General features: G+C 47.1%; 2 protein-coding genes and 1 pseudogene across 3 annotated transcripts; 2 read left to right on the top strand and 1 right to left on the bottom strand.

Moving 5' to 3' along the window:
* Nucleotides 1-8,122: 8,122 nt before the first annotated feature.
* Nucleotides 8,123-10,420, top strand: LOC144111305 (heat shock protein 68-like). The gene has a single exon (XM_077644563.1). The coding sequence runs from the start codon at nt 8,238-8,240 to the stop codon at nt 10,152-10,154; it is 1,917 nt and encodes a 638-aa protein (XP_077500689.1). The 5' UTR covers nt 8,123-8,237; the 3' UTR covers nt 10,155-10,420.
* A 15,413-nt stretch (nt 10,421-25,833) lies between these two features.
* LOC144110461 (excitatory amino acid transporter-like) lies at nt 25,834-38,433 on the bottom strand. The gene is made up of 9 exons (XM_077643369.1): nt 38,356-38,433; nt 35,457-35,805; nt 34,011-34,293; nt 33,211-33,253; nt 31,401-31,691; nt 29,732-29,901; nt 29,304-29,498; nt 28,590-28,724; nt 25,834-26,101 (listed from the first exon to the last, which is right to left on the bottom strand). Exons 1-9 carry the CDS (start codon nt 38,371-38,373, stop codon nt 25,954-25,956), a joined length of 1,632 nt encoding a protein of 543 aa, XP_077499495.1. The 5' UTR covers nt 38,374-38,433; the 3' UTR covers nt 25,834-25,953.
* Nucleotides 38,434-44,627: 6,194 nt separating this feature from the next.
* LOC144109547 (3',5'-cyclic-AMP phosphodiesterase pseudogene) lies at nt 44,628-49,589 on the top strand (annotated as a pseudogene). The gene is made up of 3 exons (XR_013309616.1): nt 44,628-44,896; nt 45,573-45,755; nt 49,575-49,589. The product of XR_013309616.1 is annotated as a 3',5'-cyclic-AMP phosphodiesterase pseudogene (transcript).
* Nucleotides 49,590-71,928: the final 22,339 nt, after the last annotated feature.

The following is a 71,928-nucleotide window of genomic DNA, read 5'->3' as shown; positions in this document are numbered from 1 at the left end:
CAGTGTCCGTCCGTCTAAATGGCTCCACATAATTAAGCGGTGACTCATGGCTGGCGACGGGCTGTGAGCTCTTTTCTCAGCCACCTGCTTGTACAGGCATCAAAGCGCAGAGCGTCACTGCCACAGACCTGATATGATGCACACGCGCTGCTATGCTTTAGAATGTCCTGTTCCCTGCCAGTATGTTGCGCTGACACGGCAGATTGGAACGTGATTACGCAAGAAACTGACGCACGCATACGGTTCCGGAAGATGACACCCATATATTCTTGAGTATACGGTGCTATAGCCAGCGACGGGAGCGGCTGACACTGTCAAAACCAGCTGGCTTCGCCTTGGTGTAAATTTTTCTGCACTGGTGTAACTTTTTCTGCACAAGTTCCTCCATTTGCTGTACAAGTTCCCTATCAGTCTGATATAGGTTTGAATCAGTCTAACCTGTAGCAATATGTACAATTTAAGACTGGAAAAACACTACGTTCCCTCGTGACAGGTTATTGCGGCCCTCAATTAACAGAATTTCACAATCAAGCCTGCTCGGTTTTGTGCGGCACAAATGAATATCTAGCCGTAATAGTTATTTAGATAGGTTCGCTGATAAACAGCTTGCCATCATTGCAGAGGGCTACACTGTTCAGTGCGACTATAGAATCCCGGTGTAACTGTAGAGGTTTTATGCTGCATTGTATTGTGATGTAGGTACGGTTAAAAAGGACGTTTTGTATGAGCGCTTCAAATGGATACTTGTGTCACGGTGATGGCTCTGCAATTGCTGCAATGCATTTCTTATTAGGCCGATTCTCTATTAGTGGCCGGTTTTTTTTTTGTCACTCATTCAATACCTACAGCGGCCAGCCCGACATTATTGTGGGAGAGGGATCTGCTGAAAAAGAAACAGTTCTACGCCTTTGGAGCTTCCAAAAAGTGTTTTCGCAGCGGTTATAAGCGAAGCTCCACTGCCCCTGCAATACAATACAATGCATCTTTATTTTCTAGAAATAACCGGATGGCCTCTTGGGCTAAAAGCTACACAAAAAGCTTAACGAGGCCCAAGAGACCATTTACATGTCAGCAGTATAATGAAAGCAGTAGAAATCTCACTACTAAACAACATTAAAGAAAAGAACATCACAATAAACGTCACAGATTCGAACACTGGTAATTACAAATGATGTAACCAGCGACCAACTAAAAGAAACCCTTTGTAGAGCAATGAAAATAGTATACGGTGCGAGAAGCAAAAGACATAGATCATATACAGGCACACAAAATGAGACTAATTGCTTTTTGTTCATGCCCTCTGTATATCCGTATTTGTTAATTTGTTAACCCAGGTTGCTCTTCCCGAACTCTCATTAGGCCCATTCGCAGCAGCACCACGGTGTGCAGGTGGTAAGTGCACTGAATCGCCACCTGCTATGGTGGGCAGGTTCTGACGACGTCATAACGTCATACGGCCAAGGTGGCGCAGGTGTGCCACCTACTTTCTTGCCCACAACGCTACTGCCGCCGACGATAGATTTTCTTTGTAACGGGATCGTTAACACTTACGCGCTAAAAACAGAAGCGGATAGTTGGCGGTGGCTTACCAAGCCGCTAGTGCAGCCTGAGAGACAGACCGTGCTGCCCAGCCCAAAGAGCAGAAGCTGGCGCAGGCGGCGGTTGGAAGCAAGGCCCAAGATTCTCAGCTATCATTTTCCCTCCATCTTTTTGTAATTCTTCCTCATCTGACCACCAGGAGCGGACAGCTCTAAGTCCGGGCTTCTCATCATGCTTATTATATCTCCTAATTTTCGCTATCTAAGCCATCCTAGCAAAAAAAATTTACTTTCATCTTGCAATAACTCTCCTTAACAGCCTTCCAGGGGATACGGCTCTAACAATAAAAATGTTTTTTTTTGTTTTATGCTGCGCAGCATTATTTTTAAAATTTTGTTAATCTGCTTCTTCGTATGTATCGGTTAAGCCCGCTGTATACTTAATGGCGCCTGCCGGGACTTTTTTTCCCGATTTTTTTCCTCAGTCCTATACCATGGTATTAGGTCCAGCAGTCCAGGAACCTCTCGTGGACCTCGCCGATACCCACTGAAAGGAGAGCGCTGCTGCTGACATCTGTAAGCTGTCCTTCTATGTGCTGCTCCAAGCCGTGGACGGTCTCAAGTGGAGCGCGCGCTATAGCTACTCCCTCAGTCACCCGCCGTGCGTTTCCTGCGACGACATAAGCTGTAAATTTTAGAGCGCAGCTCGCCCGTCCGTGGGTTTAGCCGTCGGCCTCGGCGTAACCGGCAGATTGAACGAGCAAAACAGCGGAGGATGAAGGAGAGCGCACGCGATGAGGGCGGAAGGAAGATAGCGGAGGAAAAGGGTACAGCGACAGCCAGAAGACGGCCTCCGCGGCGACGACGCGCTAAAAAATGGCGCCAGAGTAGCGCACGCCGTCGTCCGCTACTCTGGTGCCATGGACTCAGCGGCGAAAGCTGCTACGGTATTTGAACCGCAGGCGGCCGCATAAGGAACGTAAAGTGCCGAACGAGGCGGCTTTGGATTTTGCTTTCTGTAGCGCACAACGTCCGCCGCCGCTGAGCCCATGGCACCAGAGTAGCGGACGCCGTTGTCCGCTACTCTGGTGCCATGGGCTCAGCCTACGGTTCAAATACCGCAGCAGCTGCGCTCAAAAATCACAATACCGGGAAACGTATTTGTGCTGTATAAACGGGACGGTAAATGATCAACGTTTTGGCGTCGCTTTCACCGCGGTGTCGGGAAGATGTTCGCATGAGTTTGCGAGAATGGGAACTGAAAGCAATAAATTCCTATAAGGTGTTTCTTTCTATACCGACAAAAGGAATTCGCATCACTTCGGCAGACGGATACAGGCTTTCATCCTGCAACTTGACTGAGGATTACGATCATGAAACATTTACTATATCATCGGAAGCATAACAACAGTGTAGTTGAAGGTAAGGTTTGGTTTCGGGGTGAAATTCGATTTTTTGTTAGTTGGGAACGGACAGTGGGAGGCCGGACAGGAAAAGAAGTGTAATGTAAATGTGTGATAGATTTTACTCACTAAAAATTTTGCACGCTAAACCGGCCTAGGCCTTGATTACCCTGCTGCCTAAGGTATCAAAAATAACCGTGGGCATTAATTTACGCACTGGGCATCTTCTCGTTACACTCGTTTTAACGAAGCTCCTACGTATTGGTCTATGCATTTTTAGATACGACTAATCTAGAGTTCCCTAAAGCCACAAGCATCCCTGCGACATCCCGATTTAGTCCTGAGGTAACATTTTTTGGACATTCCACTCACCAAGCTTTCTTGAGGGAAAAACTGAAAGCGCCGACATATAGTCTGCATTTGACTTGGACTACGCGTAGATATTACTTAAGTGCGTCATATAGGAATTTAGGTGAGGCGTCCCACACACATATGGTAACACTGAATGAGTAAAAAGCCACAACATTAATTTTCCTAACTTTGCTAGCAACGGTTTGTGATAAGTATTCACGGGGAAGAATTTCCTGAGAGGTAAATAAGCATGAGTGAAGGAGTTTTGTTGGGATCAGAGCAATTGGAGAGGTGTGGGTGCCGCTTATTGTGTGGTATTACGATTTTATGCTGAAAAAATGTATGATGGTGTGCATGCACCATTCTACATTAAAGTGTCACTTAAAATACACCAAAAGCAGATCCACACTGTTCGTCTATAAGACATTCTCTTGACGTCTGTATGCTTTTCGAGGACTTGACGTTATAAATAGCCAAGCGTATGATATTATGATTTGATACATTTTTAATTATGTAGCTTCAACCGTGACAGACAATAGCGCGGTGGACAACACTGATTTGAAGGGAAGAGAGACGGGCAACAGACTGTCACATTTATTACACAGAGTAGGCCATGCGGTCTGCCCGCGACTCTCTGCCGAGCTATAAATCCATAAATGTCTCCAATGCGTTCATAATCGCAGCCGCGGCAGCCGCATTTCAATGGAGGCGAAACGCAGAAGGCGAAAGTGTGCTGTGCGAGTGAGCGCTCGTGGTCGAAACCATTCAGCAGTCCCACTACGGCGCCTCTCTCTCTCTTCCTTCTTTCACTCCCGCCTTAAGCTCTTCCTTACTGCGCGGTTCGGGTGTCCACCGACGCTGGCATTCAGTTACCGTACCCGTCGCGGTGGCTCATTACTTAGCGCACTTCGGCTGCTAATCTGGAGGGCACGAGTTCAATCCCGGCCGCGGCGGCAGCGTTTCGATGGAGGCGAAACTCAAAAGACATCCGTGTGCTGTGCGATGACATCATCATCATCAGCCTTACTACGCCCACTGCAGGGCAAAGGCCTTTAACATATATCTCTAATCAACCCTGTCCTGTGTCAGCTGTGGCCAGCCTATTACCGCAATCTTCTTAATCTCATCCGCCCCCTGCTACGCTTGCCTTCTCTTGGAATCCACTCCGTTACCATGAAGGGGCAGCGGTTATCGTGCCTTCGCATTACATGCCCCGCCCAAGCCCATTTCTTCCTCTTGATTTCGAATAGGATGTCATCAACCCGCATTTGATCCCTGACTCACTCTGCCCTCTTCCTGTCTCTTAAATTTACACCTATAGTTTAACGTTAGACCTATGTGCGATGTCGATGAACATTAAAGATCCCCAGGTGATCGAAATTATTCCGGAGCCCTCCACTACGGCATGTCTTTCTTTGTTCTTTCACTCTCTCGTTTATCCCTTCCATCACGACGCTGTTTACTGTCTCACTGATAAGGGAGACAATTACTGCACCATTTACTCTCCTGAAAACCAGTGTCCACTGAGAAGTGAGACAGTTGTCCGCGCTCTTCCCTTCCCTGACAACCAATTTTCATTGGCACTTCTGGAACATCCATAGTACACATGATATTACTTGGAGTGGACGTTAACTGCGGCGTTGCAGTTACTTAGTTTCTTCGTAGACGAGAGACTAAAATGCACTTCTGCTCAAGGTTTCAGAAGTCCAGCGCAAATATCTCAAGAGCGGCCTTGTTGATACCAGCTGAATCAACTGGGAATTCAGATTCTACTTTAAATCGATTTTGTCATTTGAGGCGCATTTTCGCTTGGGAGCTTGATGGTTTAGTAACCTGTAAAATGAACTGGCGCTGGTCTCTTATTCGCGTGAGGTTACACCGGTATTAGCGAGAATAAGTAACCTTAGAACTCTAATACATGGGCACTTGTGCGGACCGGACACAGAGGCAGGACACGGAAAAGTCTAACCGTGCCTGTACCAGGCGTTTCAGGGAAGACTAAGTAATTCTCAAAAATTGTTTTTTTAAGGTAAAAATATGGCTTTTCCATCATTGGATTACCAGTGCTGGCGGACACCAGAAAACCGGTTCTTCTTCTTAAGTAATAAGCTGCAGGTTAACCAATTTTTAATGATTAACTTTTGAACTATTAGTTGCAATTAGTCTTGTAGCCGGTCGTAACTAATAGCCATATCAGTTTTTATAATTTCGAAAACGCAATACCGCTTGGCAATGTGGCTCGACAAAATTTGGATTTTTCCACTATAGTTGATGCACTGGAGAGGTTGCTTTGCCTCCATGCTTTTCGAAAGCGCATGTATTTTGGCACGATCTAGATAACATTTGTTTGTCCTTAGTGTCGAGGATAATCGCGCTTTCGAAACCCTGAAAACTGATATGGCTATCATTAAACGACCGGCTACAAACCTCTAAATGCAACCAGTTGCTTAACTGCGATAGTTAAAAAAGTTACTTATCGGAACTTAGTTAACCAGCTTTCTGGTGTCCGCCAACAGTGTAATGCTATGCCGACCATATTTTTACCCCAGAAAGCCTATTTTTTTTTTTGAAAATTACTGTCTTCCATGAAACACCCGGTATACGGAATTTCATGCAAATTCATGCCTAGCGTTTCAAATTTCATACGCTGAAAAACTGCAAAGCGTCGTCGATCTTTTTCTCACGCACTGCACATCTAAGCGGCCCAGCCCGGGTAGCAGGGAACGTTAGAATAATTTATAAAATGTTATGTAAGTTCCAGTAACGTTATCCTTTGCACTGAAACGTTATATGAACCTAATATATTAAGATATAATGCGCAAGCTGTTTAGAAAACATTAGTTTAACACTGAAAGCAAACATTACTCTGATGAGCCTGATCCGGATCATGAGAGGGAGATAACTAGAAGGATAAGAATGGGGTGGAGCGCATATGGCAAATTCTCACAGATCATGAGTGGCAGTTTACCAATTTCCCTCAAGAGGAAAGTGTACAACAGCATAATCTTACCGGTACTCACCTACGGGGCAGAAACGTGGAGGCTAACGAAAAGAGTTCAGCTTAAGTTAAGGACAACGCAGCGAGCCATGGAAAGAAAAATGATAGGTGTAACGTTAAGAGATCGGAAGCGGGCAGAGTGGGTGAGGGAACAAACACGGGTTAATGACATCCTAGTCGAAATCAAGAGAAAGAAATGGGCTTGGGCAGGGCATGTAATGCAAAGGCAAGATAACCGCTGGTCCTTAAGGGTAACGGAGTGGATTCCAAGAGAAAGTAAGCGTAGCAGGGGGCGGCAGAAGGTTAGGTGGACGGATGAGATTAAGAAGTTTGCAGGCAAAGGGTGGATGCAGCTGGCAAAGGATAGGGTTAATTGGAGAGACATGGGAGAGGCCTTTGCCCTGCAGTGGGTGTAGTAAGGCTGGTGATGATGATGATGATGATAATGTCAAGAACTAACAAATAATGTGTCGTAACCTTGTGTCGTAAACATTAGTTTAACGCTCTAATAAACATTCTGTCTCATAGCCTTTTAAACGTTATTATAACGTTTAAGTTAACTACAAAACATGAGAAATTTATTTCTAGCACTGGTTCCCAGACCTTTTCCCATTGTAATGGAATTAAGACGTTTTTCAGCTGGCACTACTTTGCAACTAAACCTCTTAGATTTTGTGCGCCATAATTTTCGTGCACTGGTCCATTATTTTGATAGAAAACTGTTTTTGTCTTTACCCATTCGCCACTATTGCTCATGGGACACCCCTGATGGGTACGTAAGCTTGGCTCCACGTTGTAGCTAAAGTTAATTTATGTTTCTGTCGTAGTTGGTTGTTGCTGCAAGGTGTCGTCACAACTGGCGAGAATGTTACGTTGTGGTGCTTAAATGCTTAATTAATGTTTAGGACAGATTATTCGAACGTTTATTTGTAGCTTTACCAGGACGTTAAAAAAAGATATTCAGAACATTTTATTCACGTTTCACCAAAACAAACGTCTCGGTGCCGCCTGGGAAGTCGCGGCATCTCGCTAAAAATAATTGTCACTTAGTTTGCGTGCTAAAAAGGTCGAAGCTTATTCAAGGCAAGAAAAAAAAAAGCGGACAAGAAGAAAGCTCATGTATTTTGGTGCCAAACCCGCTTGAACCGGAATAGACTCGCTGCAGCTCCGAACACCGACCGAGCCCAAAAGGAGTGCAGTGATTCGAAGCGGAGCAGAACCGTGAAAAACCTCGGTTGTCCACCCTAATCGACGACATTTTGCCCACAAAAGAATGACTCGTGTGGACTAAAGGTGGCGATGGCTGAAACCAGGGAGGTTGTGTGGCTGAAGTGCAGGCATGTAGACTTCCTAACCAACGCTTGTCAGTGAATGGACGTCTTTAACCCACGCCAGAGGAGGCACTGCCCACGCTATACCCACGTAGGAAGCCCACGCAGACAACCTTCGCCATCTGTCGTGCATAAGCATAACTACACGACGTACACGACGAAATAACTCGACGCGGGGGAGCGCGCCGGCGCCGCGTCCCGTTCAGCAGGGCAGCGCTTTCACGCGTTTTAATTCTCACCTTTCCAAAAATTATTGCTCGAAACAGAACCTCACTATTTAGAAATGGTCGCTTGTTTATTCTTCTACCTATGAGAAGCCCACTAGTAGCAAACCCGGCGAAAAGTACTCCGTTTTTCTTTCTTTTTTCCACGACTCCTGATAGCAGACGACACGAGAGCCTTCTCGAGGATTCGTAGCCCCGCGGACCAATCGGAGCGCAGGAGAAGTGAGGTCAACGACCCGCTTTTCGCTCATTGGTCGGTTTCATTCGCGGCGTTTCTAGACTCGTCTAGAAAAGCGCGCGATGGTATAAATGCCGCGCCGCGGCCGTGCGCGGCATGCTTGTTTGCAAGTGCGCGAACAACAGAGCGAAGCTCAACTTTGCGTAACGTCGCTATGCCGAGTCAACCGAAGTCAGCTGCGCCGGCCATCGGCATTGACTTGGGCACCACGTACTCGTGCGTCGGTGTCTTCCAGCATGGCCGCGTCGAGATCATCGCCAACGACCAGGGCAATCGCACAACGCCGAGTTACGTGGCGTTCACCGACACCGAGCGTCTCATTGGAGACGCCGCGAAAGCGCAAGCAGCCATGAATCCGGAGAACACCGTGTTCGACGCGAAGAGGCTCATCGGGAGACGCTACGACGACCCCAAGATCCAGGACGACCTCCGACACTGGCCGTTCAAGGTGGAGAACGACGGCGGCAAACCCAAGATCAGCGTCGAGTTCAAAGGTGAGCGCAAGCGCTTCAACCCGGAGGAGATCAGTGCCATGGTTCTGACCAAGATGAAGGAGACGGCGGAGGCCTACTTGGGCAAGAAGGTTATCGACGCCGTAATAACGGTGCCGGCCTACTTCAACGACTCTCAGAGGCAAGCCACAAAGGACGCCGGTGCCATCGCCGGTCTCAACGTTCTGCGCATCATCAATGAGCCGACGGCAGCTGCGCTCGCCTACGGACTCGACAAGAACCTTCGGGGAGAGAAGAATGTTCTCATCTTCGACCTCGGGGGCGGGACCTTCGACGTCTCCGTGCTGACCATCGACGAAGGTTCCATGTTCGAGGTGCGCTCCACGGCGGGAGACACGCACCTGGGCGGCGAGGACTTCGACAACCGCATGGTGGAGCACTTCGTGCAGGAGTTCCAGCGCAAGCACCGCAAGGACTTGCGGAAGAGCCCCAGGGCCGTTCGGAGACTGCGTACCGCGTGCGAGCGCGCCAAACGGACATTGTCGAGCTCGTCGGAAGCCAGCCTCGAGATCGACGCCCTCTTCGAAGGCGTCGACTTCTACAGCAAGATCACCCGCGCCAGATTCGAGGAGCTCTGCATGGACCTGTTCCGAAGTACGCTGGAGCCCGTGGAGCGTGCTCTCAACGACGCCAAGATGGACAAGTCCAAGATCCACGACGTGGTGCTCGTCGGCGGCTCGACGCGCATACCCAGGGTGCAGAAGATGCTCCGGGACTTCTTCAACGGCAAGGAACTGGCAATGGGCATCAACCCGGACGAGGCCGTTGCTTACGGCGCCGCGGTACAGGCCGCCGTCCTGAGCGGTGACACGAGCGACACCATACGGGACGTGCTTCTGGTCGACGTGGCGCCGCTGTCCCTAGGCATCGAGACGGCGGGAGGTGTCATGACTCGCATTGTGGAGCGCAACTCCAGGATTCCGTGCAAGACCTCGAAGACGTTCACGACGTACGCGGACAACCAGCCGGCGGTCACCGTCCAAGTGTACGAAGGAGAACGGGCCTTGACCAAGGACAACCACCTCCTGGGCACGTTCAACCTGACTGGCATCCCGCCGGCGCCTCGGGGTGTGCCACAGATCGAGGTGACCTTTGACATGGACGCCAACGGCATCCTGCAGGTGTCGGCCCGGGACACGAGCACGGGAAAGCAGGAGAGCATCCGCATCACCAACGACAAGGGCCGTCTCTCCAAGGAGGACATCGAACGCATGCTCGCTGATGCCGAGAAGTTCAAGCGTGAGGACGACGCGCAGCGGGAGCGGGTGGCCGCCAGGAACTCGCTCGAGGCGTACGTCTACTCTGTTAAGCAGGCCGCCGAGGAAGCTGGCGACAAGCTGTCTGCGTCGGACAGGGACTTGGTCTTGTCCAAGTGCCGCGAGGCTATCAGCTGGATCGACGCCAACAGCCTAGCCGAGAAAGACGAGTACGAACACCGGCTTAAAGAATTGCAGCAAGCTTGCATGCCAATCATGAGCAAGCTGCACACACAGCCTCAGGGGCCGAAGCACGGATCGACGCCGCATCAGGCTGGGCCCACGATCGAGGAAGTGGACTGAGCGGTGCGCCTTCTACAGTCGTCACTCATAGCCGCTTGCTCGTTGTGAAGTGATGATACGAGGCTTTGTTACCCAATGTCTCTTTGGTCTAATGTAGGTGAAGGACCAGAGGGTCACCAAAAAATAAGGGACCTATATATTCTTTTTCTTATATTGTATTCTTATGTATAACTTTGGTGACTGTACTTGTTCTATGTAAGTTTTACTATACTCTATCACGCATATACGTAAGGTAGACAAAATAGAGACGTAAACGTGGCGCGGAGATGAGGGGGGGGGGGTGATGTCAGAAGGTTTTTTTATAATTAAAGGACTATTGAGTGTCCCTCGCCAGTGCATTTTTGTTTGAAGACTGTGTTCAATAAAACCGATAACCTTCAATCCAAGACTTCCGATTTGGTGGAGAACTTTGCATGGAGGATGCGGACCTCAAGGGATGCCCTTCGTGTCCAAGTCCTCAATGCGTCAAAGTCAAGCCTTGTAGCGGATGTGCCGTCCTTGCTTAGATGACTGTCCAAAGCCTAGTTGCACCACGCATACGCCTCAGATATACCATCTCGCGTGCGTGACTTAGTAGAGAGATTTAGTATATCGGAGACGTACGCAGCCGCCGCGGTCGGGTTCCAACCCAGGAACTCCGGATCAGTAGTCGAGCGCCCTAACCACTGAACCACCGCGGCGGGTCCATGATTCTGCCAGCGTGGTATCGCAGGTGGCTGGCGCAAAGGGGTTAAGAGCGACGCAATTGGCTGGACGGGCTCCTTTAAAAGGCATTTCGCTGCGTTCTTCAATTGTAACCGCCTCGGCCGCCGCCAGAGCACATTCGATCCGACATCGCTGGACCACTCAGGCAATAGAGGCGTCCGAACGTCGTCGTGGTTTGTATAAATTTAATTTTCCAATCAAAAGTTATTTCGAGATGGTGAGGTAAGTTGTTGGGCGAGTTGGTTTCTATATTCCATAACCACAGAGCAACGAACGGGACGTAGAAGGACACAGGCAGTGACACAACACAGCGCTGTGTTGTGTCCCTGCCTGTGTCCTTCTTCTACGTCCCGTTCGTTGCGCTGTAGTTATGGAACTCGAGACGTAGAGCCGACATGTAGACCTCGCACGTTCCCAGAGCCGTCGCGTGCGTCGTGTTGCAAGGCTTGCAATGAGCCCGAGACGGCGTGTACAAAAAGGCACCCCATATGTTCCAACACGAACGGCACGAATCTACGGAGCACTTTCTTCCCTGGAGGACGTGGTGAGTAACTCGAAAATGCTGATTTTCGCGGTTTAATGTCACGCGTTGTTCTGTAGCCAATCAGAAACTAGTTTCTAATTCTCCCGGCTGCCGACAAAATAAGTGTCAACCTGGACGCCGGCATTTGTAGTTTTCAGAACATTTGGACGCTGCTGCCTCACTTGTACTGCGGCTCTATACGGTCGTATGCTGTGCGTGTAGCTTGCGTCCAGCTTGCAGAAGGAACTAATGTTACCTGTTCGCACTTCCCATCCCAGTACACCGAGGAAGAGGATATGCTACAGAAGAAATGCGAGAAACTAAGACGCCAGGTGGGTTCATTTCACGAGAAACTTTGTGGGCGTCGTGCGTTCGTTGGTTCGATGTGCTCTGCTGGTCGATCGGAAGACCAGTATTGTGGACTGCTAATCGTTAGAGGTGCGCAAATAGCACTTTGAAAACTGGATCGAATACGAATCGAATGTTTTGGCGACTATCCGCTACTGATGTAAATATTGGTACGAAACGAAATATCGTGCAAGACAGCGAACCGCTAGCCGCGGTTCGGCGGTATGGAGTCAGTTTTAGCTGTAGAAAGGCTCGACGCTCATCTTCCTTGGGAGTAGCGACACAGACAGTGTATACGGGTGCCTATTCGTTCGTTATGTTTTTCTATGGGGCTTAACGTCCCAAAGCGACTGAGGCCATGAGGGACGCCTTAGTTCTGGGCACAGGGTGCAGGCAGGAGTGGGGAAGGAGGGATCATAGTGGGCTAGGGTCAGGGGTGAGGGGAGAACACGTCTCTAGCATACCATGGTCTGTAGCTAGCACCAGAGAGTTGCGTGTTTGTTATCTAGGGAGGGGTGGGCCGGGGGGTAGAGCTGGCGCGAGGCTCTGTATAGCCTGCGTCAGCTCGCTGAACGATTGCATTCGCTCGTTCGCGAATCCCCGATCCGAGGCCACCTGAGTCCGTTTTAAAAAACCTTGGGCTAAAATGTTGGCGGCCTCGTTTCCGGGATTCCTGGAGTGCGCAGGCACCCATATAAGCTGAACTTGGTGGGGTGGGGGTGCATCGGGCGAGCCCAGTATGCCAAAACCACCTGGAGATCTTTAACGTGCCCTGACATCGCACAACACAGTGGTGCCTTTTGCGTTTAGCCTCCATCGAAACGCGGCAAACACCGAGTTAAGCCTTTAGTTGGCGTTCGTGGTGCGCTTGAGGTGTCCACCGACAGTCAACTGGCTATGCATCTTTCCTTTTCTCAAAACCGAGAGAGGTGCCCGGATTCGAACCCGACCGCAGGAGGCCAAACCCAAAGGCGCCCGTGTGCTGTGCGATTGTCGAGATTACTCCGGAGCCCTCCACTACGGCACCTTTCTCTTTATTCTTTCACTCCCACCTTCCTCCCTTACCTTACGGTGCGGTTCAGGTGTAGTATGTGAGACAGATATTGCGCCATTTCCTTTCCCCAAAAAACAATTTTCCCTCCACTACGGCACCTCTCTCTTCCTTTATTCTTTAACTCCCTCCTTTATCCCTTCCCTTATGGCGCGGTTCAGGTGTCCAACGATAGATGAGACTATACTGCGCCTTTCCTTTCCCCAAAAACCAATTATTATTATTATTCCATGCCGGCCCAGGCTTAGGACCCATCCGCGAAGTTCGTGACTGCGGCTAGAAGTGCTATGCACTAATGAAGGATATGTGTCCAGTTCCCTGGAAAACCATGCGGAGAATGAATCACAGCAGAGCATTCAAGCCTTATGACACACATGTTGATGGTTTTCAGTTGAGTGCTTTTTTATTTTGCCGACGTCGTCGAGAAATGCTTTGCCTGGTGATGCTCAAACAAATGTCCTGGATATTGAATGCTAGTTTGACATGTTGTATTGCAGGCGTCTAACCTGACACTATGAAGTGTCAAATTCGCTTGTCTTGTATTGTGTTGCCTCCCTGTAATGACCTTCAAGCGATGGTTAACAGAATCAGTAAATAATAAATTATAGTACCTATTGGTTCTTGCAGCATACAAAGACAAGGACGGATATGAGTGGGGACGGACACAGCACTACCCATGCATTGCCAACTATCCGAACAGAAAACAATTTTCTGCCATTTGCTTTATCACTGTCATGTTATAGGTGTAGGAAAATTAATTTACTTACTGGGAACTGCCAGTAGTGGATTTTAACTTTTCTGGGTTTAAAATTTGTGTCAACAATTTGAGAATGGGAATGTGTGAGCGTTCAGAAGTTAAATCTTCTGTCATTGCAGAGGAACGGTGCCAGTGTGTCAGGAATCAAACTGCGATTGTCTGTTGCCCGGAGGCAGCCTCTGACCCCTCAGCAGGCCGATGTCTCACCAGCCACTTGGACTAATATAGGCGAGGCAGAAAATTATCTTGACCTAACTTAAATTAAGTTCCTTCACTACTGAGCAAAAGTGTTGACTATTGGTATTGCACATCTGTGGTTCAAAGTGTTGCAATATAAACCGGGATTATCAATGTGCCTTGCGTTTGTCCAGATGGAGGGTGGGGGGTGGGGGGTATCAAGCGTTTCCTAGGGCATGAAATCGAACAGGCCATAGGTTGGCTGCCACCCACTTGCCCTGATGGTTAGAACCGCAGCAGTGATGTTACTGAAAGAAAATTGGCTGCCAGCCAACATTAGCCTTACCCATAACAGAGAAAGTGCACGGCTTGCTAAATTTATATAGTCTTGGTTTTGTACACTTGAATTCTGTAAAACAGAAGCTTGGGCGAGTTCGTAATCCATTGAGTAGAAACAGCATGAATTAAGATTGGAACGTGATTCTTGCGTTGTTCATTTTTCTTTACACTTAAGACTCGGAAAATCGACTTTTTATTTATTTGTTTATTTATTTAAAAATCCTGCAGGCCAGCATTGGCCCAAGCTGGAGGCGCATGAAAAAACACAAATCACAACACCACGTGAAAACATTTCCTGTGACACACAGCAAAAACGAAACCAAAAAGATGAACATAGCAAAGAGAAAAAATACATGCTGAAAAAGGGGGGAAAAATATTCACTTCCTTTTTAGTTGAGCAAAAAAGTTTTTAGCGCCTGTTCCACGTTAGGAGAGTTAAAACTCGATTCAGGGAGTGCGTTCCAATCTGCTATTGTTTGAGGGGAAAAACTGTGCTTAAATGTGTTTGTTTTGGCAAAAAGAGGCTGTAAGGAGTGCTCCCTACTATGGTGGGTCCTTCGAGCAGTGGAGTGCCTGAGGAATGAAGGGGAGAAATGCTAAGCTTGCCAGCTATAATTTTATGAAGGAAAGAAATACGGTCAACTTTTCTGCGCGTACGGAGCAACGGAATGTTATTGTCTTTCATGAGTTGTGTTGGAGTGTCAGACCTTCTATAATTATGAAAAATGAAACGTACTGCCTTCCTCTGGATGAGCTCTAATTGATAGATGTCTTTCTTGCTGTGTGGGTCCCAAATTTCAGAAGCCTATTCAAGTTTGGACCTGACAAAAGTTTAATAAGCGAAAAGCTTAATATTTTTAGGAGTATGTTTTAATTTACTTCTCAAGAAACAAAGCTTTGAGAAAGCGGCTGAACAGATCTCAGAAATATGTGTGCCCGAGGTTAATCGGTTGTTAAGAGTAATTGCTAGATATTTATATTGCGAAACTTCTCTAATGTAACTGTGGTGAAGGCAATATTGATGATGACGAACATTTTTTTTCTCGTAACTCTGAGAAGTACACTCTTATCTATATTTAAATCCATGTTCCATTCCTTACACCAGTGAAATATTTTGAGCAAAGATTCTTGAAGCAATTGATGGTCTCCAATTGATGTTATTTCTTTATATACAACACAGTCATCTGCGAACAATCTTATTGACGCAAACGGAGGAATGGTATCTATTAAATCATTTATATGTATTAAAAACAGCAAAGGTTCTAACACACTACCCTGGAGAACACCGGAAGTAACAGGAAGGGATTCAGAAAGAGTACCATTCACATCCACACACTGACTTCTACCACTTAAATATGCTCTGACCCATTCAATAAGATAAAACGAAATACCAAGTAACTGCAACTTATAAAGGAGCTTTGAATGTGGAACCTTATCAAAAGCTTTAGCCATAACCACAAAAAGAACATAAATCTGTCCCGAATTATCCAGCACTCTAAGAAAATCATCAATAGCCGTAACTAGTATAGTGATGGTCGACATACCCTTCCTGAATCCGTGCTGAAAAGGTGACAGAATATTTCTTTCATTTAAAAAGTCAATTATTAAGCGGGCCACGATGTGCTCTAGAAGCTTACAGGATGTAGAGATAATAGATACCTGTCGGTAATTTTTATCAGTTGGCACAACACGAGCCTTCTTCCAATCTTCTGGCAACTCACTGGTTTGTAGAGACAAAGTGAAAAGTTTAGCCAGATGCTCCGAGATCTGGAGCGCGTAACGCTTTAAAAAGGCATTTGGAATGTCGTCCAAACTATGGCCTTTCCAAATATTAATTTACACAGCAAAAAGAGAACCCCTTCTGTGGAAGTAACAGGAACATCGTTAGGATCGATGGATTGTTTGGGTGCATCAACGACCATATCTGAAAGGCTCCCGAAAACACTTTGAGAATACCTGTTAAACTGTTGAGCTATATCCTTCACATCAGTGACGAGGCTCCCATCCTCACTTCTAATTTCTTTGAAGGCTTCCTTTTGTTGACCAAGGTATCGCCAAAATATGCTCGGATCTGTTTTTATGAATGAAGGAAGGGTGACCTTATAGTAATGGGATTTTGATGTAGACAGTGCCTGTGCTAATTCGTGTTTTAATTTCTGCAAATACTGAGAAGATAAAGAGGGATGTCGCCTAATACGTTTAAGTCTCCGCTTCATATGAATAATATCACGACTCACCCAGGGGCTCCGACGTTTCTTTCTAATTTTTCGCCGAGGTACAAAATTTGCGGCGCAAAATAAAATGCCCTTCTTGAGGCGTTCCCATAAGCTGTGTGTGCCACCTTCATTGGTACACATCAACACATCATCCAAATAGTCAATAATAGAAGTGTCGTCAGAGCGATCAAAATCATGGACATAGGCAACAGACAAATTTCGTGTACATTTAACGTGATCAGTAGGACAAGAAAAAAACAACAAATGGTGATCCGAAATACCAGGTTCGACTCTCAATTCACCCTTAGAGAACAAATCACTGATAAAAAACAACCCGCCGCGGTGGCTCAGTGGTTAGGGCGCTCGACTACTGATCCGGAGTTCCCGGGCTCGAACCCGACCGCGGCGGCTGCGTTTTTATGGAGGAAAAACGCTAAGGCGCCCGTGTGCTGTGCGATGTCAGTGCACGTTAAAGATCCCCAGGTGGTCGAAATTATTCCGGAGCCCTCCACTACGGCACCTCTCTCTTCCTTTCTTCTTTCACCCCCTCCTTTACCCTTCCCTTACGGCGCGGTTCAGGTGTCCAACGATATATGAGACAGATACTGCGCCATTTCCTTTCCCCAAAAAACCAATTATTATTATTATTAAAAAACACATCCAACAGAGCATTTTTACGAGTGCAGTCACACAAAATTTGGTTAAGGTTTAAGGCTAACATAATGTCCATAATTACATCACTAGAAACACAGGTCCCGTAAACTAAACTCCCCCAGTCCAAGCCTGGTAAATTGAAATCCCCCATCACAATCACATTAGTTTCACGCTTGGCTAGCAGGTGATCGTATAAGCTCACAAGAAATGCGATTTCACTGTCAGGAGCGTGGTAAAGTGCACACAATAAAAAGGTCAAACCCCAACACGACACATTTAAAAACACTTTCATGATCAGGAATTTGGTCGAGGACAGTGAGCCGCAAAAATGACTTCACAATTACTGCGACACCCCCGCCCCTTGAACTGCGATCCCTTCTAAAGATGTGATAGCCAGGGGGAATAATCTCGTCATTACTTATTTTATCATGCAGCCATGTTTCTGATAGAACAAGAATGTGTGGGTCGTAAGAAAGTAGTAGTAGTTCAAGGGCAGAAAGTCCGAATCCGGTAAATTGTAGCTTTCACCGACAGAGCCATCTTTGCTGTTATCCGATCCCAAGTGGCGACACGTGCTTGAAATCGTTGACGCACCGGCTGTGGCATGCAGGGCAACCTGGACAGTAAGCAGGAATCTTTGCGTTAGCGACATGATCCCCTCTGCCTCGCCGAGCCCACGGGAATTTTTTTCTCCTTACCTCTCTGCTATTGCAAGCGGGCAGCGAACAGCTGATGCTATGTTCTGTCACTGTGCTATGTCATTTTGACTAAGTTGGTGTTTGGTTTAAGTTATATAGGTTAAGTTCTTGCATGCTTGTTGTGACTGAATATTTGCAAAATGACACGTTGAGCGTACCCCTTAATAATGTGGCAGGTTTTTTAAATGGTGTACCCTTCTGAATTGTGAAACTTGCAAGTGCTTCTTTCGTTGTCTGGTAGGGACCACCATGGTGGATCGGAAATTTGGGGTGTACTTAAATTGTCCTAGTCACAGCTCGATACTGGAATAGTTCTATACCAGCCTTGATGGCTGACAGTTTGCAGTGTACTATTCTAGACCCTTTGTGGTCAGTCTCCACTGATAGTTGAATTGAACAGCACTTCTTTTATTGCAGCTGTTACAATTTTATAATTTGTAAGAGTGACCATTGATCGTCATGCATGTTTGGCTGGTGTAAAACTTAGCTTAAGGTTTCATTGGTTAAACTTATCTTTGCTCATGTCGTTCTCTTTTCACTTCCAACAGCCAATTACAGCAAGAAGTGGGGAAATGCTGCCAACAGGAAGGCTGTTCTCTATAGTGATCGTGATTTGTCCTGAGCTGCTCATTGTTGACTTGTGCTCATGTTCAATTCAACCTACACAACCGTGCGCATATTGTTTTGTTGTTCGTTTCTTCAGTCCCCGTGTATACAGGCGTTTTTGTTCTCTCATTAATCTTCCAGAACAAGAAGCCGTAGTAGCTGTTGGCTTTCGTCTTTTATTTTTTATGTTAAACTTGGAAAGGGCTTTTCCTCGTTTGACTGCTCATTTCTGATGCTTGCACATTTTGCCATTTTTCTGCGCTCATTGCATGCAAGGGCACTGACTAGTCTCTTTCCAGTTTCATTTATGACGACAACACTGCAGTGTTTATTACATCATCATTTCCCACAGAGCCGGAAATACACCAAGACATTTTTGATTTGTGTTGAAAAAAACTGGGACGTATGATCCAAACTGCCAAATTTTGGAAAAATCTAGCTGTTGAATGGAGCCCAAAGGCATTTTTTTTAGCAATTTCTCTTCATAAAAAAAATAATAATAATAATTGGTTTTTGGGGAAAGGAAATGGCGCCCTATCTGTCTCATATATCGTTGGACACCCGAACCGCGCCGTAAGGAAAGGGATAAAGGAGGGAGTGAAGGAAGAAAGGAATAGGTGCCGTAGTGGAGGGCTCCGGAATAATTTCGACCACCTGGGGATCTTTAGCGTGCACTGACATCGCACAGCACACGGGCGCCTTAGCGTTTTTTCCTCCATAAAAACGCAGCCGCCGCGGTCGGGTTCGAACCCGGGAACTTCGGATCAGTAGTCGAGCGCCCTAACCACTGAGCCACCGCGGCGGGTCTTCATAAAAATGCTGATTAGCATTTCTTGGCAGAAAGTTGAACAGCACCTTTTCTAGTTTGCACAAAATTCAGTCTGCATTTCCGCTGTCTTAAACGTGGAAAGAACCTCGCAACACATACAGTCTGTTGACGGCAATCTCGAGAGTAGCCAATATCTCTTCATGGTCCTTTCCTTTTTTTTTTTAGATGCTTCGCCGCCTTGCAAGTATTACTGCAGGGAAGCCGCCGCGGTGGCCAACAGCAGTGGCGTTTTTGCTTTTCATGCTATGTTTCCCATACTCGGCCCGCTCGTATATAAGCGCATCGTTGTAGTCCTCAGATACGTGGCCATTAGGCGCTGCGCTGAAGTAGCTGCGTTTTATCTTCGTCACTTCGCGTCCATGTAGGAATTACCCGGTCGAATGTTAGCGATTTTTTTTAGTGCTTCGCCTGTTTGCACGTGGACAATGCGGAGAAGCCACAGCGGCAGGTGACTGCCACTGCATTCCAGCTCTTGATGTTGCTTTACCCCCGGTTCTGCCCACTTGTATGTTTGCATATGTGCGGCTGGTCGCTAAATACATTATACGGCCAGAATTTGTAGAAATTTTTCACGCATTAGCTGAGAAATTGTGTAATCCAGGAACGTATTAGACGGGAGGAAAATAATGCAACTCTGTGGGACATTTCTAATGCCTGCGATTTTGAGCGTTCATATAAACCGGGGTCATGATAGCTGCTGACGGTGCAGAACCTAAAGCACCGCGATCTTAAAAGTCCGAATCATTTGCTGAGATATTCAATATCTGGATTGACACGAGGTTTCACCTGGCCTGGACTACACCAGGTCTGGTGTGTGGACGCCTGAGAACATCGACGCTGCGATTGAATTTCAACCGGACTGAAATCCGTCGCAAGCCGTTTGAGGCTAGAAGGACGCTCTTTCCTGTCACAGACCATTAAACTCCCCAAGAGGCATTGAAACTACCGTGGACGTCCCATGGACGTCCACAGGACGTCTAAGGAGTCTCAATGCCCATTGGGTCTTTGTCGAGTTTCGTTTGTGTGCCTCGTGTCAGCATATTCCATCGACGCTGCTGTTGTCGACACAGAAAAAACCCACTGTAAAGCCCCGCCGTGGTGGCTCAGTGGTTAGGGTGCTCGGCTACTAATCCGGTGTTCCCGGGTTTGAACCCGACCGCGGCGGCTGCGTTTCGATGGTGGCGAAACGTAAAGGCGCCCGTGCGCTGTGCGATGTCAGCGCACGTTAAAGATCCCCAGGTGGTCGAAATTATTCCGGAGCCCTCCACTACGGCACCTCTTTCTTCTTTCGCTCCCTCCTTTATTAATTTTTATTTATTTTATTTAAAGATACCTCAGAGGCCTCCGGAGAGTCATTGTCTAAGTTTGTGCAAAATAGGTTAGAGATAAAAAATCCTAGTAAAAGTGCAGAAAAGCACAGAAAAACAAGTGCGTTCAGATGAGATATCGCAATTAACAAGAAGTGGTAAAAAGTAAAAGACATCTATGCTTCATGTAACAAAAATAGGGGAAATGCACAGAGTTATACAAAAGCAAAAGAAAGCATATCAGGCATACATGAGGAAAGCTGCGCATCAACAGAACCAAAAAGGCAACACTCTCAAGCAGCTGAAAACGAAGTTATATGCATCGTGTATATATAAATGACGTGCTAAGCGTTACCAACGAAGTGCTTGAGTAGATGTTCGCAAAAGGTGTCGTGATTACTCTGCAGGGCGATGCAATCCGGAAGATCGTCCCAGAGACGGATGGCACGCGGGAGTGACGAGAAGTTGAAAGCATGTGTGTTGCCATAAATGCGGGCGTACCTGTAGTTATTATGTAATCTTTGTGTTAAGTAGGAGGGACGTTGTAGATGTACTGGCGGTGAATCAGTGAAATGGTCGTATTTCTGAAATAGATAAAAAGGCAATCTCGCGACGAATTTGCAACGGATGGAGCGAAAGTTCGATTTTTAGTTGGGTTACACTGGACTGATGACTGTAATTTTGAAAAATGAAACAAGACCTATTGTGGACAGCTTACAACTGCTCTATTAGATATTTCTGTGGAGGTGACCAGATGGATGAAGCGTACTCTAGCTGCGGTCTGACAAAAGTAATGTAGGCTTGTTTACGCAATTAAGGGGTAGTGCATTGCAGGTTACGGCGAAGGAAACCTTGTGACCGGGAAGCATTAGCGAAAATGGTGGTTATGTGTTCAGCCCAAGAAAGGCTTAGTGAAAGATGGACGCCTAGATACTTATACTGCGTAGTCCGAGCCAATGTATCGTTATTAATGTGTTATGGAAGATGCGAATTGACTGATTTTCGGCTAAAAGAAATTATCTTGCACTTAGAAATGTTTCACGTTTTACACCAGTCGTTAAGGTGATCGAGGTCACTTTAAATTGCAAGGTGGTCATTAGTACTTTTTATTCGTCGATAAATAATGCAGTCGTCAGCAAATATGCGTATCCAAGATGAGATGTTTACTGGCAGGTCATTAATGTAAATTAAGAAGAGTAATGGGCTGAGGACGGTTCCTTGCGGCACGCCCGATGTAACGTCAGAGAGAGGAGAGGAATAATTATTAACAACGGTGAACTGCTGGTGATTAGAAAGAAAATTACGGACCTATGACAGAGTTAATGAATCTAATTTGAGCGCAGAAAGTTTAGATATTAGTCAGCAATGTGCTACCCGACCAAATGCTTTGGCAAAGTCCAAAAAGATGCAATCAGTTTGTAAGTTACAGTTCATGTTGAAGTATAGGTCGGTAGTAAACTCAAATAACTGCGTCTCACAAGAAGAGCCTTTTCTGAAACCATGCTGTTTAGAGAAAAAAAAATGTTCAGATTCCAGGTGATTGTAAATGTGTGATGCGAAAATGTGTTCAGGCATCTTGCAACAGGTGCAGGTAAGTGAGATGGGGCGGTAGTTTTCGTGGGAGTGTTTGTTGCCATTTTTGAGAACCGGTACAACCTTTCCTATTTTTCTAATCGGTGGGGGAGCTCACATGTAAATATTGGCTGCTTAAAGATATGAAGTAAGATGATACTGGAGACAGAAATAGTATTTTTTTAGTGGGCATCAGGATGTCATCAGAAAACGAAGTTCATCATTCGATTGTAATCTCCTCTGTTATAGTCGCGAACCTTTTTCCTCGTGATGCCAGTGAACGGAAGTGGAATGTTCATTGGAATGCTCATTGGTTAATTATGGTCGCTCGAACCATCTAAGTAATTTATATCACACACTGTGTCAGGGGCTGTTGTAAAGATGAGGTCTAATGTATTGGGACCACGGGTCGGTTGTGTAACTACTTGAAATAGGTTGGAATCTAAAGTCAAATTCATGAAGCTTGTTGAAGCAGTACAAGGGGATGAGAGCTTTGCCCAGTCAATCTGTGGAAAATTGAAGTCTCCGAGTAGATAAGTTATATCAGCCTGGAACAGCTCAAATGCCCTCCTAAGGCTTACACGTAGTTTATCTGAAAAGGAGTAATCGAAGTTCGGTGCGCGCAAACAGTTGCCTATCAAAAGTTTGATGGAGGAAATAATGCAAGCTGTCCAAATGATCTCAGGATCGGAGTCGGTATTGATAGCAAATGATGCGAGCGATTTTTTATGCCCGAGAGATTTTTTATGCCCCGCCTCGCTCGTGAATGCGATCACGCCTGTATATATATTAGGAGTTGAAACCATGGAGAAAGAACTTCGTAGTCTTTGATATCGGGATGTAGCCATGTTGCGGTGAAAGCTATAAAATCGGAGTCACTGTCTTCGAGAAAAGATGAGGCATGAGCACTCTTGGATAAGATACTTCGGGTATTAGTAAATGATATTGATAAAGGGGAAGAATGACAGGTTTAGTTTTTTGTAGATGTGCGTACTATTGCCTCGTATGATCTACTGATCTAACGGCACGACAGCATCAGTAGTGACATTGTAGATGTACGTTTTCGAGCCCATGCGCAGTTTATCAACTGATAACTTATACTTCAATTTATGCTGCTTTGCGAACTCGACAGCTTTGCCCTTGCCTTGCGGGATGTAAGCGAAAAATGCTCACGGACTGCAAATTTCGTTTCCTTAAGTTTAGGCTTTGTCCTTGCAACAGGTCAACTTTGCAATTATTGTCCTCCGCTTCAGAGCGTTATATTTCCCCAGTCGGTGAATCCACGCATACTGATGGCTGGCAGCGATGGCATGTAGCGATTGCTGGTATCTATTCTGAAGAATTGAACGCCGCATCATATCTTCCGCATCGTCATGTACGGCGCGGTTCAGGTGTCAGCCGATATATGTGAGACAGATACTGCGCCATTTCCTTCCCCCCAAAACCAATTAACGTGCACTGACATCGCACAGCACACGGGAGCCTTAGCGTTTTTATGGAGGAAAAACGCTAAGGCGCCCGTGTGCTGTGCGATGTCAGAGCACGTTAAAGATCCCCAGGTGGTCGAAATTATTCCGGAGCCCTCCACCGCGGCACCTCTTTCTTCCTTTCTTCTGTCAATCCCTCCTTTATCCCTTCCCTTACGGCGCGGTGGAAGTGTCCAACGATATATGAGACAGATGCTGCGGCATTTCCTTTCCCCCCAAAACCAATTTTCATTTTTAAAGATGCCGCTAATGGTACACCGAACGAAGCGAATCCGGTCGCCGTCTTCATCTTGCACCAATAATAATCTCGATTCTGAGATACGAGTGGTATTTGGCATAGCGCGATCTTTTTACACGCGGAGCAATGTGCGCATGCGCAGATGTCCCCAAAGCGCGTGTCTGCCACTGCGCAGCCGCAGCTGAATCCCTGCTGCGGATCACGGCATAGCGGAACGCTGATGGCCCCGAGCTACATCTTGCCACCGGCAGGGGCCTGAAAGTACCGTCCTTGTGTAGTGAATAAATAAACTGTATCTAGAACAAGTGAAGTCCAGCACACATAATAAGCAGGTGGCGATGAACAGTTCAACGCGTGAAGGAGGGGCGAAGTGCTGGAAGCATAAGAAGCGGTTTTTATTTTTTTGTTGCGTGGCTCGATCGTAGCTGGAGGGGAATCTTCTGCCGGTGAGACGCGCGTTGTCCTCGGCCGGTGAATTGCTACGCGACCTGTGTGCACAGGGCGGCGATGATCTGGCGACGACAGCTAAGCTGGTTACACAATCAGGATTCCACGTGAGTAATCTGTGACGCATACTGCCCAAACAGCTGCTGCTGCGGCTGCCACTTTATTCTATTTGAAGGAAAGTGTTTCGTGTTTGGGACCGCGGTGGGTTGTCTATTCGCGCAGTTTAATGTGTATCCGTAACGAACTGGCCTATGAAGATTTCGTTACAACGGATGCTTAGGCGAGTTGGTAAGCCATTTTTAAAACAGAACAGCGCGCACTATGACATAGACACGAGGAAGACACGACACAGACGAGCACTGACTTGCAACTGAAGTTTATTGCTTGTAACGAGGCATACATACAGTTCCGTGGCGAAATCATGCTTTCACAATGCGCTTAACAAATCTTGCATGCACTCTATGCAAGATAGCTTCTTTCACCAAACTGATCGGCTCATAAAGGCTGGTTATCCCAAGCAGCTGCTAGTGTCAGTGTCAGAGTCTATTCTGAGTAGTTTGAGCAAAAACAGAAAGGGGAACGGGTAGTCTCATTGGCGCAAAAGTAAAAAAAGAAACACCTTTGTGCCTTACATTTATCATTTCTCCCGCAAACTAAAAACATAGCAAATAGAGCATGTTAGTCATTTTTTCGGCTCCTGATAAGCTTGGGAAGATGTGCAAAATGGTTAATACCGATTTCGTTCCTAGAGAGTGCGACATCAATCATGAAAACCAATTCGTCTCCTGTGAAGAAGGTGTAGTCTATGCCATTCCTTTGTCATGTGGCAAGCTTTATGTAGGTCAGACGGGGCCTCAATGAACGCCTGAAGGAGCACAACAATGTGCATAACACTGTAAAAGGGCATCTCGGCATCCACTGTAGAGACTGTGACAGCAAAACTTGCCACCCTGACTTCACTCGCACACAAGTTTTAATCAAGCACAGTAACCAACTAACACGTGAAATAATTGAAGCAGCGCACATCGCCTGGTCAAAAGACGCCTGCGTCAGCAGCCCCTCTTTATCGATTGGTCCCAAAGAACTGGCATTTTTAGCGGGAGGGGGGGGGGGGGGAATGATGATCTCAGTTATCGTCCCTGTTTTGTGCAGCATGTTTGAATGACTTGAATCTATGAATGGTTGTGTGTTTTCTTCTTTTTGTTGGAAATGTGTATTTGCCTCGTTCCAAGCAATAAACTTCAGTTGCAAGTCAGCGCTCGTCTGTGTCGTGTCTTCCTCGTGTCCCTGTCATAGTGCGCGCTGTTCTGTTTTAAAGATGAAGATTTCCTCACGTGTAGTTTGCCTCCCGTAGAGAGATCTCTTGCTCACAAGTCCATTTGTTATAGTCATCAACGCATCATCATCAGCTCAACTACGTTCACTGCAGAACAAAGCCCTCCTCCCTCTGATTAAGAGATGCGTCTCGCTTAACTGGCAACCTCCTACGTTTACCTCTCCATGGGGGGTGGGGGGGGGAGGTAAACTTTCTTTAGAAAGGGTTGCTGGGAGACCAGTCTTCGTGGGTGGGGCCCTCACTCCGGGACATCGATAGGTTTTGCTGCCTTGCGTATCGCGCCATTAGCCGCTGATGATCGCCCAGGCTCGCGGTATATACCACCTCATCAGTTCTTTGCAGCGCCAGACCTTCCATAAAATTTTTGACGCTGCTACGTAATTGGCTCCTGTTTATTCCTTTGCGTGTAGATTCCTGTTAAAATGTGCGATAGCGAACAAAACCAAAAAGGGCCCGTCTCCTGATGGTTATCAGACTCCAGTGCAGGAGAAGTGAGGGCGTGTGTATGGTCATTGGGGGCTGCCGATGGCTTCCTCCTCCTTGGCGGGCGTGTCAGCTGGCTCTTTGCTGTGTGCCAGCGCGGACCGGCACATCACCTGAGTGCCGCTGGCCACGACAGCATCGCCTAGCACGTTCACCGCCGTCGACAACCGGTCCCTGCGACCGGACAGGGGCATTGAAGGGAGCTAGGGAGCCTTTGCACTGATATGTCTGCAATAACTCCAGGTTACTGAGGCGCCACAAGGACGAGGATGGAGACGTAGGACAGACAGAAGAGTTGGATATGTACCAACTTGCCCAATGTTTCCACCCTTTTGCAATAACTGCATGAGGTACATCCTTGGTCGCAAGTTTACTGGCCACATTTGATTTCGAGCCGTGTACGGCAGGATTAAAATACTTATAAAAATGGTTTATAGACTTCTTATAGATTATATTGCCTTCCTATATATATATATATATATTTATTTTTGTGTATTCATAGTATACAGACTGTCTATAGACAAAAGTGTACTGAAAGTGTATGCCCATAAATCTATAGATTGTCTATAGACCGTCTATAGCATTTGTGGAGCGTTCTCTAGGATTTGTCTATGGAGAGTTTATAAACTTCATAAAGAGAAGTCTGGGCAGTCTATAGACTGCTTAAAATTTTTTTGTAACGAGAACCCTTGTGGCAAAGACTGGTGAGATGAAGATGCAAGTCCTTCTAACTCTGACAGATATTTGTTTTAGGGGTGCCAAAAGTAAACCAGCGCATGGGTGGAAATAAAACAATGTGGTCTGAACACATTGCACGAAGGCTACCGAGCTAAACTGTTGGCGAAAGAAAAAATTCGAGCGACGCCGAGCTGCTTAATAAATAAGTCATTCTATAGATAAGCTATACGTAACTTTTAATGGTGGTGGCTTAATGGCTTAATATGTCATGTTTGACGCGACATGTCCGAGTTTGATCACACGAGATATGCTGTCGAGATATTTGAGTTACTCGGTAGTCGTTAGTTGGCAGTTATAAATTAGACACGAACGAAACAATTAGGACGACGACAATTACTTCCGCCCCATCAGTCGCAATCACAGATTAGAGAATTAGGTGCGGCTGCAGTCTTGCTGCCACAAAGAAAAACGTTGCATTTTTATACGGTGGCATGGACCAACACCGTGTTTACAAACAGCGGGCGCTCGCGGCGGCGTGGAGTACCCGAGCAGCACAGCTAACTGGCCCAATATTGGAAGTACATTGGCTAATGCTGGTCCTACAATCGACCAGAGTGAAACCAGCATTTTCCAATATTGGGCTGACTACCTCTGCTGCTTGGGTCATCGCCGTCGTCGACTGTAGTGCATGGTTCTCTTTCGGTCGCGTATCATGCCGGAGAAATCGTTTTCATGTAGAGCTGTCTAGGTTGTGTAGTTTGAAAGAGTGTATTAGTGAGCTTATGTAGCGCACACGGCAGCATGTTGGACGCGACGGGAAGTTAATTTTCCGATCTGGAGAAACGCCCAGCTGATAAGAGCTTCTGTTGCGGGGTATGTTTCGCTGCACAAAATATTTGTCACGACGTTTTAAAAAGATCAGAATCGTGTTTAGTTAACTTCGTGACGATGTTGGGTGCGGCGACAAAAAGCCAGTGAGAAAGCTTGACGAGTCCGACGCATCCCACAGAGCCATTGCAGTGATACACAGCATGATGGCACTTCCAGAGAAAAACAAAAACATAAGAGATTTGTCATTAGCTATGCATCAATTCAGACTCCTTGTTTAGTTGATGCGGGAGAGTATATCTCGACCCCTGATAACCATAATTTGTTCGGATCTCAGGTACAAACCATAGCTTCGAAATGACGTTGCATACTTTGTCAGTCTTCTTCAAAGCACTCGCTAACAGTTACCGAACGATTGCCTTCACGAGTACAGTGCGAATCGAGAAAAATTTTTCGCAAAGTTTTGTTTGCACGTGCTCTTATGGTTCGCGCTTCCGTTCCGTATACCAGCCAGTGGAGACGGCGAGTTTTAAATTACTTTTCATTCCTTCACAGTCTGCTCTAGAATGTACTGCACTTTTCTTCACGAAAGTCCGACCACCATAGGTATAGTGAGAAATCAGAAAATTGGTTTGATAAATTGGCAGTAGTTTTACTCTTCTAAACACAGACAGAGCGAAAGCTCCAATACACTTGGTTACGCTTGGTTAGACGCTTGAAACGCCCGTTTCAGGCGCACTGTCAACCGCACTCTCATCCATGGCGAAATGCATGCGAGAGCGGCTTTGCGTCCTTAAGTGAACGCCGAATCACGTGCATAATCACATGACCACATCTGGCGAGGCGGCGGTCGGTACACCGCGGTCGGAGCAGCGGCTGCAGCTGCGCCGGGTCACGTGGTCTGATGTCACAGCCCCACTTCCGGCGCTCCTCCTGCTGAAGGTCAAACGGCAATACTCTGTGACCTTGGAGAAACAGGGTGTAGTGGAGCTCTCGCTCCAAAACTTTTTTGAACGTATCCCTATGGCGGTGACCTCGGCTTTTATCCCCAGCCGGCTCCGGCATCCGCGGCTGCACGCATGCTTGGAAGTGCGGTGCTGGCGTATACACTGTCCCTATCGTGAGCTGAGAGCTCATGGGCAAGCGGGTTTCGTACATGATCCAGTCGGCGTAGAAGATTATCTCAATGTCGTCGACCGGGATGTCCAGGGCGTGCATCAGGTACACCAGCACCCAGATGTTGGCCTCGCGCGACGAGCCTGTGCTCAGACTGGACAGGCCGCACAGCAACCTGCGCACAGTGCTCATCTGCAGGCACACACACTATACACTCATTCTGCACAAACTATACGAGACGGTACAGTTCATTGCTATATGCACGCACGAAGCTTGAGCAGCGCCGATGAAAAAGCCTTGTTGGCTGCAGATTTGTCGAATGGACGTGCGAGTTCTTTTTATGCGCAAAAAATTGTCATTGCGACAAAGCCACGCGAATATGCAGTCAAAGATTTTTCACAGAAATTTCGTAATTTTATTGCTGCACATAGCTCATGTGCTGTCTAACTCTGCGACCTTGTCCTCTGGACCTCTTGCGGAGTAGGCGACATCGTATGTCAAACCTGAAATCTGCTGCTTTCCCAGCTATTCCTGCCAGTTTAGTCTTGGGTTTACAGTTAAAGTTTTATCAGTCTCTTTATTTTTGCTAGGCGACAATAAGGTCATTTTGTGTTTGACTGACCGAGTAGGAAAGAAGAAAAGCTCGAACAAGCAAGCACCTCGCCATTGCACCGCTTTGTATTCTGTCAACGGAGAGACCGATGTGGAGTTGCATGACTCAAGAGTCCTGCAGGCTGCCTCACGTTCTGCTCACCCGATGGTCAGGTACTGTCCCGCTGTGAATGCGATGGCGTTCTTCTGGGCGAGGAAGAGCAGTGTGACGGTGAGGTAGATGGTGCTGCCGTCCATATTCAGCGTGGCCCCGAGGGGTGCCAGGAACCGAGCCAGCCGCGGGTCCATCTGGAGGCCTTCCTCGAGCGCCACGATCACGGTCGGAACCGTCGCGGAGCTGCCCCCGGAATGAATGAATTTGAAATGGAAATCGTTGGAAGACTGGGAAGACGGGACTAGTCGTGGTCATCGTCACCATGACGCTGAGTTAGGCTCAATCACGCTGCTGAGTTAGGCTCGTTGATGGTTCAACTTGCATAACTAACTGGCTCGTCCTGTTATCGAGTAAGGCTAACTGGAAGGCAAATGCGCATTCCTAGAACTTTGCACGTACGCCACCCCCACGTGTACCTTGAGGCCGTGCCGAGAGCCACCGAGACGGGGTAGATCATGTTTCTGTAGAACGGCCCCAGGTGACGGCGCGTGAGCATCAGGTAGAGCGCCGGCAGCAGGACCAGGCTGTGCAGAGCGATTGCTGCCACGTACGCCATCACGTACATGGAGAGGTCGGCGGCCACGGCCTGTGGGCGCATGGGGAGAGCGCGGCCGCATGTTAAGAAACTCCTCGGCTTCCTGTTTCTACGTTGGGGCCGAATAATCAAGCTGCTTACATTTATACGAATATCTCTTAGGCCTAGCCGATGAGAACGTTATTCAGGTGGGCGCGAGCCACAACAGAATCCTTACACTTGGTAGAACGCCAAATGGACTGTAGAATGGACACTCTGGAGCAAGTAGCATCCGTGGTCACGACATCTCTTACATGTGCACAGGGGGACCAGGCAGTAGGAGGCCTTTCGTGATGTCTGCTTAATTGTCTATACCTTTCGTGGCATGAATCTGGGGACTGATCCTACTCTTGCCAACGGAGCCCTCTCACGTTACACTTACGTTCCAGAGCTGTCTCCGTTGGCATAGAGACATAGAAAGGTCTAGAATAGGGTACCCCTTCGATACAAGGGGTTAAGGGGGTAACGTGGTGCCGCTGCGCATGCGCAGGACAATAACGCCCATCGGGTTATTAGGGAGATTTAGAGTAGGTGTCCCTATCGATTAGGATGATAGGGCCCCCTATTCTGTCTTTATTATGTGGCTCTGCACCCAAGGCTATAGGCAGGATAGGGATGGAGACAGCCTTCGTCACCGAGCTGTGTCACTGCGCCAAACAGTCCAGCCAGTAAACGATGAGAGCTACCTTTGTACCGTTACTGTACAAAAACATTCGTAGTCCTCCCCAGCCGTGCCTTGACCGCCCCTCGTCCTCGGGCACGCATTTTGTCAATTTTTTCGCATATAGTAAGACTGCACCATAATAATCAACGTATCCTCCTCGGTTTATAGCTTTGTGCTGTTTATTGTGAAAAACGCACCCCACTTGTTTTCCATGGAATTCTGAGCTGCCAACGTTAGACAAATTTTAAAAACAAGATCTGGCTGCCCGAGAATTAAAAAGTGGCATCCAAAGTAGCTGGACTTGACCGTATTCTGCAGCGGTTTGAAACTTGCGCTTCGGTCCCCCAGCCTTCAGGAGACACAGGCCCGTCTCGTACCCTTTTCTACGTAGTCTTGGCTGCACAGCCACAGAAAGTTGACCACGAGTGTAATCAAAAACTAATAACCAAACTTCAGGAAGCCGTACGCGACCCAGCATTAGACTTAGCTCTCCTTCGGAACTCCACAAGCACCATTGCGGTACTCACGAATTCGTCTTGGAGCACCTTTCTTTTTGAGAAGCGCTCCTTCGCCGCTTTTACGCCTGTCATATGACAGGTTATGCACCCAGTCACATGACTTGACGCGCCAAGAACAGAGCCGTAGAAATTTTCCGCACTCTCTCACTGCCCCTAATCTGGTGCCCCGCCAAAACCTTCACGTCACACCTTGCTCTCATTGGTTGACTGTAGTATAACGTCACGACCTCTGCCAACCAATCCTGAATTAGTGTCACTGCTTTTCCTCCGACCGCCAACTCTAACGCTGTCGCGTTAATACATGACGACGACGAATGAGCGCATCTCACGTGCAAGTGCCGGGCGCCGAGCACGAGCGCCATGCTGGTCGAGCACAGTCCGACGGGCGCGAACCAGAGCAGCATGTGCGTGGCCGTCATGACGGTGTTGCTGAGGCTGACGAACACGTTGAGCACCACGTTCTGGTCGTCGCGGAAGGCGGCCAGCACCAGGCCCAGCAGGATGCTGAAGCTCAGTATGCCCACGTGGTTGGCGGTGGGCGACACGTTCAGCGTGGGACCGCCGTGCCCGGACCCGGCCCCCGGCAAAGTCGCGACGTCCTCTGCAGCGTCCGCAGCGCGCTTTCACTACTTCGGTTTCTCTATCTTAAGACACTGTTTATAACTCGGACAATGTTCCGGGATGCCACACTCGCTTGCGTTCGCAAGCAGCACAGGCGATCCGCCCGATACTGGAAATAGATGGCTTCACTCTGGTCCTTTGTTGGGCCGGCATTTGCCAATATTGGGCCGATTATCTGTGCTGATTGAGTTTTATCTCTTTCAGTGTTCTTAAGCCATCTAAGCTGCTGTCCTTACCCTGTCACTGCAACAGAGTGGCTGGAAGCTGCAAATACACGCCCTGTGAAGTGCGTGAGGTGATGGTGATGCATTGAAAGTCGTACTACACCGCACCGCGGTTAAACAGCAATTGTATAGCATTCACCCCGAGTGAAAACGCGCCGCCGTCGTAATGTATGTGGTGTCTGAAAACTCCAGAGTTCACCTGCTGGCCAACTACTCTGTTTATCCAAATTGGCTGGCCCGCAGGAGCTCCTGGGAACGTTCCCTCAGCATAGATATTAAAATAACTTAAAAGGTAATTAAGTTACATTACTAATTATTCCATAAAATATATATAACGTAATTAAATTACACTACTGATTACCTCTCCCAAATGTAATGACGTATTACATTGCAATTACTTCTAGAAATCAATTCACTTACAATTAAATTAATTTTTCTACTTTTCATCCATACAGAGCCGTCGCGGTGCCTCAGCGGTTATGGCGCTCCGCTCCTGACCCGAAAGACGCGGGTTCGATTCCGGCGCGGCGGTCGAATTTCCATGGAGGCGAAATTCTAGAGGCCCTTGTACTGTACGATGTAAGTGCACGACGCATCAGTAAGTGCACGTTAAAGAACCCCAGGTGGTCGAAATTTCCGGAGTTCTTCACCACGGCGCCCCTCATAGCCTGAGTCGCTTTGGGACATTAAACCCTCTAAATCAAATCAAATCAGATTTCGACCACCTGGAGTTTCTTGAAGTGCACTGATATCGCACAGTAGACGGGCCTCTCGAATTTCGCCTCCGTCAAAATTCGATTGTCGGAGGTGGAATTGCACAGCTCCGTGTACAGTTGGGAAGAATATTCCGATTACTGCCATGTCTGCCCTGCTGTGGGATCGCGCACTCTAAGTCAGCCCATGCAAGCCCACAGTAAGGCACAAGTGGCCTACATGCCTACCTATGTGGGCCCACGTGGTCCGGGTGTGAAGGTACGAGCTTTCTGAAAGCCACCGTCGTCCAATTGCACTCACCGCTTCGGCTCGAGTGGGCCGGGCCGCTGAGCGTGTCGTCCGTGGTGATGAGCTGAAATCACGACAGCGAAATATGAATGTTGGACCACGGGAGTTAAACACGGCGCTTGGAAACTGGAAGTGATGTGTCAAAGCACCGCACAAATTTGGACGGTATACATTAGTGGAGCGGTGAGTCCTTCCTTCTTTCGGACTTACCTACTTTATGTATAGTAATGGTGCAGTAGAGGATGTTTTTCTTATTCATTTATCTATGCCTCAAAATACAATCTATACTTACCGTGTACATATGCGCCTCGATTATATTCGATGGAAAGAGGTTTCTGCAAACAAGAGAACGGTACAACCTGCGGTTATTCACTGTTCACTGACCAGAAGGGAAAGGTTTTTTCAATCGACCATATATATGCGCTAGAGAACTAAGAAAGAGCATATAATAAGCGTTAAATAGCACAGCCTGTTTTCTCTTTCTAAGGCTGTTTATACAGCCTTTTTCCTGGCCTTTCTCGCAACACTTTGTTGCAAAATAAACTTCAACTTCGACATCGTTCCCTGGCATTAGGTGTTCCTCCGTCTCTTGCCTATCACACGCATCGTGCCTTCACTCTGTAAATTAGGCCTTGTCTGGTAACGATTTTACATTCACGAACACACTACAGATCAGGGGTGTGCAGCATTTACATCTGCGCCTAATGTGTATGCCGGTTGGAAGGTACGCCGTCATGGCTGCAAAAAATGTCAAGTGATCGCGGGACTTCGGGGTGGCGCTTATGTTATGGTCGTTGACGGGCAGCCCAAAATAGGGTAGACTTGCAATCTGCAGCGTACAGTGTCATCAATATAGCCGCATCTACAAAGGCCTCTACGAGTGACCTCCAGTTAGCCCTGTCCCGCACCAGCTGCAACTAGTTTGTCTTCAAACTTCTTAATCTCCTCCGCCCACCGAACGCAGGGTTGTACGTTGGGCTTACATAAGGCGCGGTCACGCATTCATTTATACAGGGTAGGACGAAAAGAGAACCCATTGCCCTCATTGACCATAATAACTCAGGAGAGAGAGAGTAGTGCGCAGCGGCTCGCCTGACGAGGTCCAGCAGGCGGTCCGTGGCGGCCAGGGATGTGCGTACGCTGGGCCGGACCTTGGGCGCCTCGACCTCGAGCCGCACCGTGCTGCCGGGCGACAGGAAGACGGTCAGTGCGACGGCCCCGCCGGCCGCTAGGCACTTGCACAGCAGCGACAGGAACAAGGAGCACAGGCCGATGCGGCCGATGACCGGCAGCCGACTGCTGCCCAGGGCGGCCACCACGCTCGAACTGATCAGCGGCAGCGACACGCCGCTCATCATGCGAGAGAACAGCTCGCCTGCGACCATTCCGCTGTATAGCAGCATCTCCAGACGCGGCCGAAGCGCCTACTGACAAAGTTTATTTCCAACAGCGCCGAAACATCGCTCGCCGATAGTGGGACATTGTTTGCACATTGCCACACAGCGAGAGCTCTGAAGACCTCCAGCAAGCCCGGTTCTACGAAGGTTGAAGGTTGCCTTCGAAATATACATGCCGCCTACACACGAGTATGTAACTTCGCATACGTGTGCAAGCTCTGTCTCATGTCCTATATGAGCTGGAACAATCCAAGCAACATAAAAGCGAGATCCCCGCCAATGGCATACCTCTCATCTTATCTCCTCAGTCGACGACTTCAGGCCTTCTTCTTCTAAAGCAAATTGAGGAATTCGTTATAGGATGACTCTATGGACCGTTAACGGGACGAGGAGTGCATTTGGAAGCCATCGTCATATCGCTGACATTTTAAGTCTTCTTTGGAATCTGCGCTTCTACTGTATTAGCCCACAATTCCGGGAAGTTTTTTTCCGGCATATTCTTCTGGCGGATCAAACCATGACACAGTGCGGTTTAGTGGACAGTGTCGATGGCGCACGTCGTGTGGGGCTGGGCAGTCCCATAAGAGGTGCGTGATAATTTGACCGTTTGTTTTGCAAGCCTTGCAAAAACAGCTGTTCCGGTAGCGTCTAGGTTCATTTGTGCTCCGTAAGTTAACTCTACATCACCACTGGTTGGGGTGCGATTGCAAGGCCTAACCACACCTTATCGAGTTAGAATTTGGGCTGCTCGAGTGGTATTTAATGCCACAGATTTCTGGCGACAATGTCAGTAGCATTTAGAAGTACTAATAGCATCAGTCAACAGCGTTGTCAATAGCGTTGGACAATGACGCTGCCAATAGCATTTAAGATGTCACTTTCAACAGCATTTGATATCACCGCTGTCAGTAGCATTTGATAATGCCACGTCCAACAGCACTTGATACGTAAATGGAACCAGGCTCCGCTCAAGATGCGAGTTAGCAGCTTTTCCGGGACCCTGTAGATTTTGTTGTAAACGTACCCAAATAAATGAAATCAAATAATGCGGCTGGCAACAGCACTTGATAGTGCAGCTGGGGAGAGTCACTTGATAGTGCCGTTGGTGATAAACATTAGATAGCGTCGAATTGTCGCTCACCGGGAAAGCCGACGTACATGATCTGTCGGCTGGTCCACGGGTTGTCTGTGGCGCGGATGGCGAACCCAAGTGCTGCTCCGCCTACGAGGCCGGCTGCCATGAGTAGCGGAAGCAGCCGGCTGGACACGCCCTCCACCACCTGCTGAGGACGCTCCTCTTCAGCCTCCACCGGCAGTGGACCCCCGCCGCCCGATTGGACCCCACTCGACGACGACTGGCCTTTCTGCTGCTGCTGCTGCAGGCGTTGCTGCGCCAGCTCGAGTGAGGCGGCCGAATGCAGGGCTGCTGAGTTCCACGGAGAATTTTGGTCGCTGGGTCCGCCGCCGTCCGCTCCGCCGTGCCCGCGTTTCTGTTGGTTTGGAAACCCGCGAAATAGCAATGTACATAACGAAACATTTAAAAAGAAATTGGAATGGACACTTAAGGTTCACCGTAAGGGCATGACGCGATAGCGTTAATGAGTGAATGCACATTGTAAAGGTCGGTATACGCACGCAACATCTTTTCAGACAGGCTGTTCAGGCACCAGCGCACGGTCGTGGTAATAGTAATTGGTTTTGGGGGAAGGAAATGGCGCAGTATCTGTTTCACATATCGGCGGACACCTGATCCGCGCCGTAAGGGAAGGGATAAAAGAAGGAGTGAAAGAACAAAGGAAGAAAAAGGTGCCGTAGTGGAGGGCTCCGGAATAATTTCGACCACCTGGGGATCTTTGACGCGCACTAACATCGCACATCACACGGGCGCCTTTTGCGTTTCGCCTCCATAAAAACGCAGCCGCCGCGGTCGGGTTCGAACCCGGGAACTCCGGATCAGTAGCCGAGCGCCCTAACCACTGAGCAACCGCGGCGGGTGCGCACGGTCGCAGTAATTCTCTTTGCTGTCAGGAGGTTCGTCGGCAGAGAAGCATTAGCGCTGCCGTTGAAATGACAAGCATAGCGTATTAGCTTTAGCGCGAACTTCGCTTGCAGATTAGCGGTGTGCTTGGGCGACAAGAGGGCTCGTAGGGGCTTGACCGGCCGGGCCCTGCATGGCACGACAAAGGAGATGTACTCGCGGGGACGGGGTTCGATGTATGGTTCGTTTTGTCAACAAAACAAGCGACAATTCTTGGATCCCCTTCCCTGCCGCCGCACCGTAGAGGCAGAGGTCGCCCGCATGGCGGGTTTTCGGGTAAACGGAAGGGCCGAGATAGCGGCGGCTTATCGCGGTAGGCACTGGGACGTCTGCCAGGAAGGACGCGTGGAAACGATGCTGCCAATTTGCCTTAACAACCTTAGCGTTTAGGAGGCCGGATGCGATGGCGGAGCGTAAGAGACACGGTGTGAAAGGAATGTGGTGCCCCGGTGTTAGTTTCCATTTCTCCCTGAGAGAGGTTTTCGAGTGCGCTGTGAAGCTTGGGGGGCAGGACTGTAACTTGCCGCTCTTTCTGCTTGCATGTACATGTCTCGGGACAGAGCTATTAGTGCTTGCAAACTGGAACGGGGCGTTCCACGCAGCAGGAGACCAATCATGTGGACGCTTACTGCAATTCGATGTGATCCGAATGCGGACTGGACCTCGAGGCTTTAAAACAGAGCCCGGGAGTCCAGTCGGTTGTTCTGAGCTGTTGCTTGAGGTGTACATTGTCGGATATGCCTCGCTAGCCAGATCCATGCTTCATTTTTGCCCTACCGCGCTGTAAATACTGTTTGTTATGTATATAAACTTCACTTATTCTCTTTGTTTCTTGATGAAGTGCCGCTATCCTCAATTCGTCTTCCTTCATCACCGTCTCGGACGGGGCGCACCTCCGGTGCTTTTTGCTACGTCTTCAAACCCAATCAAGACAAAGAAGAAGAAGAAAATTCACTCCCATATGTGCGGAATTGGTCACTGTGGACTTTCGTAGATTCCTGGGAGTTCTCGTACCCCTCCTAGTGCAGAGGTGCAAAGGTTAAGCCATGCGCCAGTGCCCTGCGATGGCATGTGCTGCCACTAGGGGTACTCGGACAAGCATGTTGCTCTTCGGGGGCAACTTCTAGCGTCCAATCATTAATTTAACTGCAACCTGCCACCTACAACCTTCCACGGGGTCAGTTTGCTCGCACTCCGGTGGGCAGGTTTCCATGATGTCATAACGTCACATGACCTAGGTGGCTACGTAGGTTGGTCGTCCTGATATTTTTTTTGACACAACGCCGACTCCGAGAGAGAGGGAGAAGTGTTTGTTACTGGCGATATATAAATCTTCAGTGGGTGGGCCCCGTTTCCGGGGCTCCACTGCAGATTTCCAGCCGCTCTGTTCTGTCCGCTACTTAGGCCCCGGCGACAGGGTCATCGCTGGCCAGCATCTCGTCCCATGTCGGTTTAGGCTTAAGGTCTGGGAGTATTGTTTGTCGCACGTCCATGTTATATATGCTTGGGTAAGTTTCGACGCCGGTTTGTATGCAGAGCAGGAGCCTGAACGCTATCGCGCTAAAATTATTGGGACCTACTGCGTGTCACGTGGGATGCTGTGAAGCAATACCGGGAGATCTCTTGGACGCGCTAGGGTAACTCCTGTGTGTGGTGCTTCTCTAGGAGCTTCTTTGGGGGACCACTTTAGGAGCCGATGCGGGACCACTTGTTTTTGAGATGGCTCCGCAAGTGCAAGGCTACACTCACTAGAAAAGAAAATACGCAGTAACTTCCGTGATAAGATCGCAGACGGACTGGTTGTCGCGAAGTGTCGCGGAAGGGGCTTGGTATTTCGATAATTGCAGGTGTCCAGAAGTCGGCCTCGCCTATTCAGTGGTGTTCGAGAAGATCTCCGAGCTTTACCTTTGGGGAAAGGGTCGAGACGCGTGTCTTCTTTTGTCATGTTTAATGAAGGCGGCTCTGGGAAGGACCAAAAATCACGTAAATTTTTCACGCTCACCAGGTTACGGTCCTGCATCTTCAACGCCTTGCAGATCTTGGACCGAACACCAAGGAGGACAGGCCGTGAAGACGAAAGCTCGCGCTTGACGCATTCGTCATCGTTTTCACATTAGATGCGTACGTTTTCTCTCGCGACATAATACGTCGACCGAACGCGGTCCCAATTACGTTTGCTTAGAGAAAAAAGAATCCTACCGTAGCAAATAAAAGAGGGTTTTAGAGGGAAACTATGATCGTTTCGCGGTTTTTCTGCAGATCGGCCCCCTACTTCTGCATAAAGAAAAGAAAGACGAGAAGCCATGCTCCCGGTGGTGCACGTGATTACACACCCTGGCCAATCCCCCGCCGTGGCTATGTGCCTGAGGACATCATCATCACATGGCAAACTCTTCTGTCAAAATCGCTTGGATACCATCTGAGTGGAAGCTGGCCAAAGTGATCCCTTTACTTAAAGATCAGGGTGGACGATATGATTTGGATAATATTTATTTTGAAAAGCAGTGCGAAAGCACTGGCTTCGCAATATGCACAACTGACTGAGAAGTTCTGAATGCGCGTTATTTCGTTGCCTCTAAACGCTCCTGTTTCCAGCGATTCACCGCCTGTACCCCTTCCCGGCAGTGAGTATGTGCCATCTTTATTTGAGGCCAACCAACCAGCCTCTGCCCTGCTGATAGTGGGATAAAGCTCGCGTCGGTTCGCAGATGCCCGGTCATGTGAAGGCGCACTTTAAGCGACGACCAAGTTACAACTGTTGCATCCCTTCCGCGACCAATCAGTCACATGGGTGCAGCCGCACAAAAAGCCCGAAAAGGAAAAGCTGCAATGCAATCGAGCAGACGTTTAACACTGAGGTGTGCAGATAAATTAGAATGACTGTGTGGCGGCCGATGAAAATGACAGATAACGCTGTGTGCTCAGTCCGGGCAGGCGCGCGAGATTTGGCGTGACTTGTCCTAGGCCTAACAGCTGACAAAGACGCGACGGCCGGCTGGCGAGCTCCGCCCTTCAAACTGTGGCCGGAAAAGCGTTCGTTCTTTACGCCGTTCGAAACTGACGTTGACTGACCAGACTAGAGTGCAAAAATAACCGCCTGTGCATTGTGAACTGAAGACCCGACATCTTTTTCGAGCTATATCCTCGTCTCCCGGCTGTAACTGACACTCGGCAAAGTTGTGTTCGTACCAACTCTTCAACCGGCAGCCACCTGGTCTCCTCCTCCGTCGTGGGCGAAAGAACTTGTGCCGACGTGCAATCTCGGCCGGTCTTGGCAGTGCTGTGTCGTCGGCGTTGCCTGCGAAATCGGCTTGCATCATCGAAGCCATATCGGAAATTGCTGCTCCTCGACCACCGGCCCAAGACCAGTTAAGTGTGATGGCGATCAGCCAGTTTTGCCGCTTGCATCTTCGAACGTGCAACTCTCTTAGTTTTAGTCTGGAACATCGATCCCGTTATTCACCAGAAATACTCGCTCAAATCTCGGAACTACAGGCGCAGGTAGCACGAAGTCGCGTGTACTACAAGGCGGCCTATTGCACGCCTGCGGCTGATCTACAAACTGGAGGCATTACTGTTCTTTTTTGCAACTTTTTCTGGGCTCAGTGACCGAAAGGGAGGCGAAATTCTGGAGGCCCGTGTGCTGTGCGATGTCAGTGCACGTAAAAGAACCCCAGGTGGTCGAAATTTCCGGAGCCCTTCACTACGGCGTCCCTCATAGTCTGAGTCGCTTTGGGACGTTAAACCCCCATAAACCATAAACCAAGTGACCGAAAGGGTCTCCTGGCAGATAAGCTGCCTCGCATGCAGGAGCAGTAAGGTATACAGGGCGGCGTTAACGAGAAAAAAGTTAGGAGCTCGAATCCCGGTACCACTGAAAACCGACAGACTTCCTAACGGGTCAAGGTATCCGTACACTCGAATTTCTAAGAGGTGCAACACTTTTCAGTATCATAACACTGTAACAACTTTGTTTTCAGAACTGCCGCGCACTTGTGTTTTGCCTCCCGCACCGTTTGAAATTGCGTGCATTCGTATGTTTGCGAAAGCCACAAGTCGTGTATAGCGAGAGCTGTAATTTAAACAAACAGCCGGGCTGCGGGATGTGGCGCAGCTCACTCACTGCATGCTTCGTCTTAGTTTATTTCCGAGCGCTTCCGCAAGTCGTACTCGGTTTAACGGCGTTAAAACTGTCATTTTCTAGAACGGGAAGTTGTCTATGAACGCAATTTTTTCATATATTGTTGCGGAAAAGAATATACCAATGTAACATACCGTTAAGACGATCAATATATCCGCATATCTCCCCTCAGCAGGCTTGAATTTCTTTTGCTATTAATCTTTTTTACTATCGTAATAAGCGGTCCACAGAGGGATTTTGCTACGCATCGAAAGAATGAACTATTACATTCAATATTTCTATAACTGTACCCTACAATATTTCATAGTTGCTAGATGTTCAAGATGCCTGGACTTGCGCATCGCGCGAGCCCGTTGCGCACCGCGAACAGTGCGGCTGCAGCGAGACATGTTTTGCGGCTCAGTCGTCAGTGCTCATGCAGCGATTAAGCGTCGGCGCTTGCGGCCTACAGATCACGCACACCTGTATCCAGATCGGCCAGAAATGTGCGCCATATTCACGTCGTTGGCTCACTTGGCCAAATGATCTCGAACCCAGCGACTACCGCAAGGTGTTGCAAGTGTAAACGAGAGCTTGTCGGCTGCACTAGACAAGACATTGATCGAATCTGGAGTCACAAGAGACATCTACCTTTCTAGTAGCGGCAATGAGAAATTCGACCTAAGGATGTGACAAAACCCGTAGCGGCTCATTGGACCAGTGAAGAGCCTGCAACCATGCCAACGGTGAGCTAGTAAGGCAAACAACAACGAAAGATTGCCGGTTATGTGCGCAGCTAAATCCTCTGCTTCGGGCTTCCAACGACGTCGGCATGATATGCTGCCTCGAGTGCGCTCGACAGTGAACATTTGCTTCCCTCAGTTGTAAAAAACATGAAAGCAGTTAAGCGGATACCGTCGTCGACAAGTACAAGTTGCAAACTTCGCTGTCCCGTCCAGCTACCTCTCATGTGCGCTCGCCACTGACGTCCACTCACATCCACTCATCTCTACTCACGCTCATCTCCCCTCACACTTACCTCCAATCACTCACTCACATCCACCCATTCACACTCACATCCACTCACTCACTCATGGCCACTCACTTTCACTCTCACTCATGACTACCCTCACCCACGTCCACTCATCTCTACTCACGCTCATCTCCCCTCACACTTACCTCCAATCACTCATTCACACTCACATCCACTCACTCACTCACTTATGGCCACTCACTCCCACTCACACACATCTCCACTGGCACTCACATCCACTCATCTCTACTCACGCTCATCTGCCCTCACACTTACCTCCAATAACTCACTCATATCCACTCATTCACACTCGCATCCACTGATTCACACTCACTTCCACTCACTCACTCATGGCCACTCACTCCCACTCACACACATCTCCACTGACACTCACACTCATGACCACCCGCACTCACGTCCACTCACTCGCACTCACGCTCATGTCCACTCATCTCTACTCACGCTCATCTCCCCTCACACTTACCTCCAATCTAATTACTCACTCATATCCACTCATTCACACTCACATCCACTCACTCACTCACTTATGGCCACTCACTCCCACTCACACACATCTCCACTGACACTCACATCCACTTGCACTCACACTTATGGCCACCCGCACTCACACTCACGCCCACTCACTCACACTCACGTCTGTGATTGAGAGAGGCGATATGAGTGCAGTCATGAGTGACTGTGCCAACCTATGCTCTTGCCACGCCTCCTACACGGCTCGAGACCACCTACGCAGAGTTCCAGTGCTTGCTGCTGAAACAATGACTGCGCGCTTCTCAGCAGTAACTAGCATAAGGTGGGATCCTAAGCACTGCACTGGACACGTACGTTTTCTTCTGTGCCCGGGGGTGTGCACTGCAGAGCTCTGCTCTGGTAGTAATTTTTTTAATGGACCGTACCCGAAACCGGCAGAGCCTTCCATTGCTGGCGCGAACAACCCGACCTGTTTGTCCTGGTTCTTGAACTGCGCAAGCGCGCTTGAAGCCCGCAAACGACGCGAGCAGCAAGCGCACGTTTAGGTAACACCAGAGGTTCTTTCTATCATGTACTTGAAGGAGCCCTCCGTCACAAATCAAGCATGTGAATTTTATTTCTTGTATGCATAGCGGCAAGCATTTTGATGGCTTGATGCTGAGGAATAGCCGAAGTGGTAATATTCGACGTTCTAATCTGGTCCAGAAATGCTTTTTTCGTGCCGATAGTGACGAAACTTTGCGGCAATTTTCGGCAGTGGATATGCCACACCATTTTCGATTGGTTGGACGTACACTTCGAACTTGTTCCTTTTATACTCGGGGAAGGGATCTAAATTATGTCTATATCGGGGATACTATGGCCGCAGCTGGCAAAGGAGAGGGTTAATTGGTGGGACATGGGAGAGGCATTTGCCCTGCAGTGGGCGTAATCAAGCTGCTGCTGATGGTGATGGTAACTGTAGCGCTGTGCATTGAACACTGTCGTCATCAACTTCCATCTGAGGCGCGAACAGTTCAGATCAGCTTAAACTTGATTAGAGCTTAACCTGAGTAATATCGTCGCCACACGTGCCGACGGCCCAGCAAAGCAAAACAATGAGCAAACCAAACACATGCTTTCGCACGTGTACATTGTCTCCACGCCGCCGCAAGCAAAAGTGGCTTTGCGGTCGCCTGTAGGCCAGCGACCTCCACACATTCCCTGTAACTGGATGTCCTCTGCTTGTAGCCTCCCACAGACAAGGTTCAGGACCTGGACCTCCAGGTGCTTCGGCCCGAGGAGTGTGTCGCCGTGCCCGGCAGTGGCGTGACAGGAGCGACCGTTCCCGCGGTCCCCGGCAGCGGTGGCAAGACGCGCCAGCACCGGCCGTCGGACGCCATGTCCCAGATCTCGGGCATCCGGCGCTCGTTGCACCATCCAACAGCCTCACCACGCTGCCCAAGTGCGGCGTGGAGATGCCCCGGGAGCAGGAACTTGGACTCGCGCTCCAGGATCTCGATCGCTGGGGCTGCAACGTCTTCAAGGTGGCCGAGTACTCGGGCGGAAAGCCCCTCACCGCCATCACCTACACCATATTCAAGGTATATGCGCTTTTGTTAACCGTCCTGCTTGGGAATCTAGCTCGCTAGCGCCTTAAAAGAAACAAACTTGGGTAACGCCTTGTGGTTATGTCACTTGTTCTGGTGTGTACACGTGCTTCTTTTGTTGATAATCTCACGATTTGATTCCGGGATCTTGTGATCCGGTACGTTTTGTACTGGTAGCTTAACCAGTGCCTACCACTCCTCTGACGCGTCGTCCTATATACTGGTACTATTACTGATCTAGCCTCGCAATGCATAACACTACAGCATTCATTCCAGAGGACCGCGCACTGTTGCGAGGTTCTCAGAGTGCGAGTGCGAGTGAGAATCAGAGTGCGAGATCCCACAGCAGGGCAGACATGGCAGTGATCAGAATATTCTTCTCCACAGCACACGGACCTGTGCAATTTCGCCCCCGACAATCTAATTTCGACGCAGGCGAAATTCGAGAGGCCCGTGTAGTGCGCGATATCAGTGCGCTTCAAAAAACCCAGGTGGTCGAAATATGATTTGATTTGATTTACGGGGTTTAACGTCCCAAAGCGACTCAGGATATGAGGGACGCCGTGGATGAAGGGCTCCGGAAATTTCGACCACCTGGGGTTCTTTAACGTGCACTTACATCGTACAGTACATGGGCCTCTAGAATTTCGCCTCCATCGAAATTCACCCGCAGCGGCGGGGATCGAACCCGCGTCTTTCGGACCAGCAGCCGAGCGCCGTAACCACTCAGCTACCGCGGCGGCTCAAAGCAACTCAGGGTTCATCACATTTTAAAGCAGAGATCATATTTAGAGTCACAAAACAAGTCACAACCTCAGAGAAATACTTTCTGATATTTTTGGGTCTTAGTTCTCCTACAGCAGTGCTCAGTATTTCAATTTTTGTGGACATAGGTGCAGCAGTTGCGCTTTATTCTTGTGCGGAGTACCCCAGAGACGAGGTTTGCTGTCTCCACATTTTTACCTCTTCCTTTGTTCTTCCAGAGATTAATAAAAATTTTTGCAACTCTTCTCTTTCTTTTGCCTCGAATATACCAGGTTCCGAGCTAGCCATCATGTATGACGAGTCGGTGCTGGAGAACCACTCTCTGGCCGTGGCGTTCAAGCTGCTCCGGGACGAGACGTGCAACATCTTCGAGAACTTGTCCAAGAAGCTGCGGCTCACGCTGTGCAAAATGGTCATCGACATGGTCCTCGCCACGGGCATGTCCTAACACATGAGCCTGCTTGAAACCCTCAAGACCATGGGTGAAACCAAGAAGTTCGCTGGCTCCGGCGTTCTCCTCGACAACTACACTGAAAGGATACAGGTGAACCCTCCTAGTCTGCTTTCTTCTTGCTACCTAGAAAACAACCACTGTTTGTGTGTTCAAGACTGACGAAGACAAGGCCGCTTGTCGAAACTTCAGTTATCAGACTTAAGCTCCACTACAAACCCTCACTGTACTTGTTCAAGCCACGTGCCTGCCTAACGGCCTTAAATTTCAGGCATAAAGTCAGCCCCTTAACTGCTCCCTTATGCATCATCAGTAGTAGTCCAACCAAGTACACTCGAGGACAAAAGTGTTCCCACTGATCTTCAGTTATACTCAGGGGCAACTTTCTGTGGCTGTGCAGTGGAAGCTATCAGCGTGTGCCCCAAGCTTAAAAACCTATCTCTCTCCCTTATGAGCTCGTGAAAAGAGCACTCTTGTGAAAGCCTTATGGCTTGCCCTCTTAGCTTCCACTGCATAGCCACAGAAAACTGTCCCCAATTATTTTGCCCTCTCCTGCTCTAACTGACCTCCTTTACTTGATTGTGTTGTCTCCCCCAAAATGTTTCCTTTCCCCTGGTAACTCCTTTTGTTACCCTGACATAGCAGGGGCTTCCCACTGTTGTCACATGTGCTTCTTAAGCCCACAAATTTAAATGGACAGTGTCAAAGCTACCTCATGGTGGGCTTAATCATGTGCTGGAGGAGAGGTTTTTCTGTCTGTCTTTCCCAGGTGTTGCAGAACATGATCCACGGTGCCAATCTGAGCAGCCCGACCAAGCCACTGGAGCTGTACAGGACGTGGGTGGACTTGGTCTTGTCAGAGTTCTTCATGCAAGGCGACAAGGAGCGCGCAGAAAACCTCGAGATCAGCCCTATGTGCGACAGGCATACGGCCGCCATCGAGAAGACACAGGTGTGTAAGCGAATGTAGAAATGTCGCCTAAAATTTTCCCGTGTGTAAACATTGAAAGTAGTGTGTCCATTACTCGAGTTGGGCGGGTTCTATGTAATGGTTCTCTGGGCTGTTTCTCCAGCCTGTCTGAAGTTCAGTGATCAATTTTCTTCACTGTATCCAGGGGAATTCCTTCAGAACTTAAGCAGGATAAATGTAACAATTATTTATTTATTTAGTTAGAAATACTGTCAATCCCAATCGGGACCGTCGCAGAAAGGGCAAAAACAATTCAACAAAGCAAGTACATAAAACAGCGTTGCAGCTATATGTGAACAGAGGCTGTTAGGATTAATTGCAATGAGAAATAACATGGGAGCGACAATTAAAGGAAAAAGAAATAACAACATAATATATTACACAGTAGAAAGAACAATTTTCATTACATAAGATAGAGCACTGCAGCTGACGAAATGGTGTCTATAATGCACATTGTAGAGCTACTAGGTGCGCTTCATATCTCTCCAAAAATTCTTCTAAAGATGAGCTGGTTACACTTGAGCTGGTTACACTTACATTCCATTCTGTAATGGCTAACGAAAAAAAACGAATGTCTAAAACAGTCTGTATTGAATCGATATTCTTCCAGTGTTTGTAGCTTATGTCTCGTCGTTCTTGTTTCTAATTTTGAAATATACCTTGTACTGTCTATGCTCACCGTTTTATGCATTAGCTGATAACGTGGTTTCTATAGTGCAATCCTGGGGCGGTTTTGTAATGTGAGTATTCCAGCGTTGTTTATCAGTTTTGTGGGTGATTCTATTTGTCTGTATTTATTGTAGATAAATCTTACAGCTTTCCTTTGAACTCCCTCTAGTTTTTAATTAGTTTATCTGTAAACGAAAGCCAGGCTATATTCGCATATTCAAGTACAGGTCTCACAAAAGTATTGTAGGAAAGTAATCTAATGTCTTACAGCGCATCTCGAAGGCGCCTTTCGAGAATGAAATCGTTTCAGTGCAGATGACGTGATTAAGTTCACGTGCGAGTCCCATTTAAGATCAGATGATAAAATTAAACCAAGGTATATATGTTGTGTAACTGCGGGAAGCGGGGTATTGTTTAGTGTGTATGAAAAGTCCGATACGTTATGTTCCCTTGTAATTCGCAAGACGGCTAATTTTTCGATAATACTTATTTGACATTTAGCGCACCAATCAGAAACCGACTGTAATGCATTGTTAAGTGTTAGATGGTCATCTGGAGAATTAATTTCATGGTACAGTATGCAATCGTCAGCAAAAAGCCTCATTTGAATAGGAATGCTAACAGGTAAATCATGGATGAAGATTATGAATAAAATATATGCGAGAGAACATTATCCTGGGGCACACCGGACGTAACTTCAGTTATGTTGGACTTTTCATGGTTAAATTCCACAAACTGTGATCGACTAGCTAAGCAGCTTTTAATCCAGTTAATGATTGGTCTTTCGCCTAGTGTAGATTCCAACTTTAGAATTAGTTTATCGGATGCACGGTCGAATGCTTTAGAAAAGTCTAGTAAAATCAGGTCAATTTGCTTTTGATGGTCGGTGCTTAGTGAAACGTCATGTATAAGTTCGATGAGCTGAGTGACGGTGATAGTTTTTTTTGCGAAATCCGTGCTGAAACAGCGATGTAATTTGTTTACATTCAAGGAAGGATGGTATATGTTTCAATATTATGTGCTCCAGTAGTTTGCATGCGGTACTTGTAAATGAAATGGGCCTAAAGTTAGACTTGATCTTCATCTCCAGATTTTTGGATAGGAATAATTTGGGCCAATTTCCAATTTACTGGAAGGGAAGATGAAGGTAATGATTTGTTAAAAATAAGGGATAAGTATTTCGCCATCCATTCTGCATATCTCGTTAGAAATGCATTGGGTATATTGTTTGGTCCAGATCCCTTTTTGGAATCTAATTTTAGCAAGAGGTTGAGTACACCAGCCTCATCAACTGTAAGGGGCTAAAGGCATGTGTTGGGAACGGTTAAATGTGGTAGGTTTCCGTCATCACTAGTGAAGATTGACTGAAAGTAGTCATTCAGTGAGTTTGCTCTGGATTTGCTTTCTTCAGGGCTCATCACCTTAGTATCTTGTTTTTTAGGGTTTAAGTATTGCCAAAATTTACGCGGAGAATCTTTCAGGAAGCTACTAAGTTTGCAAGAAAAAAAGTTCGCTTTGGAAACTTTTATTTTTGATTTCATATTACTGATTGCACCTAAAAGAGTAGAACCTCCTTTGATACTGGGTTTTTCTTTAAAGATTTTCTCAGCCTCTTGACTTTTCGCTTAGCATGAATGATGCCGCAATTTATCCACGGGCTATGTTTATTTGTTTTCTTAGTTTTAACTGGTACATAGTTATGCAAAAAAAAAGCTATAATTCGGTTCAATCTTTGCCACAGTGTTTCAGTGTCAGTGCTACTTTTTAGTGCAAGCTGTTCAAAAGAAGAACGTTCGTAAGATAGGTGGTCGAGTATGCTGGTGTCGTCTGCTCTGTAAAATTCGGGAAATGATAGGAATGATTTTGAGGGCGTTTGCAGGTCATGAATGGTTATATCGCAGAGTGTTATTTTGTGATCTGACATACCATCTAGAAGCTGTAGCTTTGATTTGTCTGTAGGGAAGTGATCACTAAGAAAAACTAGATCTAGTATATGATTGAACTGCTACCTTGTACACGCATTGGTTGATTTGTTATTTGACTCAGATTAAACGTTAGCATGATATCAAAGAGTACATCTGCGTGTTTAGATTGATGCTGCATAGTATTCCAGTCAATCAGGTAGATTGAAATCTCCCGTCAATAATTTCGTTTTTGGCTTTCTAGCTGTATGGCTGCGCCCATGTGGACGTTAATAGAAGGTTATACAATACCGTGGCCCGCTTCCGCGCGCTGCAGTGCGCACGCGTTGATTGGTGGCGACTCGTGGCAGGCGCGCACGCAGATGACGGGTACGTGGCGCCATCTGGCGCTCTCAGGGCGATCTGCGCACGCGTAGTGGCGCCCCGTGGAAACGTATCATGGTAGCGGATCGCGGACCTTACTATTCTCTAAAGCCTGGACTCCATGTACGCGAAAACTCACGCTAACGCGAAGACGGCAAGCGACGAGCAACGCCGTCGCGCGAAGCAAAATGCATGTGTCGCTTGCCGTGTCGCTCGGATCTGCACCCACAGAAAATTTCTCTCGTCGCCCGGAAGTCCCTCACGCGACTGGCCAATCAGAGCCCCACAAAGCCGTTTCCGGTTTGTCCACGGTTTCTCACGGGTACATCTCACGAAACCAGCCCGTCGTCTTGGTCATAGCCACCGTCGAGAAAATATTTGGTTTTGTAGCTGAGAGGCAGACCCGCATGATTTAAATAATTTAAACAATCTACTTGTTGGGTGCGGAGGGCTAACAGCATTTGGAGCGGGCTACGCGAGCGGGCGTACTGCATGCGTGTCGAGCCGCGGGTACCGGCGCTCGATCCACCGTGCCGCTGCGCTCCAACTGTGCAGAAACACTCGCGGCGCGCATTCTCACTGGTAAATTATAGTTTGCTCGCTTACAATCAAATTGCGGTGGCATTTTATGGGAGTGTTTTTACTAAGCCGGAGTGCACAGGCACCGAACGAAAGCACACCTCCCCCGTGAACCCGTGATGTGACTTCGTCTCCGCAAGCACGCCAATGGCTATCTCCACTGCCACTACACCGCTGCCGTAGAGGCCATTGTACTTTATTGGCCCATCTCGGTGATAAATCATCTTTGGGTATCTTTATAGCTTTTCTTTCCTTTCGTGCTTTGCAGGTGGCTTCCATTTGACTGACTGGCCGCGGAAGGGATTCAACAGGTATGTCTTAGTCGTCGCTTTAAGTGCGTCCTCACGTGACCGGGTATTTGGGAACCGATGAGTCTTTGATCACAGTAACCGCAGGGCAGCGACAGTGGAATAACGCGCATTTAAAACTTCATCTTGAGCCAACGAACCAACCCTTTCATGCATATTGTCACAATTATGCGTATTATCAAGTCACTGCTTTCACCATTATTAGTGTGCTACACTCAACACTTCAGTTCAAAAGCATTGGTTGAGGCGCTTTTTTTCTGCAATATGTAGATGAGATAAAAGTTCAGTTTGGATGCGCCTGCCTCGCAGTAACCACGAAGTTTGATTTTCATGTTTAATTTGATATTATGACGACAAGCTCATCTTCGGGAAAATAGTTACTTTACCGCACATTTCTTACAGTGCCCTTCGGACAATTAACAGCGAGTAACAAAGAGCGGTTGTCTTTCACCGCAGTAATTCGTGCATGGCCACCATTAAAATGGAGTAAAAGTGTGTGCTCCCTGCCAATGACGAATCTAGATGCGCTGCGCAAAACGCGTCTATATATACAGTGCTCTAGTCTAGAATACATTTTCGGCTGCCTTGTACGTCAGTTTATATAGAAAAAAACTACGGTATGCTGCAAAGGTTAAGATCGCAAACCATTTCGTACCAGCTATGGAAACATCCAACATGTGGACTGTGGACAAAAAGAAAAACAAATTTGTGAAGTTTACGCTTTAAGAAATTGAAAAAGCGATGTCACGAGGAGAGGACTTGGCTACGACGAATTTAGGAAGAAATTTCGATGAAAAACAAAAAAACATCTGCTCTACTCTCGAGCTCGTGCAAAGAAACGCAGGGTGCAAGCTATTGGTGTCAGACGATTATATATGTCTGAGCCCTTTGCTTTCAAAGTACGCCCCTTGGTGCGTTAGGTGCGAAGCATTGATATCTGGAACCCTGCAACACCATAGGCAGCCCCATGAGCAACATCTGTGAAAGCTCTAAAGGAGAAATGGAATTTCCAGCGCTTTATCTAGTGGCAGCGTCGGACACGACACTCTGCAAGCTGTGTCCTGAAACTACACTGTTTCCTCACGCGAATGGAATACAATGCTGCATGAATAGAAACCTCCGCTAGTGTCTGCTCTATCGAGAATGAAAGACACATGGGTGGCCGCATCTTGGCGCTAATACATACTTGACCGGCGTAAGCTGCTGGCCGTAAACTTTTAAATCTCGACAGTGATTTCGATAACTTTATGAGTTTCAAAGAAACCGTTAGATAATGTTCATCAAGGTTACTTCGCGTGTTAAAGAAAAGTTACTCCTGGTAATTCGCTGCTGAAAAGCATGAATAATTAATTATTTTAATCGAAAGATCATATTGGTGCTTCATTTGAACCAAGGAGCGCCACATATCGCTGAGAGTGATGAGAATCAAATAGAATAAAATGAAAGCGTATGGCATTCTACATTGGCTCATGTTAAAAATCTGCGACAGTACATACCTGCAGAAAATAAAAAAATTGGATCCTTCTCGTTACAAAATATGTTCTATTCACATCGAAAAAAAATATTTTTCCACAATAACAATGCCTCAAAGTGTTAAAGTGTTACCCTTACCAGACATTGTCGGTATCCACGTTGCCCCTCGCCCGCCAAAGGCACCTTTGTCTGCCTCTTGTTGCATGCCGCAGCTCATCCCCTACCGGCCCCTCCGGAGGAAGCGGCGAAGAGGTGCTCGCGTCACCACGTGGACAGCCCTCCTTTCCCCCTCAAGTCGTCGGCCAGCGGGCCCAGGCGACCAGAACTCGTCTCCCGTGCCTGCTGCCTGCCTGGTGCGGCGCTGCTCCTTGACCGCGAATGAGGGAAGCCGTCCGAATTTGGGGGATCACAATAAACGGATTTGCCTGCGGGCTATTCATCAGTGGTGGTGTTCTTCGCGGCCACAGCTGTGGTTCGAGCTAGCGGAGTGGTGTTGGCCCTGTGTGCAGGGTCCAAACCGCGCTGGAAACCGCACAAATTCTCCAACAATACCCCACGAATAATTCCAGCTGAGTGCAAATTGCACAACATTGACGCAACACATTGCACACAACAACACTGCAAACCTGGGCCCATCACTGTGCGGTCATCTTGGAACGGTGCAAAGGACGGGACTGGAGACCAGATAAGGAGATAAGACAGTAAGTTGCTGTCGACATTTTTGTTTTCAGATACGCGTGGTACGGGATTTAATTCTCCGACATAACTGCAACATACAAAATACCACATTCCCGGGGGGGGGGGGGGGGGGGGGGTACACATTTTACACATTTGCAACCAGAATAAAAGAGTTTTATTCATCAGAGCTTTCGCCATATACCTGTTTCTATTCACCTCATAGTCTCAACAAAAACGGCCGCAGATAAGGAGAAAATAAGCGCTAATGAAATGACCCGTGTGGCCTCATGTCCAGTTTCTTGCCCTCGACGAAGGATTCCTAAAACCGTTCCTAGTTGAGCCATGCGTGTACTCGCCATGAACTCATCAGCGAATACGCGGTGGTAGGTGGCGCCGCAGACGCTAGGCGTTTTCTATCAGGAGTGCGCTGCCATGAGGCTCCAGCAAAAGTCACCGAACGCCTGAAGATTAGTCGTCTTAGCACATTATTCTTCAGAGCTTCCACATTTCGCCTAATGGCAGCGCACTCCCGGTAGAAAACGCCTAGCGTCTCCGGAGCCACCTACCACCGCGTATTCGGTGTATGGGTTCATGGCGAGTACACGCATAGCTCAACTAGGAACGGCTTTAGGAAACCTTCGTCGAGCGCAAAAAACTGGCGATGATGCTGGACAGGCCATTTCGTTAGCGCTTAAATTCTAATTATCTGCGGCCTTTTTAGTTGCCACTATTAGCTGAAAAGAATCAAGCGGAAGCAGCGCAAACTATGACACATAAAATTTACTTTTATTCTCGTCGGAAACGTGATATTTAACAAAAAGACAAAACTTCTCGCGAGCGGTGACTTTTTTTTTTGCTGGAGAATAATTGCAGTGCAATCCAGATTGGAAACGCCTAGCGCCTAGTTTTCGCTTATCTGTTTTCATGACGAGTTTGCCTTTATTCTCATCGGGAATGTGTAAAATTTAACTAAGCGACGAATCTTCTGGCCATAGGCGACTTTTTTTGCTTGAGCGTAATGCAAACGGAGCACAGATAAAAAACGGCAAGCGACTGCGACGCCACCTCCCACATTGTATTCGCTGAGTTTATGACAAGTGCACAAGCATCTCAACTAGGAACACTTTTAGGAATCGTTCGCTGCGTTGAAGAAATTGGACGATAGGCTTAAGGGGCCTTTCATTAGCGCTTAATTTCTGCTTACCTGCGGCCTCTTTCGTTGTTACTTGGAGCTGAATTGAATAAAGGCGAAGTGACGAACACTCTGACACTTAAAGTTTGCTTTTATTCTCATCGGAAATGGGTTAAATTCTCTGAAGCGAGGAAACTTGTGGCCATCGACGACTTTTTTTTGCTTGAGCGTAATGGAAACGCACCACTTATAGAAAACGGCAAGCGACTGTGAGGCCACCTTCCACCGAGTTTTCGCAAGCTGAGTTTATGACAAGTGCACATGTGTCTCAACTAGGAACACTTTTAGGAATCCTTCGTTCTGTTCAAGAAACTGCACGATAGGCTTAAGGGGCATTTCATTAGTTCTTAATTTCTACTTACCTGCGGCCTCTTTCGTTGTTACATTGAGCTGAATTGAATAAAGGCGAAGTGAGGAAGACTCTGACACGTAAAAATTGCCTTTATTCTCATCGGAAATGTGTATAATTTACCGAAGCGACGAATCTTCTGGCCATCGGCGACTTTTTTTGCTTGAGCGTAATGCAAACGGAGCACAGATAGAAAACGGCAAGCGACTGCGGCGCCACCTCCCGCCGTGTATTCGCTGGCTGAGTTTATGACAAGTGCACATGTGTCTCAACTAGGAACACTTTTAGGAATCCTTCGTTCTGTTCAAGAAACTGCACGATAGGCTTAAGGGGCATTTCATTAGTGCTTAATTTCTACTTACCTGTGGCCTCTTTCGTTGTTACATTGAGCTGAATTGAATAAAGGCGAAGTGACGAAGACTCTCACACGTAAAAATGGCCTTTATTCTCATCGGAAATGTGTAAAATTTACCAAAGCGACGAATCATCTGGCCATCGGCGACTTTTTTCCCTTGAGCGTAATGAAACGGAGCACAGATAGAAAACGCCAAGCGACTGCGGCGCCACCTCCCGCCGTGTATTCGCTGGCTGAGTTTATGACAAGTGCACATATGTCTCAACTAGGAACACTTTTTGGAATCCTTCGTTCTGGTCAAGAAACTGCACGATAGGCTTAAGGGGCATTTCATTAGAGCTTAATTTCTACTTACCTGCGGCCTCTTTCGTTGTTACATTAAGCTGAATTGAATAAAGGCGAAGTGATGAACACTCTGACACGTAAAAATTGCCTTTATTCTTATCGGAAATGTGCAAAATTTACCGAAGCGACGAATCTTCTGGCCATCGGCGACTTTTTTTGCTTGAGCGTAATGCAAACGGAGCACAGATAGAAAACGGCAAGCGACTGCGGCACCACCTCCCGCCGTGTATTCGCTGGCTGAGTTTATGACAAGTGCACATATGTCTCAACTAGGAACACTTTAGGAATCCTTCGTTCTGTTCAAGAAACTGCACGATAGGCTTAAGGGGCATTTCATTAGCGCTTAATTTCTGCTTACCTGCGGCCTCTTTCGTTGTTACATTGAGCTGAATTGAATAAAGGCGAAGTGAGGAAGACTCTGACACGTAAAATTTGCCTTTATTCTCATCGGAAATGTGTATAATTTACCGAAGCGACGAATCTTCTGGCCATCGGCGACTTTTTTTGCTTGAGCGTAATGCAAACGGAGCACAGATAGAAAACGGCAAGCGACTGCGGCGCCACCTCCCGCCGTGTATTCGCTGGCTGAGTTTATGACAACTGCACAAGCATCTCAACTACGAACGGTTTTAGGAATCGTTCGCTGCGTTGAAGAAATTGGACGATAGGCTTAAGGGGCATTTCATTAGTGCTTAATTTCTACTTACCTGCGGCCTCTTTCGTTGTTACATTAAGCTGAATTGAATAAAGGCGAAGTGACGAACACTCTGACACGTAAAAATTGCCTTTATTCTCATCGGAAATGTGCAAAATTTACCAAAGCGACGAATCATCTGGCCATCGGCGACTTTTTTCCCTTGAGCGTAATGCAAACGGAGCACAGATAGAAAACGCCAAGCGACTGCGGCGCCACCTCCCGCCGTGTATTCGCTGGCTGAGTTTATGACAAGTGCACCTATGTCTCAACTAGGAACACCTTTAGGAATCCTTCGTTCGGTTCAAGAAACTGCACGATAGGCTTAAGGGGCATTTCATTAGTGCTTAATTTCCACTTACCTGCGGCCTCTTTCGTTGTTACATTGAGCTGAATTGAATAAAGGCGAAGTGACGAAGACTCTGACACGTAAAAATTGTCTTTATTCTCATCGGAAATGTGTAAAATTTACCAAAGCGACGAATCATCTGGCCATCGGCGACTTTTTTTCCTTGAGCGTAATGCAAACGGAGCACAGATAGAAAACGCCAAGCGACTGCGGCGCCACCTCCCGCCGTGTATTCGCTGGCTTTGTTTATGACAAGTGCACATATGTCTCAACTAGGAACACCTTTAGGAATCCCTCGTTCTGTTCAAGAAACTGCACGATAGGCTTAAGGGGCATTTCATTAGTGCTTAATTTCTACTTACCTGCGGCCTCTTTCGTTGTTACATTAAGCTGAATTGAATAAAGGCGAAGTGACGAACACTCTGACACCTAAAAATTGCCTTTATTCTCATCGGAAATGTGCAAAATTTACCGAAGCGACGAATCTTCTGGCCATCGCCGACTTTTTTTGCTTGAGCGTAATGCAAACGGAGCACAGATAGAAAACGCCAAGCGACTGCGGCGCCACCTCCCGCCGTGTATTCGCTGGCTGAGTTTATGACAATTGCACATATGTCTCAACTAGGAACACTTTTTGGAATCCTTCGTTCTGGTCAAGAAACTGCACGATAGGCTTAAGGGGCATTTCATTAGAGCTTAATTTCTACTTACCTGCGGCCTCTTTCGTTGTTACATTAAGCTGAATTGAATAAAGGCGAAGTGACGAACAATCTGACACGTAAAAATTGCCTTTATTCTCATCGGAAATGTGCAAAATTTACCGAAGCGACGAATCTTCTGGCCATCGGCGACTTTTTTTGCTTGAGCGTAATGCAAACGGAGCACAGATAGAAAACGGCAAGCGACTGCGGCGCCACCTCCCGCCGTGTATTCGCTGGCTGAGTTTATGACAAGTGCACATATGTCTCAACTAGGAACACTTAAGGAATCCTTCGTTCTGTTCAAGAAACTGCACGATAGGCTTAAGGGGCATTTCATTAGTGCTTAATTTCTACTTACCTGCGGCCTCTTTCGTTGTTACATTAAGCTGAATTGAATAAAGGCGAAGTGACGAACACTCTGACACGTAAAAATTGCCTTTATTCTTATCGGAAATGTGCAAAATTTACCGAAGCGACGAATCTTCTGGCCATCGGCGACTTTTTTTGCTTGAGCGTAATGCATACGGAGCACAATTAGAAAACGCCAAGCGACTGCGGCGCCACCTCCCGCCGTGTATTCGCTGGCTGAGTTTATGACAACTGCACAAGCATCTCAACTACGAACGCTTTTAGGAATCGTTCGCTGCGTTGAAGAAATTGGACGATAGGCTTAAGGGGCCTTTCATTAGCGCTTAATTTCTGCTTACCTGCGGCCTCTTTCGTTGTTACATTGAGCTGAATTGAATAAAGGCGAAGTGATGGACACTCTGACACGTAAAAATTGCCTTTATTCTCATCGGCAATGTGCAAAATTTACCGAAGCGACGAATCTTCTGGCCATCGGCGACTTTTTTTGCTTGAGCGTAATGCAAACGGAGCACAGATAGAAAACGGCAAGCGACTGCGGCGCCACCTCCCGCCGTGTATTCGCTGGCTGAGTTTATGACAAGTGCACATGTGTCTCAACTAGGAACACTTTTAGGAATCCTTCGTTCTGTTCAAGAAACTGCACGATAGGCTTAAGGGGCATTTCATTAGTGCTTAATTTCTACTTACCTGCGGCCTCTTTCGTTGTTACATTGAGCTGAATTGAATAAAGGCGAAGTGACGAAGACTCTGACACGTAAAAATTGCCTTTATTCTCATCGGAAATGTGTAAAATTTACCGAAGCGACGAATCATCTGGCCATCGGCGACTTTTTTCCCTTGAGCGTAATGAAACGGAGCACAGATAGAAAACGCCAAGCGACTGCGGCGCCACCTCCCGCCGTGTATTCGCTGGCTGAGTTTATGACAATTGCACATATGTCTCAACTAGGAACACTTTTTGGAATCCTTCGTTCTGGTCAAGAAACTGCACGATAGGCTTAAGGGGCATTTCATTAGAGCTTAATTTCTACTTACCTGCGGCCTCTTTCGTTGTTACATTAAGCTGAATTGAATAAAGGCGAAGTGACGAACACTCTTACACGTAAAAATTGCCTTTATTCTCATCGGAAATGTGCAAAGTTTACCGAAGCGACGAATATTCTGGCCATCGGCGACTTTTTTTGCTTGAGCGTAATGCAAACGGAGCACAGATAGAAAACGGCAAGCGACTGCGGCGCCACCTCCCGCCGTGTATTCGCTGGCTGAGTTTATGAGAAGTGCACATATGTCTCAACTAGGAACACTTAAGGAATCCTTCGTTCTGTTCAAGAAACTGCACGATAGGCTTAAGGGGCATTTCATTAGTGCTTAATTTCTACTAACCTGCGGCCTCTTTCGTTGTTACATTAAGCTGAATTGAATAAAGGCGAAGTGACGAACACTCTGACACGTAAAAATTGCCTTTATTCTCATCGGAAATGTGCGAAATTTACCGAAGCGACGAATCTTCTGGCCATCGGCGACTTTTTTTGCTTGAGCGTAATGCAAACGGAGCACAAATAGAAAACGCCAAGCGACTGCAGCGCCACCTCCCGCCGTGTATTCGCTGGCTGAGTTTATGAACACTGCACAAGCATCTCAACTACGAACGCTTTTAGGAATCGTTCGCTGCGTTGAAGAAATTGGACGATAGGCTTAAGGGGCCTTTCATTAGCGCTTAATTTCTGCTTACCTGCGGCCTCTTTCGTTGTTACATTGAGCTGAATTGAATAAAGGCGAAGTGACGAACACTCTGACACGTAAAAATTGCCTTTATTCTCATCGGAAATGTGTATAATTTACCGAAGGGACGAATCTTCTGGCCATCGGCGACTTTTTTTGCTTGAGCGTAATGCAAACGGAGCACAGATAGAAAACGGCAAGCGACTGCGGCGCCACCTCCCGCCGTGTATTCGCTGGCTGAGTTTATGACAAGTGCACATGTGTCTCAACTAGGAACACATTTAGGAATCATTCGTTCTGTTCAAGAAACTGCACGATAGGCTTAAGGGGCATTTCATTAGTGCTTAGTTTCTACTTACCTGCGGCCTCTTTCGTTGTTACATTGAGCTGAATTGAATAAAGGCGAAGTGACGAAGACTCTGACACGTAAAAATTGCCTTTATTCTCATCGGAAATGTGTAAAATTTACCAAAGCGACGAATCATCTGGCCATCGGCGACTTTTTTCCCTTGAGCGTAATGAAACGGAGCACAGATAGAAAACGCCAAGCGACTGCGGCGCCACCTCCCGCCGTGTATTCGCTGGCTTTCTTTATGACAAGTGCACATATGTCTCAACTAGGAACACCTTTAGGAATCCCTCGTTCTGTTCAAGAAACTGCACGATAGGCTTAAGGGGCATTTCATTAGTGCTTAATTTCTACTTACCTGCGGCCTCTTTCGTTGTTACATTAAGCTGAATTGAATAAAGGCGAAGTGACGAACACTTTGACACCTAAAATTGCCTTTATTCTCATCGGAAATGTGCAAAATTTACCGAAGCGACGAATCTTATGGCCATCGCCGACTTTTTTTGCTTGAGCGTAATGCAAACGGAGCACAGATAGAAAACGCCAAGCGACTGCGGCGCCACCTCCCGCCGTGTATTCGCTGGCTGAGTTTATGACAATTGCACATATGTCTCAACTAGGAACACTTTTTGGAATCCTTCGTTCTGGTCAAGAAACTGCACGATAGGCTTAAGGGGCATTTCATTAGAGCTTATATTTCTACTTACCTGCGGCCTCTTTCGTTGTTACATTAAGCTGAATTGAATAAAGGCGAAGTGACGAACACTCTGACACGTAAAAATTGCCTTTATTCTCATCGGAAATGTGCATAATTTACCGAAGCGACGAATCTTCTGGCCATCGGCGACTTTTTTTGCTTGAGCGTAATGCAAGCGGAGCACAGATAGAAAACGGCAAGCGACTGCGGCGCCACCTCAAGCCGTGTATTCGCTGGCTGAGTTTATGAGAAGTGCACATATGTCTCAACTAGGAACACTTAAGGAATCCTTCGTTCTGTTCAAGAAACTGCACGATAGGCTTAAGGGGCATTTCATTAGTGCTTAATTTCTACTTACCTGCGGCCTCTTTCGTTGTTACATTAAGCTGAATTGAATAAAGGCGAAGTGACGAACACACTGACACGTAAAAATTGCCTTTATTCTCATCGGAAATGTGCAAAATTTACCGAAGCGACGAATCTTCTGGCCATCGGCGACTTTTTTTGCTTGAGCGTAATGCAAACGGAGCACAGATAGAAAACGGCAAGCGACTGCGGCGCCACCTCCCGCCGTGTATTCGCTGGCTGAGTTTATGACAAGTGCACATATGTCTCAACTAGGAACACTTAAGGAATCCTTCGTTCTGTTCAAGAAACTGCACGATAGGCTTAAGGGGCATTTCATTAGTGCTTAATTTCTACTAACCTGCGGCCTCTTTCGTTGTTACATTAAGCTGAATTGAATAAAGGCGAAGTGACGAACACTCTGACACGTAAAAATTGCCTTTATTCTCATCGGAAATGTGCAAAATTTACCGAAGCGACGAATCTTCTGGCCATCGGCGACTTTTTTTGCTTGAGCGTAATGCAAACGGAGCACAAATAGAAAACGCCAAGCGACTGCGGCGCCACCTCCCGCCGTGTATTCGCTGGCTGAGTTTATGACAACTGCACAAGCATCTCAACTACGAACGCTTTTAGGAATCGTTCGCTGCGTTGAAGAAATTGGACGATAGGCTTAAGGGGCCTTTCATTAGCGCTTAATTTCTGCTTACCTGCGGCCTCTTTCGTTGTTACATTGAGCTGAATTGAATAAAGGCGAAGTGAGGAAGACTCTGACACGTAAAATTTGCCTTTATTCTCATCGGAAATGTGTATAGTTTACCGAAGCGACGAATCTTCTGGCCATCGGCGACTTTTTTTGCTTGAGCGTAATGCAAACGGAGCACAGATAGAAAACGGCAAGCGACTGCGGCGCCACCTCCCGCCGTGTATTCGCTGGCTGAGTTTATGACAAGTGCACATGTGTCTCAACTAGGAACACTTTTAGGAATCCTTCGTTCTGTTCAAGAAACTGCACGATAGGCTTAAGGGGCATTTCATTAGTGCTTAATTTCTACTTACCTGCGGCCTCTTTCGTTGTTACATTGAGCTGAATTGAATAAAGGCGAAGTGACTAAGACTCTGACACGTAAAAATTGCCTTTATTCTCATCGGAAATGTGTATAGCTTACCGAAGGGACGAATCTTCTGGCCATCGGCGACTTTTTTTGCTTGAGCGTAATGCAAACGGAGCACAGATAGAAAACGGCAAGCGACTGCGGCGCCACCTCCCGCCGTGTATTCGCTGGCTGAGTTTATGACAAGTGCACATGTGTCTCAACTAGGAACACTTTTAGGAATCCTTCGTTCTGTTCAAGAAACTGCACGATAGGCTTAAGGGGCATTTCATTAGTGCTTAATTTCTACTTACCTGCGGCCTCTTTCGTTGTTACATTGAGCTGAATTGAATAAAGGCGAAGTGACGAAGACTCTGACACGTAAAAATTGCCTTTATTCTCAACGGAAATGTGTAAAATTTACCAAAGCGACGAATCATCTGGCCATCGGCGACTTTTTTCCCTTGAGCGTAATGAAACGGAGCACAGATAGAAAACGCCAAGCGACTGCGGCGCCACCTCCCGCCGTGTATTCGCTGGCTTTGTTTATGACAAGTGCACATATGTCTCAACTAGGAACACCTTTAGGAATCCCTCATTCTGTTCAAGAAACTGCACGATAGGCTTAAGGGGCATTTCATTAGTGCTTAATTTCTACTTACCTGCGGCCTCTTTCGTTGTTACATTAAGCTGAATTGAATAAAGGCGAAGTGACGAACACCCTGACACCTAAAAATTGCCTTTATTCTCATCGGAAATGTGCAAAATTTACCGAAGCGACGAATCTTCTGGCCATCGCCGACTTTTTTTGCTTGAGCGTAATGCAAACGGAGCACAGATAGAAAACGCCAAGCGACTGCGGCGCCACCTCCCGCCGTGTATTCGCTGGCTGAGTTTATGACAAGTGCACATATGTCTCAACTAGGAACACTTTTTGGAATCCTTCGTTCTGGTCAAGAAACTGCACGATAGGCTTAGGGGCATTTCATTAGAGCTTAATTTCTACTTACCTGCGGCCTCTTTCGTTGTTACATTAAGCTGAATTGAATAAAGGCGAAGTGATGGACACTCTGACACGTAAAAATTGCCTTTATTCTCATCGGAAATGTGCAAAATTCACCGAAGCGACGAATCTTCTGGCCATCGGCGACTTTTTTTGCTTGAGCGTAATGCAAACGGAGCACAGATAGAAAACGGCAAGCGACTGCGGCGCCACCTCCCGCCGTGTATTCGCTGGCTGAGTTTATGACAACTGCACAAGCATCTCAACTACGAACGCTTTTAGGAATCGTTCGCTGCGTTGAAGAAATTGGACGATAGGCTTAAGGGGCCTTTCATTAGCGCTTAATTTCTGCTTACCTGCGGCCTCTTTCGTTGTTACATTGAGCTGAATTGAATAAAGGCGAAGTGAGGAAGACTCTGACACGTAAAATTTGCCTTTATTCTCATCGGAAATGTGTATAATTTACCGAAGCGACGAATCTTCTGGCCATCGGCGACTTTTTTTGCTTGAGCGTAATGCAAACGGAGCACAGATAGAAAACGGCAAGCGACTGCGGCGCCACCTCCCGCCGTGTATTCGCTGGTTGAGTTTATGACAAGTGCACATGTGTCTCAACTAGGAACACTTTTAGGAATCCTTCGTTCTGTTCAAGAAACTGCACGATAGGCTTAAGGGGCATTTCATTAGTGCTTAATTTCTACTTACCTGCGGCCTCTTTCGTTGTTACATTGAGCTGAATTGAATAAAGGCGAAGTGACTAAGACTCTGACACGTAAAAATTGCCTTTATTCTCATCGGAAATGTGTATAATTTACCGAAGCGACGAATCTTCTGGCCATCGGCGACTTTTTTTGCTTGAGCGTAATGCAAACGGAGCACAGATAGAAAACGGCAAGCGACTGCGGCGCCACCTCCCGCCGTGTATTCGCTGGCTGAGTTTATGACAAGTGCACATGTGTCTCAACTAGGAACACTTTTAGGAATCCTTCGTTCTGTTCAAGAAACTGCACGATAGGCTTAAGGGGCATTTCATTAGCGCTTAATTTCTACTTACCTGCGGCCTCTTTCTTTGTTACATTAAGCTGAATTGAATAAAGGCGAAGTGACGAACACTCTGACACCTAAAAATTGCCTTTATTCTCATCGGAAATGTGCAAAATTTACCGAAGCGACGAATCTTCTGGCCATCGCCGACTTTTTGTGCTTGAGCGTAATGCAAACGGAGCACAGATAGAAAACGCCAAGCGACTGCGGCGCCACCTCCCGCCGTGTATTCGCTGGCTGAGTTTATGACAAGTGCACATATGTCTCAACTAGGAACACTTTTTGGAATCCTTCGTTCTGGTCAAGAAACTGCACGATAGGCTTAAGGGGCATTTCATTAGAGCTTAATTTCTACTTACCTGCGGCCTCTTTCGTTGTTACATTAAGCTGAATTGAATAAAGGCGAAGTGATGGACACTCTGACACGTAAAAATTGCCTTTATTCTCATCGGAAATGTGCAAAATTCACCGAAGCGACGAATCTTCTGGCCATCGGCGACTTTTTTTGCTTGAGCGTAATGCAAACGGAGCACAGATAGAAAACGGCAAGCGACTGCGGCGCCACCTCCCGCCGTGTATTCGCTGGCTGAGTTTATGACAACTGCACAAGCATCTCAACTACGAACGCTTTTAGGAATCGTTCGCTGCGTTGAAGAAATTGGACGATAGGCTTAAGGGGCCTTTCATTAGCGCTTAATTTCTGCTTACCTGCGGCCTCTTTCGTTGTTACATTGAGCTGAATTGAATAAAGGCGAAGTGAGGAAGACTCTGACACGTAAAATTTGCCTTTATTCTCATCGGAAATGTGTATAATTTACCGAAGCGACGAATCTTCTGGCCATCGGCGACTTTTTTTGCTTGAGCGTAATGCAAACGGAGCACAGATAGAAAACGGCAAGCGACTGCGGCGCCACCTCCCGCCGTGTATTCGCTGGTTGAGTTTATGACAAGTGCACATGTGTCTCAACTAGGAACACTTTTAGGAATCCTTCGTTCTGTTCAAGAAACTGCACGATAGGCTTAAGGGGCATTTCATTAGTGCTTAATTTCTACTTACCTGCGGCCTCTTTCGTTGTTACATTGAGCTGAATTGAATAAAGGCGAAGTGACTAAGACTCTGACACGTAAAAATTGCCTTTATTCTCATCGGAAATGTGTATAATTTACCGAAGCGACGAATCTTCTGGCCATCGGCGACTTTTTTTGCTTGAGCGTAATGCAAACGGAGCACAGATAGAAAACGGCAAGCGACTGCGGCGCCACCTCCCGCCGTGTATTCGCTGGCTGAGTTTATGACAAGTGCACATGTGTCTCAACTAGGAACACTTTTAGGAATCCTTCGTTCTGTTCAAGAAACTGCACGATAGGCTTAAGGGGCATTTCATTAGCGCTTAATTTCTACTTACCTGCGGCCTCTTTCGTTGTTACATTAAGCTGAATTGAATAAAGGCGAAGTGACGAACACTCTGACACCTAAAAATTGCCTTTATTCTCATCGGAAATGTGCAAAATTTACCGAAGCGACGAATCTTCTGGCCATCGCCGACTTTTTGTGCTTGAGCGTAATGCAAACGGAGCACAGATAGAAAACGCCAAGCGACTGCGGCGCCACCTCCCGCCGTGTATTCGCTGGCTGAGTTTATGACAAGTGCACATATGTCTCAACTAGGAACACTTTTTGGAATCCTTCGTTCTGGTCAAGAAACTGCACGATAGGCTTAAGGGGCATTTCATTAGAGCTTAATTTCTACTTACCTGCGGCCTCTTTCGTTGTTACATTAAGCTGAATTGAATAAAGGCGAAGTGATGGACACTCTGACACGTAAAAATTGCCTTTATTCTCATCGGAAATGTGCAAAATTTACCAAAGCGACGAATCATCTGGCCATCGGCGACTTTTTTTCCTTGAGCGTAATGCAAACGGAGCACAGATAGAAAACGCCAAGCGACTGCGGCGCCACCTCCCGCCGTGTATTCGCTGGCTGAGTTTATGACAAGTGCACATATGTCTCAACTAGGAACACATTTAGGAATCCTTCGTTCTGTTCAAGAAACTGCACGATAGGCTTAAGGGCATTTCATTAGTGCTTAATTTCTACTTACCTGCGGCCTCCTTCGTTGTTACATTAAGCTGTATTGAATAAAGGCGAAGTTACGAACACTCCGACACGTAAAAATTGCCTTTATTCCAATCAGAAATGTGTAAAATTTACCAAAGCGACGAATCATCTGGCCATCGGCGACATTTTTTGCTTGAGCGTAATGCAAACGGAGCACAGATTGAAAACGCCTAGCGACTGCGGCGCCACCTTCCGCCGAGTATTCGCTGGCTGAGTTTATGACAAGTGCACATATGTTTCAACTAGGAACACCTTTAGGAATCCTTCGTTCTGTTCAAGAAACTGCACGTTAGGCTTAAAGGGCATTTCATTAGTGCTTAATTTCAACTTACCTGCGGCCTCTTTCGTTGTTACATTGAGCTGAATTGAATAAAGGCGAAGTGACGAACACTCCGACACGTAAAATTGCCTTTATTCTCATCGGTAATGTGTAAAAATTACTAAAGCGACGAATCATCTGGCCATCGGCGACTTTTTTTGCTTGAGCGTAATGCAAACGGAGCACAGATAGAAAACGGCAAGCGACTGCGGCGCCACCTCCCGCCGTGTATTCGCTGGCTGAGTTTATGAGAAGTGCACATATGTCTCAACTAGGAACACTTAAGGAATCCTTCGTTCTGTTCAAGAAACTGCACGATAGGCTTAAGGGGCATATCATTAGTGCTTAATTTCTACTTACCTGCGGCCTCTTTCGTTGTTACATTAAGCTGAATTGAATAAAGGCGAAGTGACGAACACTCTGACACCTAAAAATTGCCTTTATTCTCATCGGAAATGTGCAAAATTTACCGAAGCGACGAATCTTCTGGCCATCGCCGACTTTTTGTGCTTGAGCGTAATGCAAACGGAGCACAAATAGAAAACGCCAAGCGACTGCGGCGCCACCTCCCGCCGTGTATTCGCTGGCTGAGTTTATGACAACTGCACAAGCATCTCAACTACGAACGCTTTTAGGAATCGTTCGCTGCGTTGAAGAAATTGGACGATAGGCTTAAGGGGCCTTTCATTAGCGCTTAATTTCTGCTTACCTGCGGCCTCTTTCGTTGTTACATTGAGCTGAATTGAATAAAGGCGAAGTGACGAACACTCTGACACCTAAAAATTGCCTTTATTCTCATCGGAAATGTGCACAATTTACCGAAGCGACGAATCTTCTGGCCATCGGCGACTTTTTTTGCTTGAGCGTAATGCAAACGGAGCACAAATAGAAAACGCCAAGCGACTGCGGCGCCACCTCCCGCCGTGTATTCGCTGGCTGAGTTTATGACAACTGCACAAGCATCTCAACTACGAACGCTTTTAGGAATCGTTCGCTGCGTTGAAGAAATTGGACGATAGGCTTAAGGGGCCTTTCATTAGCGCTTAATTTCTGCTTACCTGCGGCCTCTTTCGTTGTTACATTGAGCTGAATTGAATAAAGGTGAAGTGAGGAAGACTCTGACACGTAAAATTTGCCTTTATTCTCATCGGAAATGTGTATAATTTACCGAAGCGACGAATCTTCTGGCCATCGGCGACTTTTTTTGCTTGAGCGTAATGCAAACGGAGCACAGATAGAAAACGGCAAGCGACTGCGGCGCCACCTCCCGCCGTGTATTCGCTGGTTGAGTTTATGACAAGTGCACATGTGTCTCAACTAGGAGCACTTTTAGGAATCCTTCGTTCTGTTCAAGAAACTGCACGATAGGCTTAAGGGGCATTTCATTAGTGCTTAATTTCTACTTACCTGCGGCCTCTTTCGTTGTTACATTGAGCTGAATTGAATAAAGGCGAAGTGACTAAGACTCTGACACGTAAAAATTGCCTTTATTCTCATCGGAAATGTGTATAATTTACCGAAGCGACGAATCTTCTGGCCATCGGCGACTTTTTTTGCTTGAGCGTAATGCAAACGGAGCACAGATAGAAAACGGCAAGCGACTGCGGCGCCACCTCCCGCCGTGTATTCGCTGGCTGAGTTTATGACAAGTGCACATGTGTCTCAACTAGGAACACGTTTAGGAATCCTTCGTTCTGTTCAAGAAACTGCACGATAGGCTTAAGGGGCATTTCATTAGCGCTTAATTTCTACTTACCTGCGGCCTCTTTCGTTGTTACATTAAGCTGAATTGAATAAAGGCGAAGTGACGAGCACTCTGACACCTAAAAATTGCCTTTATTCTCATCGGAAATGTGCAAAATTTACCGAAGCGACGAATCTTCTGGCCATCGCCGACTTTTTGTGCTTGAGCGTAATGCAAACGGAGCACAGATAGAAAACGCCAAGCGACTGCGGCGCCACCTCCCGCCGTGTATTCGCTGGCTGAGTTTATGACAAGTGCACATATGTCTCAACTAGGAACACTTTTTGGAATCCTTCGTTCTAGTCAAGAATGTGCACGATAGGCTTAAGGGGCATTTCATTAGAGCTTAATTTCTACTTACCTGCGGCCTCTTTCGTTGTTACATTAAGCTGAATTGAATAAAGGCGAAGTGATGGACACTCTGACACGTAAAGATTGCCTTTGTTCTCATCGGAAATGTGCAAAATTTACCAAAGCGACGAATCATCTGGCCATCGGCGACATTTTTTGCTTGAGCGTAATGCAAACGGAGCACAGATTGAAAACGCCTAGCGACTGCGGCGCCACCTCCCGCCGAGTATTCGCTGGCTGAGTTTATGACAAGTGCACATATGTTTCAACTAGGAACACCTTTAGGAATCCTTCGTTCTGTTCAAGAAACTGCACGTTAGGCTTAAAGGGCATTTCATTAGTGCCTAATTTCAACTTACCTGCGGCCTCTTTCGTTGTTACATTGAGCTGAATTGAATAAAGGCGAAGTGACGAACACTCTGACACCTAAAAATTGCCTTTATTCTCATCGGAAATGTGCAAAATTTACCGAAGCGACGAATCTTCTGGCCATCGGCGACTTTTTTTGCTTGAGCGTAATGCAAACGGAGCACAGATAGAAAACGCCATGCGAATGCGGCGCCACCTCCCGCCGTGTATTCGCTGGCTGAGTTTATGACAAGTGCACATATGTCTCAACTAGGAACACTTTTAGGAATCCTTAGTTCTGTTCAAGAAACTGCACGGTAGGCTTAAGGGGCATTTCATTAGCGCTTAATTTCTACTTACCTCCGCCCTCTTTCGTTGTTACATTGAGCTGAATTGAATAAAGGCGAAGTGACGAACACTCTGACACGTAAAAATTGCTTTTATTCTCATCGGAAATGTGTAAAATTTACCAAAGCGACGAATCATCTGGCCATCGGCGACTTTTTTGCTTGAGCGTAATGCAAACGGAGCACAGATAGAAAACGCCAAGCGACTGCGGCGCCACCTCCCGCCGTGTATTCGCTGGCTGAGTTTATGACAACTGCACAAGCATCTCAACTACGAACGCTTTTAGGAATCGTTCGCTGCGTTGAAGAAATTCGACGATAAGCTTAAGGGGCCTTTCATTAGCGCTTAATTTCTGCTTACCTGCGGCCTCTTTCGTTGTTACATTGAGCTGAATTGAATAAAAGCGAAGTGAGGAAGACTCTGACACGTAAAATTTGCCTTTATTCTCATCGGAAATGTGTATAATTTACCGAAGCGACGAATCTTCTGGCCATCGGCGACTTTTTTTGCTTGAGCGTAATGCAAACGGAGCACAGATAGAAAACGGCAAGCCACTGCGGCGCCACCTCCCGCCGTGTATTCGCTGGCTGAGTTTATGACAAGTGCACATGTGTCTCAACTTGGAACACTTTTAGGAATCCTTCGTTCTGTTCAAGAAACTGCACGATAGGCTTAAGGGGCATTTCATTAGTGCTTAATTTCTACTTACCTGCGGCCTCTTTCGTTGTTACATTGAGCTGAATTGAATAAAGGCGAAGTGACGAAGACTCTGACACGTAAAAATTGCCTTTATTCTCATCGGAAATGTGTAAAATTTACCAAAGCGACGAATCATCTGGCCATCGGCGACTTTTTTCCCTTGAGCGTAATGAAACGGAGCACAGATAGAAAACGCCAAGCGACTGCGGCGCCACCTCCCGCCGTGTATTCGCTGGCTTTGTTTATGACAAGTGCACATATGTCTCAACTAGGAACACCTTTAGGAATCCCTCGTTCTGTTCAAGAAACTGCACGATAGGCTTAAGGGGCATTTCATTAGTGCTTAATTTCTACTTACCTGCGGCCTCTTTCGTTGTTACATTAAGCTGAATTGAATAAAGGCGAAGTGACGAACACTCTGACACCTAAAAATTGCCTTTATTCTCATCGGAAATGTGCAAAATTTACCGAAGCGACGAATCTTCTGGCCATCGCCGACTTTTTTTGCTTGAGCGTAATGCAAACGGAGCACAGATAGAAAACGGCAAGCGACTGCGGCGCCACCTCCCGCCGTGTATTCGCTGGCTTTGTTTATGACAAGTGCACATATGTCACAACTAGGAACACCTTTAGGAATCCCTCGTTCTGTTCAAGAAACTGCACGATAGGCTTAAGGGGCATTTCATTAGTGCTTAATTTCTACTTACCTGCGGCCTCTTTCGTTGTTACATTAAGCTGAATTGAATAAAGGCGAAGTGACGAACACTCTGACACCTAAAAATTGCCTTTATTCTCATCGGAAATGTGCAAAATTTACCGAAGCGACGAATCTTCTGGCCATCGCCGACTTTTTTTGCTTGAGCGTAATGCAAACGGAGCACAGATAGAAAACGCCAAGCGACTGCGGCGCCACCTCCCGCCGTGTATTCGCTGGCTGAGTTTATGACAAGTGCACATATGTCTCAACTAGGAACACTTTTTGGAATCCTTCGTTCTGGTCAAGAAACTGCACGATAGGCTTAAGGGGCATTTCATTAGAGCATAATTTCTACTTACCTGCGGCCTCTTTCGTTGTTACATTAAGCTGAATTGAATAAAGGCGAAGTGATGAACACTCTGACACGTAAAAATTGCCTTTATTCTCATCGGAAATGTGCAAAATTTACCGAAGCGACGAATCTTCTGGCCATCGGCGACTTTTTTTGCTTGAGCGTAATGCAAACGGAGCACAGATAGAAAACGGCAAGCGACTGCGGCGCCACCTCCCGCCGTGTATTCGCTGGCTGAGTTTATGACAACTGCACAAGCATCTCAACTACAAACACTTTAGGAATCCTTCGTTCTGTTCAAGAAACTGCACGATAGGCTTAAGCGGCATTTCATTAGTGCTTAATTTCTACTTACCTGCGGCCTCTTTCGTTGTTACATTGAGCTGAATTGAATAAAAGCGAAGTGACGAAGACTCTGACACGTAAAAATTGCCTTTATTCTCATCAGAAATGGGTTGAATTCTCTGAAGCGAGGAAACTTGTGGCCATCGACGACTTTTTTTTGCTTGAGCGTAATGGAAACGCACCACTTATAGAAAACGGCAAGCGATTGAGGCCACCTTCCACCGAGTTTTCGCAGGCTGAGTTTATGACAACTGCACAAGCATCTCAACTACGAACGCTTTAATCGTTCGCTGCGTTGAAGAAATTGGACGATAGGCTTAAGGGGCCTTTCATTAGCGCTTAATTTCTGCTTACCTGCGGCCTCTTTCGTTGTTACATTCAGCTGAATTGAATAAAGGCGAAGTGACGAACACTCCGACACGTAAAAATTGCCTTTATTCTCATCGGAAATGTGTAAAATTTACCAAAGCGACGAATCATCTGGCTATCGGCGACTTTTTTTGCTTGAGCGTAATGCAAACGGAGCACAGATAGAAAACGCCAAGCGACTGCGGCGCCACCTCCCGCCGAGTATTCGCTGGCTGAGTTCATGACAAGTGCGCATATGTCTCAACTAGGAACACCTTTAGGAATCCTTCGCTGCGTTGAAGAAATTGGACGATAGGCTTAAGGGGCCTTTCATTAGCGCTTAATTTCTGCTTACCTGCGGCCTCTTTCGTTGTTACATGGAGCTGAATTGAATAAAGGCGAAGTGACGAACACTCTGACATGTAAAGTTTGCTTTTATTCTCATCGGAAATGGGTTAAATTTACCAAAGCGACGAATCATCTGGCCATCGGCGACTTTTTTTTCTTGAGCGTAATGCAAACGGAGCACAGATAGAAAACGCCAAGCGACTGTGGCGCCACCTCCCGCAGTGTATTCGCTGAGTTTATGACAAGTGCACAAGCATCTCAACTAGGAACACATTTAGGAATCCTTCGTTCTGTTCAAGAAACTGCACGATAGGCTTAAGGGGCATTTCATTAGTGCTTAATTTCTACTTACCTATGGCCTCCTTCGTTGTTACATTGAGCTGAATTGAATAAAGGCGAAGTGACGAACACTCTGACATGTAAAAATTGCCTTTATTCTCATCGGAAATGTGCAAAATTAACCGATGCGACGAATCTTCTGGCCATCGGCGACTTTTTTTTGCTTGAGCGTAATGCAAACGGAGCACAGATAGAAAACGCCAAGCGACTGCGGTGCCACCTCCCGCCGTGTATTCGCTGGCTGAGTTTATGACAAGTGCACATATGTCTCAACTAGGAACACCTTTAAGAATCCTTCGTTCTGTTCAAGCAACTGCACGATAGGCTTAAGGGGCATTTCATTAGTGCTTAATTTCTACTTACCTGCGGCCTCTTTCGTTGTTACATTGAGCTGAATTGAGTAAAAGCGAAGTGACGGTCTGACACGTAAAGTTTGCCTTTATTCTCATCGTAAATGTGTAAAATTTACCGAAGCGACGAATCTTCTGGCCATGGGCGACTTTTTTTGCTTGAGCGTAATGCAAACGCAGCACAGATAGAAAGCGGCAAGCGGCGGCGGCGCCATCTCCCGCCGTGTATTCCCTGGCTGAGTTTATGTCAAGTGCACATGTGACTCAACTAGGAACACATTTAGGAATCCTTCGCTTCGTTGAAGAAACTGGATGATAGGCTTAAGGGGCCTTTCATTAGCGCTTAATTTCTGGTTACCTGCGGCCTCTTTCGTTGGTACTATGAGCTCAATTGAATAAAGGCGGAGTGACGAACACTCCGACACTTAAAGTTTGCTTTTATTCTCATCAGAAATGTGTTAAATTCTCTGAAGCGAGGAATGCTCTGGCCATCGACTTTTTTTGCTTGAGCGTAATGGAAACGCACCGCTCATAGAAAACGGCAAGCAACTGCGGCGCCACCTCCCGCCGTGTATTCGCTGGCTGAGTTTATGACAAGTGCACATATGTCTCAACTAGGAACACCTTTAGGAATCCTTCGTTCTGTTCAAGAAACTGCACGATAGGCTTAAGGGGCATTTCATTAGTGCTTAATTTCTACTTACCTGCGGCCTCTTTCGTTGTTACATTGAGCTGAATTGAATAAAGGCGAAGTGACGAACACTCTGACACGTAAAGTTTGCCTTTATTCTCATCGTAAATGTGTAAAATTTACCGAAGCGACGAATCTTCTGGCCATGGGCGACTT

The sequence above is a fragment of the Amblyomma americanum genome, chromosome 11, assembly GCF_052857255.1.
Source record: "Amblyomma americanum isolate KBUSLIRL-KWMA chromosome 11, ASM5285725v1, whole genome shotgun sequence".
Taxonomy (NCBI): domain Eukaryota; kingdom Metazoa; phylum Arthropoda; class Arachnida; order Ixodida; family Ixodidae; genus Amblyomma; species Amblyomma americanum.
Note: the sequence above shows the minus strand (reverse complement) of the source record. Positions and strands in the feature narration are given on the sequence as shown.

Bases quoted from the DNA above. Each gene is read 5' to 3' on its own strand.
- LOC144110461 (XM_077643369.1), bottom strand. The intron at 29,902-31,400 runs GTGAGATGCGCT...ATGCGCCCACAG, and splicing joins TCGGCGCCCGGCACTTGCAC to GCCGTGGCCGCCGACCTCTC. The intron at 28,725-29,303 runs GTGAGCAGAACG...CACTGTGCGCAG, and splicing joins GGACAGTACCTGACCATCGG to GTTGCTGTGCGGCCTGTCCA.
- LOC144111305 (XM_077644563.1), top strand. From the start codon at position 8,238: ATGCCGAGTCAACCGAAGTCAGCTGCGCCGGCCATCGGCATTGACTTG.